This window comes from Helicoverpa armigera, chromosome 30, assembly GCF_030705265.1.
Source record: "Helicoverpa armigera isolate CAAS_96S chromosome 30, ASM3070526v1, whole genome shotgun sequence".
In the NCBI taxonomy this organism is placed as follows: Eukaryota; Metazoa; Arthropoda; class Insecta; order Lepidoptera; family Noctuidae; genus Helicoverpa; species Helicoverpa armigera.
The window spans coordinates 3,912,630-3,983,848 of NC_087149.1; the positions used below are offsets into that span (position 1 = coordinate 3,912,630).

Here is a 71,219-nt window from a genome sequence, read left to right on the forward strand (position 1 = left end):
TGGGTTCCCCGGGTAAATGGGTTGAGGAGGTCAGATAGACAGTCGCTCCTTGTTAAACACCGATACTCAGCTGCATCCAGTTAAGTTGGAAGCCGACCCCAAAGTAGTTGGGAAACGGCTAGGGAGATGATGAGGTGTAGAAGGGTAAAAATAAATCATACTTCAAGTCACGTCATTTATCAAACAATTTTCTAAAATACATAATGTCAAAATCAGAACACCTTTATTTTCAAGCTCTTATGGCTCAAAGATATACACAAACCTTAAATAATATAATTTACAAATATACTATAGCGTATAAAATATGTACATAATACTATGTCTATTTACACAGTAAAGGTATAATTATTATTGTAGCCGGTAAAATGGTCAACAAAACCACATTGCTCGCTAAGAGCTTATCAAACTATCAGCCGACTGAATAACACAAATATTAAAATGTTCAGCTGTCGTGGAAACTATAAAAAAATCTTGATCACACACATTGACTTCACATCTATTTCAACGGCAACGAATCCACAACATTCTTTCAACGCAGCCGTCGAAATGTGAGGTAGTAAACAAATTTACAAAAATAAAACAATACAATGTTCATTGCTTCTTTTTCTTATTCGCGCTCTGCTTCTTGCCACTAAATCTTCTGACGCACGCTGTGACGGCGAGCTTGACGAGCCACGCGAGCGCCGCGAGCACGCCGAGCACTGCGAGCACGAAGTCGAGCATCCAGCGCTCATACCAACTGTACTTGAGTGACAGTGAGCGTAAGTGGTAAGCTCCTGTAAACAAAAAAAGTGAAAGTCGTAAAAACATAAAAGTAGTTGTTGCTACTCGATCATAGATGGCGCTGTATTCAATTGAGTTTCATTCTACGCACAAAAATTGGAAAATAAGACACGTAGCTATAAAAATCTTATTGTCATGCATATTTGTATTAAAAAGTTGATTGAAACTAAAAACTACAAGTTACTAGCTTATTAGTGTGTATAAATATTATAAGCTTACATACCCTTAGTTTCAATAGCGAGTTCTACGTAGAAAGGAATAAGCTTCGCCGGCGGCACGGGTCGAGTGCGGAATAGTTTAGACAAAAACTTCGCTTTTTCACGGTACCTGAAAATTAATAAAGTAACACTATGATAAGTATTTTATTTCCACAATATACTTAATATTATATTACATAGAAATTGGGTGAAATTTAAAGGAGACATATTTCTTTTTCTTGTCAACTATTAATTTCGTGGAATGAATTGCGATTACAAACACGAGACTTTTCAATACTCACTTGTCATTCCCCAGTAACTCCTTCACAGCCACTTCAAGATCATCAGCCAACGTGTCCTTGTAATAGTCTACTTGTAAAGCGACACCCATTCGGACAGCTCTCTCGGCGTTCGCGTGCTGGTCCCCACCAACCGGCACTACTACCACGGGCATACCCGCGTGGATAGCTTCTACTGTGCTCGACTGACCTCCGTGGGTGATGAAGGCTACTGTGTTCTTGTGAGCTGGAAGGAATAGGAAAATGTGTGAGGCTTGTTGTTGATTAATTACGTAGTTCCCCTGATAGAGAAGCAAGAATTTTAAGGCCGCTTCTGCCCTGTTCCCTTATTCGTTTGGAGTCGTCTCAGTATGTTTTCCACTTCCATTCCGCTTCAGGGGCATTCCCTATTCCCTCAGTCTCATAACCCGATGGGACGGAAATACGACAAGACTGGAGAGAGGTCAGGCGCAGGACCGACATTAACGTGCTTTACGGTGCATGGATGTATCAATCACCAACTAGTAGTAGAGATATGTACGTACATAGCTGCCCGGAGCTATGTAAACCTTTGAGGAAGTCATTTTTGCACGAAAACTCTCCTTATTCAACGGTTATTCCAAATATTAACCGACAAATTGATCTAAACTACGTTGTTTTCAATTGTCTTCCCAAAAAGTAGGAGGTTCTCGAGTAAGATGTTTGTTTTTCTTACTGTTAATAACTTACCAAGGACGGTAGGTTGTGGTAACCAAGGCCTGATGTGGACATTAGGAGGCAGGTTGTCCAGAGGCTCCTCATACTTCCAAATTACTGTATAAGGCAGCTTCCCAAACATCTTCACCAGTGCATCGCGTTTCTTAGGGTCCAGCCCCGCTGCGCGCAGGATAGACCCCATGCTGAAGAAGATCACACCATTTTTGGACTTGTCCATGAGTTCTTGCAAGTCCTGGAAAAGAGAATAGGTTAATAGAATGTCATTTGTTTCAGTGGTAGATCGTGGCTAAGTGACAGCCTATCGGTCGGGTATACGGTCTATCGATCATAACGTTAAGCAATGCTTGGTGTGTTCTTCCAATCTAACTGGATGGAACTGAATACCACACGGAGCTACTGCCTATCTGTCTTGTATCAGTTAGCCGGACAACTCCTGGTAAGAATGGTTATCAGATCTTTTGGCTTCTAATTTCCCGTAACCACCACCTAAGATGGTCTATTGACAGCCAGGACCCACCATCATCATCATCCTCCGAGCCTTTTTCCCAACTATGTTGGGGTCGGCTTCCAGTCTAACCGGATGTAGCTGAGTACCAGTGCTTTACAAGAAGCGACTGCCCTGCCTGACCTCCTCAACCCGGTTACCCGGGCAACCCAATACCCCTTGGTTAGACTGGTGTCAGACTTACTGGCTTCTGACTACCCGTAACGACTGCCAAGGATATTCAATGACAGCCGGGACCTACAGTTTAACGTGCCATCCGAAACACAGTCATTGGTGTCTAAGATATACTTAGAAAGTACATACAAACTTAGAAAAGTTGCATTGGTACTTGCCTGACCTGGAATCGAACCCGCGCCCTCATACTCGAGAGGCTGGTTCTTTGCCCACTAGGCCACCCACCAATTTAACATAATATGAATCTTGGTTGGAACATACCTTAGGCAACGGAGCCAGATGCTCACTAATATGATAACCAGCGATGTTCACCACGTTGGGAGGCGAGCTATACCCATTCTGCAAGGACTCGTGGGAGTTCACCAGGAGTATGGACACGTTATGCCTGGCTTCCTCGAAGGGAGGCAGGGGAACTCCTCGCTTAGCAGCTAGGTCAGAGAACATGGACTCGTATTGAGCTACTTGATTTGGTTGGTCATACCTGAAATGTGTAAATATTTTTTAGCTTCTAAGATTGGTTTAAGAGTTATAATGTTAGCTGGGCAGTGGATGAACGATAGCTGCCCGAGACGAGGGTGACCTTTTGGAAGACGTACGTTCAGCAGTGGACGGCCATTGGCTGATGTGATGACGATGATGATGTTAGCCGATGATAGTGGTCAAACTGATGGTAAATATGTGTATTCCGCGCGTTTTCCGCAGTTATAAAAAAATAAGCCTTTCTCAGGCCTGGTTCTTTCTGGTCTATCTGTGTAGCTAATAAACGCGGAACAACCTTTTGACGAACTTCCGAACCTTGTGACGCAAAAAAACCGAGCTGAAGATCCATTAGTGTGAAGACACTGCATGGTTGCAATTTCGTAGACATTTTAGAAATGTTCGCAGTTTCGCACGCAATTGGTTTACGGTTTGCTACAGCGAGTAGACCCGAAGAAATATTTATTTATGTACGTCGCAGTGCCGCACTTTAGTGGATTCCTATGTTGTAAAAGATACTGCAAGAAAGTAATGCGAGAACTCACCAGTTATAAGCAGTTAAAAACATATACATAAGGCCATTAAGCCATCTTCTCGGCAGACTCATGGGGGTCTCACACTCCATTAGTACAATAGGCGTGGTCGGTATAGACCGAACTTCATCTACCATCAGCTCTAGCATCGGATGGTAGTTCACCGTGCTGAAGAGGATCCAGGGGACTTGCTGGATGGCCGCGTATCTGCAGAATCAGATGGTTTGTAATGATAGTGGGTTTTTACGCATAACATTTATTTTTTGTTCAATACGTGTCGTGGATTAAAAAAAAAATTAAGTTAATCAACGCTTGGCTCATTCTGTCTATAGCCAAATCGGATGAATTTTATAGGTTGGACCGTTATTTCGCAGTACAATTTGAAATGACTGATTTTCTATCTTCTGATAGCCCTAACGGCTACCAAAGATGTTCAAATGATTGCCGGGACCCGACAATTTTTCGAGTCGAGCAACACGGAGAACCGCGTAATGACCAGATGGTCATTCATCCGTGGACTGCGTCAAGGGCTGCTTAACCTTATAATCGATCTATACGCGCTTTTACTGAGCCAGAACATAAGAATAATAATAAAATAACTAGGATATCTTGGACACCAAAGGCTGATAAAAAGGCGAAGGAAAACATCTTGAGGAAACCTGGACTATAGAGGTATAGTCTGAAATCACCAACCCGCGTTGAGCAAGCGTGGTGATTAATGCTCAATCCTTCTCCGTGTGAGAGGAGGCCTGTGCACAGCAGTGGGACGATAAAAAACGTCTGTAACAGTAACTAGGATATATATCATTCGGATGAAATAACTAACTTACCCAGCATCATATTCGTTCAGATAAAATGTGGTCATGACAGCGTCGAACTGTTTCTCGATGAGCACTTTCCGTAGTTCAGCATTTTGAGCGGTTGCCGTACAAATACGTAGAGTATGGTCCTTCATGAAGGACATACTTATGTTGTTATTGTCCGCCATTGTTATTGGATCGAAAGCTGTGGACAGGATGATTTTGTATGTATAGCTGAAGTCAGTAACGCTAGAGATAAGCTGAGAGGTTTAGCGTCGAATATAAATATCCCATGAACACTCAAGCACACTCGTATCCAAAAAAACCTTCAAAACCCAAAACCTTGTGATTTAATTCTCTGGTTGTTATATTTTTGCGATAGGATATTATTACAATTTACAATATCTACTGTTTTCCAACCGCCAGTCTAACCAAGGGGTATCGGGTTGCCTAGGTAACTGGGTTGAGGAGGTCAGATAGGCAGTCGCTCCTTGTAAAGCACTGGTACTCAGCTGCATCCGGTTAGACTGGAAGCTGACCCCAACATGGTTGGGAAAAAGGCTCGGAGGATGATGACTGTTTTTCAACCGCAGTGGTTTGTGGTCAGGCGTTCTATCTTACTAGAGACTCAAACATTTAGTTGGCAATAGCTTGATCGAGCTCATTAATCAGCGTGAAGGTAATGCCTTAGAACAAGCAAATATTTGACTGAGAAAAAGTTTGATTCGATTCACGATTCACTGAATTTCACGAAACTGAAGGATTTAGTTACGAGGTCTTGACGATAACTAATTATACACTTACTGTCAACAATCTTCTTTGCCTCTGGCAGATCTATTATCGTCAGGTTGGGGTGAGCCTCCTGCTTGTAAGTAGCTGCCCATGTCACCTAAAACAGAAACAAGAGTTAATAAACATAGAAATACGTATATTAGAAACCTTCTCTTGACAGTTCCTGGACACTGTAGACACAGTGATGATTTCCTTATAGCCGATGATCAGCTACGGCAGCTGTTCTGGAGGAGATTAGCCAACTGCGCAGGACATATTATAGTGCACAAGCATTTGTGCAGACACAGGTGCATTCACTATTCCTTCTCTCTCATAGCGCGATGCAGACATAGTACAACAGACCTGATCGATGGTTAGTTTTATATTTTATCTGACGATAATCCAATGAGTTCATCCACATCAGTATTTTCTTCATTAAAGCCAGGCCTTTTTGCAGGAGTTCTAGGACGAATTAATATTTACGCATATTTTAGTTTTCAACCTAGGGGGCCAGACAGTATTATTTTCTGATAAATAAAATGCACAGTGGCCTTACTCCGCATATTTTATTTATATGATGATTGTAATCAAATAATCAATCAGGTAAATTATTATACTGTTCATATTGAGCTTAATAATTTATAATGGATTACCTAATAAATCATGCTTGTAAATGATTCAAAGATTTTAGTCAATCAATCAAATCTATACGATGAATTTCAATTCGATATTTTTGTGTCATTTTATAACACAACCTTCAGAATGAAAAGTAACACTGATTTTAGATGTCATCATATCTATTATCTATACTCGTCTGTACCGTAAACCAGTCTTACCAAGGGGTATTGGGTTGCCCAGGTAACTGGGTTGAGGAGGTCAGATAGGCAGTCGCTCCTTGTAAAATACTGGTCTGGTAAAATACTCAGCTGCATACAGTGAGACAGGAACTCGACCCCAACATAGTTTGAAAGAGGCTCAAGAGATGGCGTCCAAGATATACTTGGAAAGTGTACCTAAATTAACATATTTCATACCTCGTGGCCTGCTTTCAAAAGCGCCCAAACCACGCCTTTTCCCAAAACATCATTAGATCTCGTTGCAGCAGGAAAGACGAATAGTATCTTATATGCCCAAGTACTGGACATGCAGAGCAGTAGTACTGCTAATGGAAGCTTCATAGTAACCATGGCAACGGCTTCTTCTGTAAAATAAACGAAAACATTATTGTCTGTGTACCTAAAAGAAGAAGAAAAATTGACTGTACATTATTTTAAAGTATACTAAATCTATATTAACATTAAAAATATATTTAAAACGAATAAAGGGCGTCGAAAAATTAGTCTTCATCGCTGTCACTCGGCAGTGTACCCAAAAGGCTGGCTGCATTGCCACGTTGAATGGCAATGCTTAATCGTTGAGCGAAACAAAGCCAGCCTTTGGGTCACGAGAAGTGTCAACAAGATATATAATCCCTTCCCCACACATAGACAGACAAAAACACAGACTCGTCAAACGTAGGTATAACGCCGCTCTTTTTCAAAAATAAGTGTTGTTAAAAAAAAGCTATGTAGTAGTTCCTACTATAGGGGTTAAAAATAGAATCTTAGAAAGCTGCTTAAAAATGGTAAACTGGTGGCAATAGGCTTAGCATGGTTTGGCATCCGGAGCGACTTTCTATTGAGCACCCTCAAAATAAGTAAGACACAAATAAGTACGACAAATAAATACCAAAATTAATTTTTAATGTATTTTTCAGTGGACAAAATGACAAAAGACTGAGAAATTCTGTATGACTCTTGTACTTGTATCCAAAGCTAGATTGACCACTATATATAGAAAAGCAGTGGGAAGGAAGTGACTGGAGGGTGCGAGCGAAGTGAGTGCGAAGCGAGCGCGATTTTTTTGATAATTTACGGACTAAATAATAGTAAAGAAAAGAGCTCATATTTGCAACGTTCAGTTCAGTTCAAATCTTGCTAAAATTAATAATGGTCAATCTTAAATTATAAATAAATACCTCTTTGGTCGAAAGAACAAACTTCCCTCCTCCTTGAAATATCGTTCACTACTAACCTATCGTCCAGATGTTTTATACTTTGAGTTCCGTAGATAAGATATTAGTACATAATGATAACTATAATCTAAAACATTTGTATCAGTATTTAATCTTTATTTAATAATACGTATTTGTTGTATTTTTATACGTATTTTGTTTGTTGTAAACTCGCTAATCATTTTAGGTCCCAAGCAGATAAAAAATATATAATGAGGTTAGAACTGGGGCTGGCTATTACCTCGGACAAAGGATCAGCATGGCGATCCAACGAGGTAATGCTGCCAGCCTCTTGGGTACGCTCCCAGTCGACAGCGATAGGGACGAATTTTTTTATGCCTTTTAATTTCCGGTTTTATAATAGCATAGTTTTTAAGTATATATGTAGATATAAAATAGTTAGAACTTCATCATCGTCATAGACCTAACCCTTTCCCAACTATATTGGGGTCGGCTTAAAATTAACTACATGCAGCTGAGTACCAGTGTTTACAAGGAGCGACTGCCTATCTGACCTCCTCAACCCAGTTACCTGGGCAACCCAATACCTTTGTCCTCGACTAAAAATAACTTATAGGTAAATAAGAGTACTATGATAAAGATTTATCAGCCATCTTTAATCTTACAAATATTGTGATTTAGATAACATTCAGTACAAAATAATATTGTTCAATCACCATGATATATAATATTTTAAGTACAACGTAAAAAATGCAACTTATCTCAAAAATATTAGGCTCGATTTTTGGGGAAATTCCACCACACGTAACATTCTCATCTCTGTCGCTTGCAATTGTTTTTCATTCGTCGCTTTTGTGGGCCATCCATCATATAGATCTTCTGTTTAAGTTTAAGGGGAATACCGGGGTCACATGTTTTTCCCGTTCTTGCCGATGGTAAATAAAAAAATAATAGTTTGAAAAACCACGCTAGTCATGTATCAGAACACAGAGCGTGTAAAATTCCATCCTAATCGAAGAACGGAAAGTGTGTCAAATGAAGATTCTAAAATTTTCTTACATAGGTACATAAGTAGTTAGGTACTAGTGAAGCTAATATAAGCGTGTTAATAATAAAAATACAGCTACTCGTTTTAGCCACCAATGTGAGACTAAAGTAGGTAGGTAAGTACTAGTAGGTATATCCAATGAAAAGGATAAATCTAAGTTTATCTAAGTATTATTTTATTTTTATGTAATTAAATCGATTTATCCAAACTTGAGATAATCACGCACAAACATACATTCCTTCAGGTCAAACTGAGAATCTTCTTTTTGGAAGTCGGTTAAACCATTAAACAACGCCGCATTAACTATTCATAAAAAGATCTACCTAATATAATAGATACCTATGTTATGTTTTAGGTAGTGTTTTTTTTCGTTTGTTTGTTTTACTAAGACAGTTTTTTATATGTTTTGTAAACATATTAACATCTGTGTAAATAAATTATAATTATTACTATGTTATATATGTTATGGTATCTCGTATTATGTAATTATCTGCTAGCCTTTGACCTTCAATATTGATATTATTTTCCGTGACCGTCAAATATAGTATCAACAAGAACAATAATAAAATGAATGGTTAACTGTAGGAAGTGAAGCATATTTGGAATACCAGTTTGTTTTTTGAAAATAAATTGAAGGAGAAACGGGATAGCTCAATAAGATACACATTAAATTATTGTCAAAATATTAAACTTTAATAATGAGAACAATCAGATATAAAAAATACCAGATATACACTCTTTTGCAAAAAAAACGGGCACCTATGCGAAATCTTAGTTTTTAGGACTTTACGTGTATTTCAAAGAGTTTTAATGATTGTAGTAGGTTTCTAGCATCAATAGGGTTAGCCAAGCATGCGTGAGAGTGTATTCTAAATTTGAATTTTGTACAATTGCTAAGAAATTGGTTAAACCTTGTTTTGGACTATTTGCTGGTAGAAAGTTCGTCGGTGTTTTGAAAAGTTTTTGAAGTGATTTTCAGAAAAATAATAATGCAGTTTTAGTTAGTGATTAATGTACCTTTTTGTTAGATCAAAACATTTTTTAAAAACTATGCGTATTTGATAAAATTTTCACCTGCTCTATATGGACTATACTGATGGTTGATGGCAATGTTAAGAGTTTCGGTATTTTAGTGTAAAGCGTTCTATTGTTTAGATATTGTACCCACGTATTTTAAAATATCGCTTTTTCATAAATAAACACTATTTAGAGGAGTATCGGTACCTTGTTCTGCGACTAAACCAATTTAAAGTAAGCAGTGCCGATCACAACTTGTCTCCTATCAGATTTTGACATTTAAAAAATTCCAAATTTTGTGATAAATGTTAAAATTAACCACATGAAAAATGATGAGGAAGGTTAAAGCTATCTAAAAAGTCAAATTATTGCCGCGTTGAAGCTCTCGATAACTCCATAGGTGTCGAGTTACTAAACGATGATTTAGCTGAATGGGAGTCAAGAATTAAAAATTATTGGCCAAACGTATGTTTCTTAAGAAATGAGCAGATAGCCAATTATTGTTATGATTTCAGCAGGAAAGTGCTGTAGATGCCAGAAAATCTCTGTGCAAGCAAGTTTATTTAATAAAATGTCCGTGGGATGAAAACACGCTATTTGAACGTTCAGACTCATAGATCTTCAGAGATCTACGGAGTTTCCCAAGAGACGTGGTTGTTTAAAAATCAGTGATTACGAGACCTTAAGACCTCGTGCTCACAGTCTATGCGCTATTTTCTGTATTTTGTAGAATTTCAATACTTTTAAAAATGTCAAAGTCTGATAGGAGACGAGCTGTGATCGGCACTGCTTACCTTAAATTGGTTTAGTCGCAGCCCAAGGTACCGATACTCCTCTAAATAGTGTTTATTTATGAAAAAGCGATATTTTAAAACACGTGGGTACAATATCTAAACAATAGAACGCTTTACACTAAAATACCGACACTCTTAACATTGCCATCAACCATCAGTATAGTCCATATAGAGCAGGTGAAAATTTTATCAAATATGCATAGTTTTTTAAAAATGTTTTGATCTAACAAAAAGGTACATTAATCACTAACTAAAACTGCATTATCATTTTTCTGAAAATCACTTCAAAAACTTTTCAAAACACCGACGAACTTTCTACCAGCAAATAGTCCAAAACAAGGTTTAACCAATTTCTTAGCAATTGTACAAAATTCAAATTTAGAATACACTCTCACGCATGCTTGGCTAACCCTATTGATGCTAGAAACCTACTACAATCATTAAAACTCTTTGAAATACACGTAAAGTCCTTAAAACTAAGATTTCGCATAGGTGCCCGTTTTTTTTGCAAAAGAGTTTATTATCAAAATGCCTATCAAACTAAAAAAACTCCAAAAACGTGATTTGACTTAGGGTGCGGATAATTTGGAATATAGTATTCCAAATTATATTCATTTTTTTTTCTTTGAAAATTGCCAACACTTTTTCTTAGAAACTAATAGAATTCTAATATTTTTATAGTCATGGGCTCTTTACAAAAAAAGAAACTTAAAAAAAAAATTAAACCGACTCCCAAAAAAACAAAAGCAAAAAAAACACGGTATTCCAAATTAACAACACACCAACCTAACTTAAAATTGCATGTCAAATTTTTAATTCTAGAAATATTCACAAAATCATAGTAATATCTTAAACTAACAAGGTCACTCCGCAATTAAAATAATTACAATAAAGATTTAGAGTATTACAGCAAATGATTACCACTGATTGCATTCTTACCGAAAAAGTTTTCAAAGCAGGCGTTTCGTTCGCTGGGGGCTGGTAGCCGAAATGTCAAGAAGCCGTCCTGTTTTTAATGCTGTATGGCTTTGTGTATCGTTTGACGTTATGTTTACGGCATAAAAACTCAGATGGCGTTTATATTATATTTAGATATCGATGTATTCCAAGTTACCTGCAGTATTCCAAATATGCTGCAGTTCCTCTATTGTTAAAAGCTATCTCGAAAACCACTGAACCCAGTTAAATTATGTTTTGCAAAACGATACAGGCAGCCTTGGAGATGATTAGTAAGCTACATCCTTTACTTACTTAAGAGGGCTATCACAAATTTTCGCGAATTTAAACGTTATATACGAGTTTTGATGCTTTGGATATAGTTACAATAAAAAAACAAAAATAAGATTCAGAAAGTTTGATCATTTATCTTGAAAGTGTATTAAATAAATATTTAAATTTGTCCACGTACATCAGTAAAATCTTTGTCTCTGCAAAGGATGTTTCATAAAATGTTGCTTTTGGGTATCTTTTGATGCTTCGGTACTCCGAGGATATAGCAATTTAACCATTTATAAAAATGTTCAAGATACAACTATATCTTGTACTTGGAAGTGCTTAAATCAATTTATTACAATTCATACAGTATTACACCAAAAATAATTCTATAAAACTGAGAGTTACTGACAATTTTCCGTACGAAACTATATTTTTTATCTATGAAAGTATAATCCAAATTCAAATAAAAAACATTTAATAATTAAGGTGGTATTGTTATAAAGCTTGAAAAAAAAATTGGTCTATTTAAAAGTAAAACAATATTTTAAAATAATTTTTGTTTGCAATGCAAAAATCAATATAAATCTTGTGACGCGCGGTGTTAAACTTTAGTCAGCGCCAGGCGCTTACCGAGGAGGGACGTATCGCTCGCTGTTGCGCCGCGTAAACTCGCCGGAGTTCGAAAAATATAGCGCAACCTACGCATCTAACACGTTTTGATACTAGTGAGTTTTATTTTATTTATTAGTTATAATGATCTGATTGAAATGTAATATACATAAGTATTAGGCCATGATATTCTAATTCGAAAATGTTATAGATTGGGTTCTCTTTTTTGATGTTGGTTATAAAGAAATATGTACGTAAATGTCATCGTCGTTAGTTTCGCTGTTGCATAATAATGTAATTGGACTTCTTTGATTCTTGCAGGATAATGAAAGCATATTTAATTCAGACTATCAGACTCAATTGAATACCAGTACAAATAATATGGTAAGTATTTTTTGTCACCCGCAAAAGGTATACGTGACATATTTGTTTTAATAAACTATCTACATTCCTAGTTTTCATTGTTGCAGGAAAATGAAGATACAATACATGGAAGACGAATTATAGATTTTAGTTTTTTTATAAATCAATTACTTATAATTGATAAACATGGTGAAAAGTTTGGTTGTCGATTAAATAATTTAAAAATTGTAAACGATTACTTGTTTATTGTAACTCAATCGAGCTATTCTAGGTTATAAAATTCATCGGTACAAATAATATTTCATAAACTATAAAAGCAATAAATTATTTCGGAAAAAAGTGGCAAAGTCTCAAGTTTGTTTGTGCCGCGTGGCGGTCCGCAGGTGTGCGTAGCGTATTTCACTAGACGCACACATGCGCAAGTGCTGCCGGCTATCGTCTAATTTACCTACAACTGAGCAATTCGATTTTGTAATAGCGCTCTTAAGTTTTTTAAAGAACTTTTAAGTACACACATAGTATAACAAAGTCGCTTTTTTGTCCCTTTGTACGCTTGAATTTTCAAAACTACGCAACCGATTTTTTTTATAGATAGTTTACTCTAGAGGTATAGATAGGTTTATACTATGTATAATAACATCCATTAAATAGTGGAGAATATTTAGTATCATTTAGGAATATAGCAAAGCTATCAAATAAATTTATACTCACCGTATTCCGATGTTTTAAACTTTGTAATTCCACTTCTAAAAGGATTTTGTAAAAAAGCAAAACTATTTAATTATCCTCCTGTTGTACATTCTTGATATTACACATATAAGCACTTCACAACAAACACCAGGTTTTACTAGGTAAACAATCTATCTGTATTTCTATACATAATCTAGAGATAGAATTTTGACATTAACCCCATACAAGTTATGTCAAACACCTATCTCTAGTATTAAAAAAAAAGATGGATAGAATATTAGGATCGAGTTTAGCATGAGCGTGTTTTGTTTTTATGGTACGGTAGTAGACCGCACACCAGTGGTAACTGTCATGCACCTTAACTCAATAGTAATAAGTACGATTTTCCTATAAAACTGTTACCACTGACCTGAAGTTGACTGTACAAAATTAGCAGTCGACCAACGCGTCTGATTTGAACTGACATGCAACCTTGAATGAGCTACAAGCTGTGTAGATCTTAGTAAGGAATGAATTTACTACAGACAATATTATTAGATCATCTATTCTATAGAATTAAACTTTCTAAGTAGGTATATCTTGGACGCCAATTTCTGATAAAAAGGTGAAGGAAAACATCTTGAGGAATCCTGGACTATATAGTCTGAAATCACCAACCCGCATTGAGCAAGCGTGGTGATTAATGCTCAATCCTTCTCCGTGTGAGAGGAGGCCTATGCCCAGCAGTGGGATAAAAATACTGTAACAGTAACAGTATCTATAGAATATAGCGATGTGGTGGCCTAGTCTGTAAATAACCAAGCTCTCGAGTATGAGTATGTGTTCCATTCCAGGCAAGTACCAATGCAAATTTTCTAAGTTTGTATGTACTTTCGAAGTAGATCTTGGAAACCAAGGACCGTGTTACGGAATGGCACGTTAAACTGTAGGTCCCGGCTGTCACTGTACATCCTTGTCAGTCGTTACGGGCAGTCAGAAGCCAGTAAGTCTGACACCAGTTTTACCAAGGGGTATTGGGTTGCCCAGGTAACTGGGTTGAGAAGGTCAGATAGGCAGTCGCTCCTTGAAAAACAGTGGTACTCAGCTGCATCCGGTTAGACTGGAAGCCGACCCCAACATAGTTGGAAAAAGGATAGGCAGATGATGAATCATTAACGCTCATTCCTTCGTGTGAGACAATAAAAAGGCTTAATCATGATGACTATAGATTACAAAAACCTGTTCTGATGGATTATAATAAATGGTTCACAGTTCATACCTACATATAATTTGCTGAATCATGATGAACACACTGAATATTGTTTTATGAGCCTTATCTACTCGTTTATAAATAAATACTGTTGATAAAAAAAGATGGATGCGGTTTCCAAAGCGTGGTCTCATGCGTGTAAAACATAAAATAAAGATAAGCTAATATAGAAATATGTTTTAAAATATTTGTGTAGTTGGGTAGTTGCCTAGGTCAAAAATAAATTACCTACGTTGTTATATTACTTTATTAGTAAAGCATCTTAAAATAATGTGACTTTGATTGATGGTTTTTATGGAATTCTAAAAAAGTATGCTGTTTTACATGAAAAATCTGTGACGTCATAGCTAGCGTTTTCATGGTATTCAGTCTATGGTTTTCATACTGATTGCATAGATAGAGAGTAACCGTTTTTGTCAGTACAATCAAAATGAATTTGAATCGTTTAAACTACCATATTATATTATCTTAAATTCTACATATTTAGAGCTGTTTTTTTCTAAAATTTGTTCCATGATCTCAGAAATAAATTAAAGCATAGCTTGTAACTTCTGTGGTCATGTGAGTCAAGCAGCGATAATCATTAACGGAAAATCTGTTATTGTAAAAGCACTATTACTTAGTATCATTCACTTTTGACTAGATTTTTATTGAGATGTCAAAAACCAGTTTTGCCAAACGTATTTGTACTTAAAAGGCATATAGAAAATTGCTTATTCATCATGACTTCTTACTAATAGGTACATAGTATGACTTCAGATTTCAAATAAGTACATTGTTTTTTACGTTGCCTTAGCAACAAGGAATCTTTAGGAATTGTTTTGCTTATTTTCTTACTGTGTTTATAACATCAAAAATGTTGGTGGCCAGACCGACAGATAATTTCAAGAGATCAGCTTGCGGTGGACGTATTACAGCGCACGAGCATTTGCTTGGACACAGGTGCACTCACTATTCCTTCACTCTCATAATGCGATGGGACGACAATCCGACACCACCGGAGAGAGATCGCACGGCGCAGAAATGACAAAAAACAATTATTTATAGACAATCATTACCTACACTCTTTTATGTCGTGCAGTCGGGTAATAAAACACAAGAAATATCTAAAAATAATACTTAACATTTATTTACAAAAAATTACTTAAAATTAATTCCTCTTCTTTTTACTCGCCGGCTTGTACGTTTTTGTACCAGTTACTTTTCTAATACATTTTTTAACTGCGAAGATCACGAGCAAAAGAAGCGCCGCGAGCACTGCGAGCACAGCGAGCACGAAGTCGAGCATCCAGCGCTCGTACCATTTGTATTTGAGCGAGAGCGAGCGAAGGTGGTGTGCTCCTGAAATAATTTAAATAAAAGCTGTTAACATACGCGAAGATTCACACAAATTCGTTATTTTGGTTTTTATTTATACAAAGGAATATGTATTTATTTACAGAACAAAATTATTTGGTGGAATATTATAAATAGCGAGACCGGGAAAATCAAACAGCGTGATAATCAGTATAAAATCATTAATGAGAATCAAGTTTACGAGAAAGATTCTGATGTAGCTCGCGAATTTAACACATTCTTCTCTAATATTCCAATCAAGACCACTAGCGGCTTAGACTCCTCTGCCACCAACGCCGAAAAACTTTTACGTAGTAGTGTTAGTCAATGTGAAGCCACATTTACCTTTAGTTATATTTCACCTTATGACATAGTAAGAACCTTCAAGTCATTAAATTCAAAAAAGACAGGTGATTTATGGGGTATCTCTGTTAAAGTCTTAAACTGTATTATTGACGATATTGCGCCCTATTTAGCTCGTATATTTAATGAGTGCATTGACTCAGGTACCTTTCCTGAACTTATGAAATACAGTAAAGTTATACCTCTCTTTAAATCCGGGAGCAAGAACGATCTAGGCAACTTTAGACCGATTTCAATTCTGCCCGCGTTGAGCAAAATTTTTGAAAAGCTAATTTTAAATCAACTCCTCCGGCATTTTAATTCATACAATATTTTACATGCGGAACAATACGGTTTTACAAAGGGTCGCTCCACAACGGATGCCGGAGTTGCTCTACTGAAACATATATTCAGTGCGTGGGAGAAGTCACAGAATGCTATCGGGGTGTTCTGTGATCTTTCTAAAGCGTTCGACTGCGTCCAACATGAAACGCTTACCCAGAAGCTAAAGTACTATGGTATTAGAGACAGCGCACTTAGTGTTATTAGCTCATATTTAAGCGGTAGAATGCAATGTGTTGACGTTAATGGTGTCAAATCTTCCAATCTACCCGTTCGTTTGGGCGTACCGCAAGGGTCGATTTTAGGTCCATTTTTGTTTCTTGTATACATTAATGACTTGCCATATTATTTAAAATCATTGTGTGATGTAGTATTGTTTGCCGATGACACGTCTCTAATTTTTAAAGTTGATAGGAATAGAGTAGATTTTGATGACGTGAATTCTTGTCTTTCACTAGTAACGCAATGGTTTACAGCCAATAATTTAGTTTTGAATACGAAGAAAACAAAATGTATTAAATTTGCTTTGCCTAATGTAAAAAATCTCGGTCCCGGTGTAATTTTGAACAATGAGGAACTTGAAACGGTACATGCTACGACTTTTCTAGGGATAACAGTAGACTCCAAAATTCAATGGGGTGAGCATATAACTGGCATCACGGGTAAATTAAGCTCTGCTGCGTACGCTGTCAGGAAAGTAAGAGCTCTCACCGATGTAGCCACGGCGCGTCTAGTGTACTTTAGCTATTTTCACTGCATCATGTCCTACGGAATTCTTATGTGGGGCAATGCTGCCGATATCGAGAATGTTTTCGTACTACAGAAGCGCGCTGTCCGTGCTATATACAAACTTGGTGCTAGAGTCTCCCTTAGGGAAAGGTTTAAGGACATTGGTATTCTGACTGTGGCGTCTCAATACATTTATGCCAATATAATATACGTAAGGCAAAACCTAGATTCATATAGTAAAAACAGCGACGTACATCATTTTAATACTAGAAATAAACATAAGTTAACCGCACCTAATTATCGTCTACATAAGGTGCACGGTTCATTTGTGGGGCTTTGTGTACGCATTTATAACAGGATTCCGGTTCATCTCTTGGAATTAACGGACAGTTCTTTTAAAAACAAAATCAAAGAAATTCTTGTTAAAAAGGCATATTATAATGTTAATGATTATTTCACAGATAAACGCAGATGGCAGCTCTGAAGTGGAACAAAAGTGCTTTATTTTTTGTATTTTTCGGTGTTTTAAATTAATAATTGATAAAATAGAATTGTATAATTGTAAAATAAATTAATAATAATTAAATTGTAATAGACAGCTGTGTTGCTGGGAAGTTTGTTCTTCACCACTTCTTCTTTCCAGCCATAACACTAGGAAGTGGTGAAAGGGGGGCGTTTTGGGGGTGCTGTCATTGTAAAATTTTGACGTTAAAAAGTGCTAATCGTATTAGCCTATTTTAATAAATGATTTTGACTTTGACTTTGACTTTGACTTTGACTTTATTTATTTGTACAGGGACATTAAAAATACGGACATATATGGTACACTAGTGATAATGTACCTATACTAATTATAAAAAGGTTTTACCTCCCCTAAAAACTTACAAATCAATTAACTGATTTGAAGAATTCTTTCGCTGTTTTGGGCAGCTACAGTATTCACGAGTGACATAACCATTAAAGCCTTCCTCGACAAATGGATGATATTTTCAAATCGGACCAGCAGTTCCTGACATTATCACGTTCAACAAGCCAAATCTTCAGCTTTATAATATGAATCTGGTAGAAAATAGACAGTATTACCTTTGGTCTCGATGGCCAGTTCAACATAATGGTTGATGAGATCAGAAGGCTTTGCAGGACGGTTCCTGAAGATCTTGGATAAATATTTCGCTCGGTTATAGTATCTGCAAGAAAATATAATAAATGATTAGTAAACGGACCAAGTGTGGGTCATGGGGTTTATTAATTGTAAGGGAGAGTAAAATATTTTGTTTTCTTGTAAAAGAAGATTGCTAAATGTACACGACAGCAAAGATTTATTAAAATCTTTAATGAAGCAATTTAGGTATCTAAATAAGGTTTGTGAATATTTTTTTGTTTCTTTAAACTTTAGGCTCCAAAACTTCTCAACTGATTTGATTTTTTTTGGCACTGGGAAGCTACACTATCCCCGAGTATATAATAAATAAAATAAAATAAAATAAGCCTTTATTTCTGAGTAACAATTAATTCTTAAGTAACATAATTTTTAATCGGTATGTTTTTCCTCAGTTTGTCTTTCGACATAGGCCTCCTCTAATAATTTCCACGTATCCCTATCCCTCGCAACTCTCATCCACAGTGGTCCCCCAGTTCCTTTTAAGTCGTCTTCCCAGCGTCTTGATTGTCGACCTTTGCTAATTTTATATCCCCGAGTATAAAGGCTATATTTAATCCATGTGTATCAAGAGGTTCCCTTTACGCCTGAAACAGCTGGTACCTAAATACACTTACTTGTCACTGCCCAACATCTCATTAAGCGCCGCTTCGACCTCCGGAGCCATGTCAGGCGAGAAGTCCACCCTCAGAGCATATCCCTTCTTCTTGGCACGCTCAGCGTTCGAGGGCTGGTCTCCGAACACCGGGATGGCGAGGACTGGCACTCCGGCGGAGATCGCTTCCAGGGAGCTGAGCTGACCTCCGTGGGTGATGAAGAGTTTCACGTTGGGGTGGGCTGGAATAAGTTAAAATTCGATAATGTGGAAAGTGTACTTTACAAATATAAATAAAGTTGTAGCCAAAAGATTCAAAAGAAGAATTTTCCTGCATGACTTAATCGTGAAAGATTTTTATATTTTAGATGAAGATTTTTCACATACAAATACAGTAGTTTAAAATGAAGATGGGTTTGATATCAATAAGTCGAATCCCTGACTGTCCACAACCAGTTTTTTTAACGTCATTACGTAATGACGTTACGAGGATCTAATCAGCGGCGGCCCTAGCCATTGCGAGGCTACGTGCGGCAGGTCTTATGCGAGGCCCTTTGTACTACGTGGGGCTGCCATTTCGAATTTCGCCAAACCCGGAAAAACATTTAAAAAACCCGGACATTTGGCGTAAATCGAATTTTTTCCCCGGACGAGTCCGATTTTTTTTAAACAAAACAAGACCTAATCTAAATCTAAACATGAAAAGTCAGTGCCGTCTCTAGCTCTTGTAGTACCTAGTATTGAAAGATTGTGACTTAATGTATTTCGAAGGTTATAAATAAGAATGCACATTGCACATATGGAAAATAGGAGTTATCTTCTTGTTAGTAATAGGGCTTTAAAACGGCGCTACCTTTTTTATAGGTTAGACAAAAAAATACAAACAACTGTAAAGTGAAGTTGCCGCGAGCGTAGCGAGCGCGAAAATTGTTGAGTTTTAGGTCACTAGAGCACCTAAACCTGTATAATAAAAAAAATCCGCAAAGTGAAGAAGCCGCAAGCAAAGCGAGCGCAAAATTGTTTGAATATTGGGATATTAAGGTAGCGAAATGTAAAAAAAAATAGTGGCAAGAAAAGAAGCCGCGAGCGAAGCGAGCGCGAAAATTTTTGAGTTTTGGGACACTTCGACTTCTGCAGCAAATGCTTGTCTATTTGTAACGTCTATAGTACACAAGAGATAAACTCTTGTGTACTATGTTTTCAACTCGTAGTTGATGAAGGGAAGGCAGGCTATGAATTGGCTTGGTTGGTGGATTTAACGATTGTTATTGAAAAACCTGTTTGACTTCTTATCCTCTCAAATCGAGTGATCATCCTCCGAAATCTTCTGGCCCTAGGAATGTATGGCTGGGTTATTCGCATACCCTGCACCATAGGTTAAGACGGCCCTGTGAAAAATGTCCGGGTTTTCCCCGGACACTTCTTGAAACCCCGCCCGGACGGCCTCCAAATGAGGAAAGATCCGGGGAAACCCGGACGAATGGCAGCCCTAGTCCTACGTGAAAAGTATGTGTTGCGAGAGTAAGCTGGTGTTTTGATTTAGCTAATCGTTGTTTGAGGAGAAATGCTCAAGTTAAACAAATTAATAACATTTTATTTTTACTACAGTTTATATTTAAAGAATCACAAAATTAACAAATATTAAAATGATCTGATGCTTGCGACTTTTCTTAAGACTAAAATCTTCAATTAAAGCAGAATAATCGAATGAATGAGCAACGTCATTTTTTATCAAAAGAATAGCTTGGATGAAAGTCGATCTATTGTGTCATCGAATTCCTTAAACATGTTTTAATAATTTTAAGCCTCAAAAACTGCTTTTCTATATTATTAATTTATTTCATAAATATCAGTTAAATTATTTTCTAATATATATTTCAGCACCGAGATAATCAGGGCCGTCTTTAGCTCATGTAGCGCCCGGGTGCAATCAGGACCCAAGAGCCCCTATGTATTGAAAGATTGTGACTTGAGTAGTTCGAACGTCGTAAATAAGAAAGTTCATACGGAAACTAGGAGTTATTTTTTTGTTAATAAAAGGACTTAAAAGCGGCGCTACCTTCTAGGTCCGGCTAAAAAATGATGAAAAAAAACAAGTGGAAAATAAAGCACCCGCGAGCGTAGCGAGCGCAAACATTTTTTGAGGTTTGGGTCACTAAAGCGCCTAAACTTGTATTTAAAACAATAGCGCAAGGTGAAATCGCGAGCGTAGCGAGCGCGAAAATTTTTGAATATTGAAAGTCAAAAAAAATGCACATTTTTTTTTCTTGGATCAGATATATATTTTTTAATTATAATTTTTTTTATATTAGTGTGGGTTGTAGCGCGAGGCCCCCCCAAGCGCGAGGCCCTGTGCGATGGCACAGTTCGCACACCCCTAGGGCCGCCACTGGATCTAATGAGCGCATCCGGCCGTGCTCTCGCTGTGGCGGCATATTGAGCTGACAAAGTGTAGTCTCACTATAAGACTTCATCGACACGAAAGAAAAAGAAGAAGAAGTAATAGATTTTTATTTAGCATATATCATTGATATTTCAGAATCATCTTTGAAAGATTTTTTCAATTGCAATCTTTGTAATCTCCAAGAAAACCTTGTAGATTTACTATTAGAAACTTAAGTACTCTGCATATTATTTCCTTACCTAATATACTAGGTTGCGGCATCCACGGCCTCACATGTACATTAGGAGGCAGATCAGAGATCGGCTGCTCGAACTTCCACAGCACGGTGTAAGGTAACTTAGCGAATATCTTCAGCAAAGCCGCTCGGAGTTCTGGCTTGAAGGCCGCTGACTTTAGCACTGAGCCCATGCTGAAGTAGATCACTCCTTGTGGGGAGCCGTCCATTAGGTCTTGTAAGTCCTGGAATTAGGGTGGAAGAATTTTCAGTTCTGGCCTTAAAAACTTATGTGCAAGGGGGCTCCTCAGGTTTTTGGTATTGGGTCTACTTTATAACGATCCAATAGACTGATTCTCATTGTAAAATAATGATTTTCTTAGCCAAGCTAATTTTTAACCAAGTCGTTATTTCTTCTTCCTCATCAACGTCTAAGTAAATAAGAAAATATGTATTGGAACAACGACAGAAAACACTTTAATAAATAAGGGGGTGTATTTATTTAGGTTGTAATTCAAATTATTCGCGTTAATATTCCTTATTATTTCAGGAATACATAAAATCTGATCATTCTCTTACCTACATAAAAAAATTGTGGATTATTTTCAATTATGTACTTATCTCTTTACAATTTCAATTATGTACTTATCTCTTACCTTAGGCAACGGCGGGATATTCTCATCAATATGGTAGCCAGCGATGTTCACAACGTTAGGGGGGGTACTGAACGGAGGGGAGATGGACTCGTGGGAGTTCACCAACATGATAGACACGTTATAGAAGGCGTCTTCGAAGGGGGGGAGGGCGACACCGCGGGCCGCCGCTATGGGACCGAAGATTGATTCGTAGAGTTCCACAGTTTTTGCTTGGTCCAACCTGAGAAAGAGAAAATTTTTTTAGGGAAGATGAAGAGAAAAAAATAATTACTAATGGTGGTTAACATCTCAAGTGTGATCATCGTTGGGTGGATAAGGTCAACTACCATCTAAGTCAAGGTTTCCCTTATTTGTAGTTGCAAAAATAATTAGGTGCAATAGATAGAAAATTAACGATTCTGATGTAAACATGTTACAAAGTCTTCTGAATAGCATTCAGACACTTTAAATGTTGTAGGAGGCTGCTTTGTGAAAGTTCAGTCACCTCCGTAAACCGTAGACAGCAATCAAACAAGCAGCACTGCAAACAACGAGACATCGGCAACGCGAGTCACCATTGCTTCTTGGAAGAACAGCCACAGTATCACAAACTTACCAGCCAGAAACAGTCATGGCGATATAAATGATGAAGTTGACGGCTCTCTTCAGGAAGGACATGGGCACATCAGCCGGGTTGAACAGCAGCGGCGTGGTGGAGACTGAGCGCACCTCGTCGATCTGAGCCTCCGCGTTGGGGTACAAGTCCATGGCCACCAGGACTATCCAGGGAGCCTGTTGGACGGCTGCGAGCCTGGAATTTAGAGAAAGATAAGTTAAATTATGAAATCAGGCGTAAATTTTCAGAAATCATTGTTAAGAAATAAATTCATCGACATCAATTTGGGCGTTGGTTAAGTTATTAACAAAATATTATCTCTTCCTACGGAATATAACAACCAGTCCATCTGTTTTTTTCGATTGGAGATTGAAAATTGACATTAGCATCATATACATTATGTCAAATTTCAATCTAACCTACCAGTATCAGACCGACAATTTTTTTTACTGGATTTACGATATACTGTGAAGCAAACATCAGACCAACTACTGTCTGACAGTTTAATCTGCAGAGTGCTCTTATATCCAGTTATCTAGTCTCAAGATTTGAGATCTGTAAGTACATACAGGATCATAAATTCCCCTCAATGTTTAAGTTACTGGCCTAGTTAACTGTCCTAACCTCGAGAACTACGCCTATAAATATCTCCCTCAAAAATCTCAATAGTAGTTTTGGACACTTACCCAGCCATAAAATCACAGAAGAACAGCTCAGTGACGACGGCATCGTACTGGTTCTTTGTGATCGCCTCCTTGACTGCCGGCGTGTTCATCATAGCTAAGGAGATGTTCGCTGAGAACTGCTTCACGAAGGTAATGCCTCCTTGTGTGTTCTTGGGGTCTGTCATGTCGATATCTGTGAGAGAAAAAGGTATGATGAGACTTTGTGACCCCAAAATTTGTGCGTGTGTAATAATAGTTGAAAAAAACTAAAAAACACGCTCACACACAAAGCATGGAACGTTTATGTAATCTTTAGTCCTTTTATACAAAACGCTCCACGTTTTCCTTATGTGCGAGCGTTTCTTAGTTTTTTAAACTACCTATTACTTTTATTTTGTTACTTTTTTATACCTAAATTTTAGTTAGTCATGTATTGTCATCAGAACTCGGAGCGTGTGCAAAATTTCATGCTTATCGAAGACTGCCAAGTGGGTCAAATTAAGATTCCAAGATTTTCATCCAGAATTTAGTCACATAATTTTTCAAAATCCTCAGTAGGGCATTAGCACATTAAGCTTTTACAATAAAAAAATTACATGATTTTACCTGCTAAATGTTTGATATGGGATAAATCAATCAGTTTCAATGTCTTCGGCGGGTTCTTGCCTGCTTTCTCTGGGAAAGGAGTTACCCATGTCACCTGAAAAATAACGTGAACATCTCAATTTTAAGTTTCCTCTTCCCAAACACGGTGAAATATGGCTCATATCACCCGGCGATAGCGTAGCTTCCCAACAGTGAAAGAACTTCAAATTGGTTCATTAGTTTCAGAGAGAAACATACAAAAACCGTCTTTATTACCTACATCGGTAGGTCGGTACTGAATTCTTAAGTATTCTTTGAAGTTATCCAAACGGTTTGTTATACATACTTCATTTGCATACGCAGAACTGTTTTAAAATTAACCGACTTAATAAAAATTGGTTCTCAGACACATATGAACATATGACTGTTTATGAACGGTTATCTCGCTTTTGTACCAATGTTGATGCAGTTTTTTATCCTTTTCTTTTGATTTTTGACTAGAATAAAAAAAAATATCTTACCGTATGCCCATGCTTAAGCAGAGCATCAACTATGCCCTTGGCGAGCTGGTTGTGACTGTGCGAGGGTACTGGCACAGGCACTAGGATGTGGTACCCAAACGTGCAGGATATGCTGGCTAGGAGTAGAACTGTGTGGAGCTTCATTTTAGCTGTAATAGGACAAAAATAATTGTTCAAATCGGTTTGGTACATGGCGGAGTTATGCGCGCCTAAAACAGAAGCAACCAGTTACGGCTCTTTGAATGTTTTAACACCGTAACATTTCATCTGTGTGAAATAAAATCGTGGCTGAGCGATGCTTTCTCAGGATTGCGATTAGTCACGGTATGAATTTATTTATGTTTACCTCCACTTTTTATTTTTGTGACTAATCCAATCCAATCTTGATTATGATTTAGGTTTACTTTTTTTCTTTTTCAAATAGTAGTTTAGTAGTTTTATTATTTTTCTCTATAGAGCATAAATCAGTTCATACCGATGGACACCCGCAACTCCGCATAGGTCCAGTTGAAAACCAGCGTCAGACACTAGCTGTCTGGCATAATGCTGAACTGGACCTATTTGGCGCAACCTTTTGTTTTGTTTATTTTGTTTTTTTTTCTATGTGTATGCTTAGGCTTGTGTCAATCAATATTTTTTCTTTCTTTCTTTCTTTCTTAAGCATCCGAATTGATAACCTCCTCCTTTTTGGGGTGTTGGTTAAAAATATATGATACTAATTTTCACCCGCGCCCTGTGGTGTGCGCCCATGCCGGGATAAAATATAGTCAATGTTACTCGGGAAGAGTGTAGCTTTCTAACAGTAAAAGAATTTTTCAAATCGGTTAAGTAAGTAGTTTCGGAGCCTTTCTATAGGGTTGTAACAAACAAGAAATGTCTCTTCATTATTTTAGTATTGATTTACCATTGGTACAAAATGAGCTATACTTGTGACTTATTTTTATTGCCATGACGAAGCAGAAAAACTTGTTTTAAACTTAAAAAATAATCTTGGCTATTCAGTCACAACATACCTAATAAAAATTATATTCCTTATTATACAATAAAATATGAGACAAGAAAAGATCATTAAAACCTGCTTAGAAATAGTTATAAATTAATATATGACCCATGATTAGTCTTAATCGCCATTATAATGATTTACTGTGAGTTTTTATAACCTATCTATTGATATTTTACTAAATAATTGTTTGCATGCCATTTTCCTGCCTCTAGTAATATTTAATAAGAATTTCTTGACAATAACTTATAGTTGAAAATAAAACTCAAGGTATTTGATGGAAACCTCAAAACCTCTACCTCGTTGTATGATAAGAAAAGTACCTACTTTAAACTCCTTATATTTAATTACAGTAGATATGATTAGATAAAACTAATTTGAAGATATAATCAAAACAAATAAAGCACAGTTCGCCTATAAGTTTACAATTCTGAAGTGAGCCATTTGACTCCTTGGGCCTTTTTTTGAACAGATCTTGTCAAGAAGCTCTGCTTGTCCGAAGTTGGCCACTATTGACTTCACAATAGTCTAAAAATATATCAATTAAATACTACTACGTTACATCTTAAGTGGCTAACTTCAAACTGCTGTAAATGGTGTGTTTTAAATGCTATTTGCCGACTGCAACTGTCGACCGCACATGCAGCGACTGTATGAAGTCGGTCGCAGCTGCACTACTGGTTTGTATGTACCTAGATATTTACATGAAACCGTTTTGGATCGAAGCGGCAGCAGCACGTGCAGTCGCCGATCTACCGATTTCTTGCAGTCGCTGCAAGTGCGGTCAAAAGTCAAAATTGAAAACACCTACCTACATTACATAATAGAAAAAATAATCACGGTTTCCAAGCATGACTATACTATATTATCGTAGTTAATTAACAAATAATCATCACATACATACTCGTATGTAGGTATACTTTAAGATTATATATAATAACTTGTGCCTAAACTGGTTGTCGATTAGATATGAAATTATTGACAAAACTTACACAGACGATTTTATCTTTGTGAATCACTACAGTTAGCACCTGATTCAAGTACAGGTATATAAAATTATGATAAGCATTTTATATAGGTACATAGAAAATACTATGTTTACTAATACTAATTTGTTTTTCAGTCTACCGCACGATTTCCAAAATCGTACAAAACTACTTAGAAATTCCAAATTATCGAATGATTGAAGAGTCGATTCACCAAAAACTAAGTATCGAAAGTCCATCGAGTGTTCAAAATGAATCAATCGAATGATTGCTTTTTCATTTTATTAAAAACAACAAAAGGTAGCTTACTGAATGTGGAATAAAATTATAGTGACCTAGAAATTACAAATATTTACTTCTTACTTGACGTTTATTTAATAAATCACACGATATTTTAAGCCTTCCTCGAAAAATGGGCTAAACTGAAATATTTTTTCAAATCGCACCCGTAACGCGATTTCAGGGGCGATGATAGCGTTGAAACAAACAAACTCTTCAGCTGTACAGTATTAGTAATATTTATGTAGTAACGATTAGATAAATGATAAAGGCCTATTTCATATAAATGCTACACTGCTTTATCAAACAGGCGTTCGTGTTTCACTATCAGATTTGTAATTTTTAGGGTTCCGTAATCGAAGGGCAAAACGGGACTTTATTACTAAGACTTCGCTGTTCGTCTATTAACAAGGTATATCTCTTGAACTGTGATAATAAGACAGTTGTAATTTTCACAGATAATGGTAGAAATTTTTCTTGCGTAACAACAAAATACTCATAACAAGAATAAATTGTTTAAGAGGCATACAACAAACTGTCTGTCCGTCTGTCACCACGATGTATCTCGGTAGGACCTGTGATAGATAGCTAAAATTCGCTCAGATACAGTTTTACATGGTTGCCACTATAACAAGGAATAATGATCCATAGTTAGGAATAAGGGTCCATAATTTTGAGTACCTCTAATATTTTATATTTTCCACCAAATGTACCTTATGGAATGCAATAAATGATATGATATGATAACTAGTGTAAAATCAATGTTTTAGGACGCTGCGATACAAACATGATATTGGCAAACGTGTTTTTTGGCCGTTTTAAATAAATATATGGTACTTACGGAACCATTCATTCGCGAGTCCAACTCATATTTGGCAGGTTATAACTATAGTATTTAGGCTTACAGGGAAAAATGTGTGCGTTTTCCGGAGTGACATAACTTCTGAATGAGTAAATCCTACTAATATTATAAACGCGAAAGTTTGTATGTATACTTTGTTTTGTTTGTTACTCTTTCACGCAAAAACTACTGAATGGATTTTAATGAAACTTTACAATAATATAGCTTATACATCAGAATAGCACATAGGCTACAATTTGTAAACATATTGTTCGAAATACTAAGCCTGCGCAGACGAAGTCGCGGGCACCAGCTAGTTTCATATATAGCCACGGCCAGTGGTTTTAGAAGCGTCCCTTAAGAACTCCGAAAATTCTTTTAAAAAGCCTATTATTTATTAATTTACTTTTTTTTGTAAATATAGATGTTTTTTTCCTGAACAAACAACCTTAACCCGTTGTATGTCGGAGCGCAGATATACGCGAGACACAATAGGGTAGTGTCCAGGGTCGAAATAATGAAATAATATTTAGTCCGCTTTTTAGATAATCAAAAAATATTGGATACGTATTTTTTCTTTTTTTAATTAAACATAAAATGACAAAGATAATACACTTCAAAAATTAGGAGTGGGGGCCTTTTACGTCACAGTGTCCTGAAAATTGTAGCAACTTGTGACGTCACACTCAACTTTAACACGCTATATCTTAACAAGTTCTGATCCAATTTAAAAAAGAAAAAATACGTATCGCTTAATTTTGGACAATCTACAAGACGGACTAATTATTATTTTTTAGGAAACTAGCCTATTGATTTTCTATTGTTTTATAATTTGCAACATACGAGAGGTTAAAGGAGTTTGAATACCTAACAAACCTGTATGGTAATTTACGTATTTTTTGTTTTTATGTTAATTTAATTATGTATAGAAGCTAACATACCATGGTTCGTTTTTACTAAATTAACAAAAAGCACGGTAAGTAAAAAACTTATTGAATAAATAATCTTACATGAGACAGGTATTTCAAATGAGTTTGTAAACATCTGATTTTTCGTAGCTAATGACTGCAAAGGTAAATAAGAATATGATAGGTATGACATTTAAGACTAACTCTGATTTCTACTTCTTTGTCACCCAGGGTAGTGTAGCTTCCCAACAGTGAAATAATTTTTCAAATCAGTTCTGTAGTTTCGGAGCCTTCAGAGTACAAACAAAGAACACTTCTTTAAAATCTTATACCTAAAGTGACAAGTAAAAGTCATATTTTTACTCGTAAACTACTTACTGTGTCAATAGTCTTTATAATAATAGGTCCGTTCATCTATTGCAGTAAGTTACTGACGAAACTTGCATAAAAAAAAGGAAAAATAAGGATTGAAAACCTTCATATTTCTGATAAGTCAGTTAAACCCGAAATAGTATGTGTATGATGCGAGTGTACTGTAGACCGCACATCAGTGGTAACTGTCATGCACCTTAACTTAATAGTAATAAGTACGATTTTCCTGTAAAACTGTTACCACTGACCTGAAGTTGACTGTACCTAGTAGTAGGTATAATAAATCATCACACATGTGCTGTGAATACAGGAACCCCATATCCAATTAAATTAACAGAATGACGTAACCTAGCAACACTATAAATAAACTCTTTAACCAAACATTGTTCCTCGTACAAACATTATCATAATGTGTTTAGTCAATACAAAACACTTAGTGCTATTAGCGTAGGTACCTACATGTTATTTTTTTTATCATCCAATGTAGAAAATGAGGTCTTTAATGTCAATTTATAGGATTGAAGGTTAAAATTGTTTTGATCTTATTTCACGTGGTATCCGAATGTTTAGTTACAAATAATAAATAAAATTCTATAGAGATACCTGCTACATTATTATTATATTTTAATGGACTATAAATTAATTAATTAAAAATTTAAAAATTAATAAACTTCTTAACAATAATAAAAAAAGTTGTATTAATTTTGTTCTGAGAATGTTGATGATGATAATAATTAAAAAATCTAATTAAGTACACCATTTTAACAATAATCTACATTATCCTAATTCACTTACCTACCACAATTTATAATAAAATTCATTAAAAAACAAGAAAAACACGCCATATTGAAAAAAAAAACACGCACATAAAAACAAAATTGACATCCCACTCACCATAAACTCAAACTATTCACATTTAGAACACAAACTCCTTTTTAATTCACTTAAAAACTTTTTCGTTCAACCTACTTTGTACGGACCTACAATGTAGACTGAATGGCGTATCAGCCTTGACTAAACTAGTTGTGTGTTTACCGCTGTATAAGTATAGCGTCCATGACATTGCCTCGGTGTTACATCAGATTATTATGCCTACTACAAACTGGGGCCCGATTCTCCTGAGTTAATAATGTCAAAATCGAATAGAAATCGAATCGCAATATGATCGTAATAGCAGTTTTAACCATATCGGGCATCCTGCTACTAAAAAGACCAATCGTATTCGATTGACATTTGATTGGTGTGCGATTGGTCTCCTATTTTGGTAATTTTGGTCTATACGGTAGTTTGCTGTACAATCATTTTGCAATCGTAAATCATTTGCAGGCAAAATAATTCATAATTGAATGACAGAAAAGGATATAAACGTTTATTTCAAAGAAAAAATAGCGAATGCCACATACACTTCAATCGTAATCGAGTCGGGATTGGATCTCAGTCGAACCGAGTTGAACGTGAATCGTATGTCGCCTGAGTAAAATTAGGAGAATCGAGCCCCTGGTATAACTCTGACTAAAGTTATGTATTAATCTAGCGAGAATCACTGAAAAAAAAAAGAAGTGTCATGGCGGTTCACGCGCAAATAATTTGTCAGCAATGGATTTGGAATTGAAAAAAAAACATGTTTTTATGAGTAATCTGGCAAAGTTATAAGTATATTAGCGTACATAATAATATAATCAATGATAAAAAACGTGTCATGGTGGTTCATGCGCCAATAATTTGACAGCATTTTGGATTAATTACATTTCGTTTGTCAGTGTTATATGCGGAAATGAAAGGGACCTAAAATAAGGCAAAAGTATTGATTTTTCAACTTCACAATATAATAGTGGAGACATTGAGTCATAGGCAGGTCAATTAGAGCAATTCACACTAGGTAGTATGGCGTAGTAACAGCCACGGTTTAGAGACCAAGGTTAATCGCTTGATGGGTGACCATTCAGGTAAACGAGATACAGGTTTACCATTATATTTACGTTATAAGAGCTTTATCGTTATTTAAATACTAGCTGATCCCGCGAATTTCGTGTCGTTTAAAACTCCCTGGACCTCTCCAAACATTTTAAAACCTAAAAAAGCCAAATCGGTGCACCCATTCTCGAGTTTTAGTCAGACTAACGAATAGCAATTCATTTTTACATATAAGATTATTTTAGTCAGTATGAATAAAAACTGGCTTTGGTTCACGAACACTAAAAGGTGTCACTTGATGATTTATGCCCTCGAAAAACGCCTATATTTACAATAGCATCATGCCAAATCATTTTACCTCTAGATCATTTATAATTGTAACGGCTGATTGCTCTGAGATTCCAAAGTTGTGATATTGCGTGTTTTAAGTTTTTGGTCTAAAAGTTGGTGGTTGACACACCCGTGCTCCAGGGAGCACGTAAATGTATGTCTGAGGCTCAAACCCATTTGTCTTATATTAGTACCAGAATTGCCCTAAGGTTAAAACTACTATTGACATCCAATTGACACATGATTAAATTAAATTATCAGAATTGAGCCCCTGATCTTTCTCCTGTGGGTCGTGTCGAATGGCCGTCCCTGAGGACTATGAAAGTGATGGAATACAGAGTGCACCTGTGTCTGTACGTACTCTTGTGTATATCATATTGTCCTTCACAGCTGGCTGATCTCCTTGGAGACAATCGGCCTGGACATCATTATACTTGCAATTCCTGCTTGTCTGTTGTATTTTAATATCTGAATGAACTGTTTAGTTTGTTTATGAGCCAACAGTGCTCTGTAATACTGCTGCACTTTTCGCACCAGGTTAGCAGACTGTTTCATTCGTGTAGCACACTGGTTCTTATCCGCATCCAGTTAGTCTGAATGCCGACTCCAACGTTATCGCGAAAAAGGCTAGATTATTATTAGTTCGAAAAAAGGCTAGGTTAGGTTAGGTAGGAAAACAAATGTTTTTTATTTTTTTCAAAGTTTTATTGCCATCCAGTATGATTTTACTGAGAATACGCAATATCGCACTTACTGCTGCAAGAGACTGTAATATTGTATGCAAACAAAAAACCTGAAATAATGTAATCACGCATCGCATCAAACAGAATCTCGTGCTCTTAAAATGTACTTCAGATGATGCAACATTGCCATAAATGCGGAAGTTTTTCGTCATCATCAGCCTTTTTAAATGACTTCAAAAAAAGGTGATTCGCATTTTGTCCTGTTTGAGCACAATTATCTCATGTTTGCCTGAACCGATTTTGACGTGGTTTTCAGCATCATGTACCTATGTGTTTTATATGTATTATTGAAGTGGGTTTATATTGTCCCACCGCAGGACACAGGCATCTTCTCATTGATAGTACCAAAGACCTCTTTAAATATATTATGTGTCCTATCCACTCAATATCCTTTGAACATCGTTGACAGTCGTTATGGATAATCAGAAGCCAGAAATTATGACAATCAGTCTTGCCAAGGTATATCGAATTGCCCGGGTACTTAACTGGGTTGAGGAGGACAGATAGGCAGTCGCTCCTTGTAAAACACTGGTAGGTACTCAGCTGCATCCGTTTAAGACTTGAAGCCGACCCAACAACAGAGCAGTTTGGGAAAAGGCTAGGCACATGATCTCTGCATGATTTTTACTCGAAAGAATGACGCAAGTTTTCCATTCAATTTTACTATAACAGATTAGAAACAAGTGTTACTGCAACTAAAGCAGGTAATGCAGATTAAATTTGATAGTAGCCTAGTCAACATTTATCAATAAAGATAATACTGTCGAAGTGTGATTAAACGCGTGAAATATGCTTCGAGGTTGCGTCATGATATAGGTTTTGAAGACCTACCTTAATATTAAATAGACATGCTAACTATTTATATAGTCTTCTTCGGGAACTACCTACTTCCCGCAAATATTTGTATAGTTATCAGCACGAATCTTGAGCTCTGACCTTCACCTGCGCGGTATTAATTTATTGGGTTCCTCTTGTGGTATGAAGTGAGGCGCGGGCTAAAGTGGTGATTGGCCCCGCAGCGCATGGCGTCATAGCCGTCACTCGGGATTGGTTCTTTGCTAATAAATCACTTCTGCGCATATGTAGGTCAGAGCTCAAGATTAGTGCCGATAACTATATATGGGAAACCATCGAATGCCCCACTGTGAAAGCCACAGGAGGGAGTTTCAGTCTTCTACTGACTAAAACCTACGGGCGTACTAAAACCACGATAATTCTTTCTAACAATGCCGCAATGTCCTGGATTGGACCTTAGCAGGCCTGATGGAAGAGATTTCTATAGAAATAAATCAGTTCCTTTGTACTCGTCTGTCTAATTTTTCCTTGTCTCATTGACTGTGTCCATAAACTGTTTGTAAATAAATAAGTCTGAAATCGCCATTCTGCCTTAAGAATGCGTGGTGAATAACGCTCATTCCTTCTATGAAAGAAATGAGATTTGTGCTCTGTACAATAAAAAGCCTGATGATGAATCCTATCCATCCAATTTCTTTCCAAAATTGCAATCAGTTCAGCTGTTTATCTTTTTGAATAGGTAGAATTGCGTCATACTATCATAAAAATGGTCGCTAGCTACCTACCATTATTAGGAATGTCTAAAGTTAAGTGTAGAATTGTCTACACTTGAAGAAGTCAATAACCTTTAAAACCAGTTTGGTTTTGCTGTCTCATTGTCATAGATCTTATCTATACTCCTCCTAATATAATACAGAGGATTTTTTTAAATGACTGAACCGATTTAAAAAGTTATTTCGCTGTTGGAAAGCTTCACTATAAGTTGTAATTTAATTATAATTAAATTGTAATAGACAGCTGTGTTGCTGGGAAGTTTGTTCTTCACCACTTCTTCTTTCCAGCCATAACACTAGGAAGTGGTGAAAGGGTTTGGGGGGTGCTGTCCTTTTGACTTTGACTTATTACTGAGTATTATAAGCTATGTATATTTTATCCGGGTACGGGAAGAAGTTCCCCTAGGAAGCGAGTGAAACCGCGAGAAGAGTTAGTGTAACATACTAATATCACTTGAAATCTAATACCCAGTAGTCCAGGAGTAATTTTTGTTTTTCTAGATAACCGAGAAAATATTTACGGGTAGGTTATGCCCAATTATAGCGTTTTTCAATAATATCGCATATAACTCTAAGATAATGTAGACAGATATTAAATATTATATACCTAAAGGTAAAGGTTTTATTTACAAAAGTACTTACGTAAAAAGAGTTGTAGTTTAAGGAAGGAAAATAATGTAGATAAAACTACATTATTTTCCTTCCTTAAACTACAACTCTTTTTACAATATTGACATCATACTGCTTAATCAGTAAAATAAACGTAAAAAAGAACGAGACCCTAATTCTTCTTCTTATTCGCACTCTGCTTCTTGCCACTAAATCTTCTGACGCAAGCTGTGACAGCGAGCTTGACGAGCCACGTGAGGGCCGCGAGCACGCCGAGCACAGCGAGCACGAAGTCGAGCATCCAGCGCTCATACCAACTGTACTTGAGTGATAGTGAGCGTAGGTGGAAAGCTCCTGTGGACAGTGACATAAAAGTTAATATGAATAAACAAATGACGAACACTTTTTTGAAACTATTTAAGCCAAACAACAGGTAGATTCAGTATTGGAAACGTCCTAGGGCCTCTTTTATGGCACATGTTATGAAAGTCCTATCTCCAGCTGCCCAGCCTTGTTTCATCTTTATTGGGGCCAGCCGTTTTACGTAGAGCGACTGCCTATCAGACTTCCCCAACCCAGTGACCTGGGAATCCCGACACTCCTTGATAATACTGGTTAGGCTTTCTGGCTTAATGAATGGTTTTTCGGAAAAGTTCGTAATAAGATTGTCACCCAAGCATGAACCGAATGTGCCATAGCATAATTTGAGTACCAGGTTGGCTTATGATGATATTGGTGGCAAATCTTCTACTGCTCACTATTCAAAATTACCATTTAACAAACGTCATATTCACATAAGAAATTCCCTTACCTTTAGTTTCAATAGCGAGCTCTACGTAAAACGGGATGAGTTTCGCCGGCGGCACGGGACGAGAGCGGAACAGTTTTGATAAGAATTTCGCCTTGTTGCGGTACCTGGAATTATGAAAATAATAAGTTTAGAACCTGTTTTCAAGGATGGTTGATGCAAGCTGTGGATTTGATAAAGTTCTCAACCTCAAAAAGAAGACTATTCGACACAATAAGCACGAAATTCGATGAGAAGAATAAGAATATTTATTTGCAGAGATATGATGAGTATTGAGTATACAGATGTAACATAAATAACTGCAACATATTATAAATCCTACTTATACTATAAACGCGAAAGTTTGTATGTATGGATGTATGGATGTTTGTTACTCTTTCACGCAAAAACTACTGAATGGATTTTAATGAAACTTTACAATAATATAGCTTATACATCATAGAATAACACATAGGCTACAATTTGTAAACATATTGTTCGAAATACTAAACCTGCGCAGACGAAGTCGCGGGCAACAGCTAGTTAAATATAAAAAGTCAATATAATCCAAGATCTCATCAATTTCATTCTAGTTTAAATACAAATTGTACTTAAACTCCTGTCCCAATATTACGAGAAATGTTTAGCACTGTTGAAGATTGCTATGTTTTTTCATTCCTCATTCTTCATTTTTTTCTCCCATCAAAAACACTTTAACATCGATTCCCAGTTACTTTAACATCACCTATTTAATACTCACTTATCACTACTCAATATCTCCTTCACAGCTACATCCAGTTCATCAGCTAGATCAGCATTGAAGTCAGCTTGCAGTCCATACCCCGCTCTCACTGCGCGCTCAGCATTCGCCGGCTGGTCTCCCATGACTGGTACCGCGACGATGGGTATACCAGCTATAATGGCTTCCACTGTGCTGGACTGACCTCCGTGGGTGATGAATAGGATTGTGTTTTTGTGAGCTGAAAATGAAAAAGTATTGTGAGACCTTTTATTTGAAAATACTGACTCTATTCTGAAGTTACTCTGTCTATTTGTCTACCTTTTCACGCCAAAACTGTTGAAAAGACTGAAAGCTTTATAACACAGGAAAAGAGCCTAAAAAAGGACACATGCTATTTTTAGTTGGATACGGGGAGTAGTTTTTTCGCGTGGAACTGTGGGGTACAACAATTATAAGTTTAGATAAAAAGAACCTCGACTACGATGTATGTCCATTTCGAAATTTATAAGCTGACATTCTACCAGTGCTTTCACCCATATACCGTGGGCACTATTGCACGCACTCGGATTAAAAGATGTTTATAGCCTTCCTCAAGTAATAGGCTTACACTGAAATATTTTTTTAAATAAGACCAGTAAAGCCTGACCTTAGCGTGTTCAAACAGTCTCTTCAACTTTATACCATTACAAATTACTTACCTAAAATACTGGGTTGTGGCAACCAAGGTCTAACATGTACATTAGGAGGCAGGTTGTCCAGAGGCTCCTCATACTTCCACAGCACGGTGTAAGGCAGCTTCCCGAACATCTTCACGAGTGCGTCGCGTTTCTTCGCGTCTATCCCTGATGAGCGGAGCACGGAACCGAGGCTGAAGTAGATGACTCCTTGTGGAGAACCGTCGAGGAGATCTTGTAAGTCCTGGTGGGGATAGATAAGGTCAAATGTTAGTTTTGCCGACTTTGATTTGTGACAGTAGATATCTGTTTCTGTGTAATTTGTACCAAAACAAGTCAAACAAATAGGAAATGGTGAAATAGAATTATTTTACACGAAGGCATTTCTTTGAAAATATGGTCGAGGGTGAAGCTTACTTAGAAGTTTTGCGATGACAAAAGGCATTATAATGTATTAATTTATGTTAGGCATTCTACTACCGTTAGATCTAAACATTGAAATGGAAGCCAACTTATTTGTTACATATCATATCGTTTATTGCATTCCATAATGTACATTAGGTGGAGAATATAAAATGATTGTGACAATGATGGGCACAGCAAAATAGAAGAGAGAACGGCGTTTAATGTAAGATATTACCTATATTATTTACTTAGTTAACAGCTTATTTAGTTAACATCTTTCCTTACTTTGGGCAACGGAGGAGCATCCTCATCAAGATGAAAGCCACCAATGTTAATGACATTAGGAGGCTTGCTGATGCTCGGAGCTAAAGACTCGTGGGAGTTCACCAAGAGTATGGAGACGTTATGCTGTGCTTCGGAGAATGGGGGGAGAGGAACGCCGCGGGTCTCTGCTAGGGGTGCAAATATGTCTTCATATACCCCTACCTTGCGGGGTTCGTCGTACCTGAAAATGATGAAGGGTTTGAAGTTAAAGACAACTGCTATAGGCAAGAGTCGTAAGGGTCGATCAATCATAAGGTTAAGTAACGTTTAGGGCAACCCGTCCGTGGATCGATGACAATTTTGTCTCAAGCTACTTGCGTATCTTATAACTAATTAATACCTTATTAATTATATATGTTCTTATCTGTACGAAATATTTATATGGTCCACTTATCTTAACATTATGAATACGTGATCACAAATCACACCACTTTCGGAACGTAAGTTAAATTGGCGGGTTCTGGTCGTCATTTCTATATTTATGGCTGTCATTAACGGGAAGTGAGAAAACAGTATGTGCCTTACTATAGGGCATCAGGTTGCCAAGGTAACTAGATTGAGGACGTCGGATAAGCAGTCGCTTCGTGGAAAACTCTGGTATTCATCTACATCCAGTTAGACTGGAAGCTGGAAGCCGACCCCAATATGGTTATAAAAACAGTAAATCGAGTACTATTTGAATTGAAATAACTTTTCTTTCTGTAAAGTACAACTAGTATGTCTTTCACACTTTCACCGAAACTTTGAACTTACCACGTAAACAAATTGAGTCCAATATAAAGGATTCCATTGAACCACCGTCTCCACGTGCTCATGGGGGCCTCACAGTCGTTGAACATCATGGGATGGGTGGGGATGGACCTGACTTCATCCACCATGTCTTCCAAGATTACGTGATAGTTCACCGAGCTGAAGAGTATCCAGGGGACTTGCTGAATAGCTGCGTATCTGAAATTAAAAGGTTCATCTTCATTATCATTCATTCGTTCACATTCATTGGACCACTACCTCATTGGTCTAATAGTCGCGTAGGCTGACTGTTGTGCACGGGGTCTCGGTTTCGTTTCTCGGATCGGGCTGAAATCACTTTGCAGCTTTTGAGAAACTTTCACAAAGCTGCCAGAAGTCTTGAAGTGCATCGGAGAGAACAACAATGTTGGTCCTGCTTGTGATCTCTCTCCGATGGTGTAGGATTACCGACCGACCACGCCATGAGAGTGAAGGAATAGAGAGTGCACGTGAGTCTACGCAAATACTTATGCACAGCATTAGAGGGGACCGCCGACATGGCTAACAGTTGGTCTGGACGCCATTTGTATTTATTTATTTTATAGAACATTTTTAAACATATAAAAAAATATATATGGACACAGGACATCATTATTATAAGAAACCCAGACAGAGAATTAGAAACTCACCCAGCTTCAAAATCGTTCATATACCAAGTAGTAATAACGGCATCGAATTGTTCCTCCACCAGCGCCTTCCGAAGCTGAAAGTTTTCAGAGGCAGCTACTGCAATACTTGTAGTAAAGTTAGCCATGTATGACATGCTCACGTTTTTCAAGGCTTTCATTGCATCCATACCTGAAATTAAGTTTTTAATAGATATAGAAAAGGTTCATGGAACATTTGGAATTCTAGGCGGCTGGATTGAAAGATTTCTCTAGGCGGCTGGTTGACGTTTCTCGTGACCAAAAGGCTGGCTATTACCTCAGACAAAGGATCAGCATGGCCATCCAACGAGGTAATGCTGCCAGCCTCTTGGGTACGCTCCCAGTCGACAGTGATGGGAATGTATTTTTTTATGCTTTTTAGTTTTAGATTTTTTTTTTGTTTTTTACAAGGTTAGTTTTTTATCTTTAGTGTGAATATGAAAGTCTTGAAATTCTTCCATATTATTTTTTATCCTCAACACAAGACAGTGGGTGTTATAATTTATACCAGTCCTTGTGTGTGTTTATCTATATGTGGCACAGTAGCCCTAAAAGGATCAACCGAATAAACTTGGCAGAAAATCAACACTTTTAGTCTTTTAAATATCGAAAATAAAACTTAATTTTTAACAGGTCTGCCTCGCGAATACTCAGTGGCGATTAGGTGTTTGTCTTACTTTGAACAATCTTCAATGCATCAGGCAGCTCTATGACCGTCAGATTAGTATGAACATCCTTCTGCGGGTAAGTTGATGCCCAGGTTACCTGAAAATAGTAATAGCATGTCTCTGTTATCCCATATACCTAAGTCATCTTTGTCTCGCCGTTTCGCAACTATGTTGAGGTCGGCTTCCAATCTAACTGTATGCAGCTGAATACCAGTATGTAGGTACCATGGAGCGACTACCTATCTGTCCTCGTAAATCCAGTTACTCGGGAAACCCGATAGTCTTTTGGAAATGACTGGTTAACTACCTATCCTTCCTTATCGCATAAATTCAAAATTAACGACTGAACCGGTTTTAATGAAACAGTTTTTTTAGACCCTGAAAAAGGACATAATACGACAAGTGCAGAGAGTAGATTCCTCGGAAACAGCTTGTTTTCAAAAGAGTGACCACAAGAATCAAAGTATTTTTTTTTTCTAATAGACCTTAATAGGCTCTTATGAAACGTCACACTAGTTGTTACTTAGTTTTATTTTATTTGAGATACCAAAATCATTTCAAATCATACCTCATGTCCACTCTTCAAAAGTGCCCGAACTACTCCTTTTGCCAACAAATCATTACTTCTAGACATAGCGGGGAACACGAATAGTATCTTATATGCCCAAGTGCTGGACGCGCATAGCAGTAGTACTGCTAATGGAAGCTTCATGGTGACTGCTTTTCAGACAGCTTCTGAAAAAAAGGGGGTAAATCTTAGACAGTGTTATAACTAAGCCAAGTGCGATTCGGACTCCTGTAGGGAGTGTTCTGTCCCGTTATTTACAAAATGCCAAATGGTCAAAAAAATATTGTACACATTTGCTGTATGGGAGCCCCAAAAACACTTATTCATTTAAGTTTTCAGGACTTATAAATATGTTGATGTGTGAAAACTTCAGCCTCCTTAGAATAAATATGTTGTCTTGAAAATAACTTGCTTTCGGCCCAAGACCTACCACATAAAAGACAGTTTTCTTAAAACAACTGTTTACCATTTATTTTCAAGTTGAATTTTCAACTTTACTTTTAGTTAATGAAAATGGACGTTTATAAGGTCAGAGAATATGGGCTTAGAGGCTAGGTTTTGACCACTATTTACTTTCTTCAAGATCTTTGCTTAAACTTAGCACTTGAGCTGGTACTTTTTAAGACCACGTTTTGTAATAAAGGTGCCGATGTACTATCACGGTTCATGAGACTATACCTCCTGATGATAAGCGGTCAACAAAGTCTTTATATAAGGGTCCTGTTTTTCCAAAGGCCTATCGCATACCTTCTAATCAATAGAGGCGAAGACCAGCTGTGTTGAACTGTGGAATGCTACTAATGTTATAAAACCACATATTTATAGTAAGAATTTTCGATAAAAGATATCATGTTTGTACACAATTTCTGATTAGATTAATTTTTATTGTCTCTGTCGTCACAGCTACCGCCTCTCCCAAACTGGGGAGGTTTGCCCATACTGGCTGGGCATGCGGGTTGGTGATTTAAGACTTATAAGTCCAAGTTTCCTCCTGATATTTTCCTTTAACTTTAATGTCTGCAGTGAGCGGGGTTCTAAAAGAAGAATATTTAAGTAACTACTGAAATTTCAAATTGTATTCAGTTTTTATTTCACTTTTTTTATTTTTATATTGTCAACTAAATGGTCTACGCATGATGTGGATACCTATAAGTGAGGAAGCCATGGCATGGTGTGTTTGTAAATTTGTATGTATGTAGTTGTGTATTTATTGTTGGAATTCCTAATCCTACTAATATTATAAACGCGAAAGTTTGTATGTATGGATGTATGGATGTTTGTTACTCTTTCACGCAAAAACTACTGAATGGATTTTAATGAAACTTTACAATAATATAGCTTATACATCAGAATAACACATAGGCTACAATTTGTAAACATATTGTTCGAAATACTAAACCTGCGCAGACGAAGTCGCGGGCACCAGCTAGTAAAATAAATAAATAAATCAATTCGAGGGTGCAAAAATTGTGCCCACTGAAAACTTGTGTAGATTTCAAATATATTACCTATACCTAGGGCTGCCATCTCGAATTTCGCCAAACCCGGACAAAGATAAAAAAAAAAACCCGGACATTTGACGTAAATCGCATTTTTTCCCCGGACGGGTACTCTTACACTGAATGAAGTTAGTGTTTATAATCATTATGCCGATAGATATCTACGTAAATACAGTAAGTTGCTTTCTTACATGAAAAGTGTCCGGGTTTTCCCCGGACGCTTCTTGAAAACCCGCCCGGACGTCCCCCGGACGGGGTCAAAACGAGGACAAATCCGGGGAAACCCGGACGGATGGCAGCCCTACCTATACCTAACCTAAACACGGCGAAACGACACAGAGACGTGATCGCTAACTATGGGTCTTATAGGGATGGCCTTATGGGTAACTCAGAGAGCAATGGAGAGGGATACACTAGGAGTTTCACTGCGAGATCAATCAGAAATAAGGAGATCCACAGAAGAACCAACGTCACCGACACAGCGAAGAAACCAACCTCACGAGTGAGGGTGTGAGTTCGATTCTAGGTCAGGCAAGTACTAATTAAATTTTTCTAAGTTTGTATACACTTTCTAAGTATATCTTGGACACCAATGGCTTATAAAAAGGTGAAGAAAAACATCTTGAGGAAACCTGGACTATAGACTCTATAGTATAGAGTCTGAAATCACCAACCAACATTGAGCAAGCGTGGTGATTAACGCTCAATCTTTCTGCGACCTGCGGGGAGGATAAGAAGGCTGTAACAGTGCCGAGTGGCCACCACGACTTGGAAGACGAAGAGTGGGGGCAGGCTCCCCAGTAGATGGACGAACGATCTGGCCAAGGTCGCCGGGAAGCAGTGGATGCATGTAGCTGAAGATCAAGCAAAGTGGCGAACCTTTGGGGAGACCTTTTTCCAGCAGTGACCGTCTTTCGGATAATGATGATAAGACGACTACAATTGCATTTCCAAAACAGTTTCTGTAAAAAACAAAACCAGATTAACTTTAGTTCTACCGGGGCTGCAGGATTGTTCGCACGAGTTACCGCGGCCCTGATACATAAAAGGCCTATGACGGAACACGACGGTTTTTAATCAGTAAGAGTCTGGCACTCCCTCACCGCTGCTAACCCACAGCGGGAGGGGTCATTTGATGATTTTTGACGTCGTTAAAAAAAAAGTTTTAAAATCATTACAGTTTTTGGAAAGTCACGATGAATTTGCGACGACACAATACGTGATTGATAAATGATAACTAGCAAATGATAAAATAATTGAGATCATAATATTTGAAAATAACTATGAGAAAATTATTCAGGTTTATCATTAATCTTTATCTATCTTAAAAGTCTGTGATATTAAGATAGTCAAAGAAAATATTGTACAATCATCATGATATGTTCGACTTCTGTTAGTCACATCAGTTCCTTATCCAGATAAATTGATAATCCTTGATAATAAAAACAATTAATAATTATCATTGGCACGTGTTATTGCTAAGCACAATTTTGTAGGAACTTCAATCTATCATCATCATCAGCTTTTTTATTGTCCCACTGCTGGGCTGCGGCCTCCTCTCACACGGAGAAGGATTGAACGTTAACCACCACGCTTGCTCAATGCGGTTTAGTGATATCAGAGATTCAGACATTATAGTCCAAGTTTCGAGATATTTTCCTTCACCTTTAATCAGTCATTGGTGTCCAAGATGTACTTACGAAAGTCCATACAAACTTTGGAAAAGTTGAAGTTGAACTTTAGAATCGAACACCACACAATATGGGAGGTTGGTTCTTTCTCCGCTAGGTCACCATACATATGTTGTTACATATGTATACCTAATTTAATCCATATTTTAACATTATCAAACTGAAGAGTTTGTTTAAACGCGCTTATCTCAGGCATCGCTAGTCTGATTTGACAAATTCTGCCGGACTTAGATAGCGCATTTATGAGTAAGGCTGTAGGTTTCTTACTATCCGGATTCGCGAAGTAGTTCCCTCTATGTCCTTTCAGTCTCATCGGATACAACTGAGGACCAGTGTGCCACTGGAACGATTGCTTCTGACCTCCTCAACCCAGTTACCCGGGCAACAAGATACCCACAATATAAATGGTTATTAGACTTACTGGCTTCTGACTACCTGTAATGTCTGCCAAAGATGTTCAACAGATGTTGACAGTTGGGATTGACAATTTAAGGTGCCTTCCGAAACACGAAAGAACTCATCATGGCAAGATGGACCGACCAAGCTTTGCTTAATCTTATGATAAATGCTTTGACATATTCACGAACTCTTATAGACGTATATCCTCGTCGGTCCAGTGGTCCCCAGGGACTGTTCGATTCCTGGGTTGGGTCGAAATCACTTTGTGAATTTTAGAAACTTTCACAAGGCAGCCTGATATCTGGAAGTTGGTGACTGACTCACTGATGTGCATCGGAGAGCACGTAAATGTCGGTCCTGCTTGTGATCTCTCCCCGGTGGTGTCGGATTGCCGTCCCATCGCGCTATGAGAGTGAAGGAATAGTGGGTGCACCTGTGTTTGCGTAGCTGTCTGATCTCCTTATACGTGAACAGCCGTGTCCGAAATCGGCCTTGGACGCCATTATTATTATAGCAACAATAATTTTATCGACAGAATACAGTGGACAATTTATTTATCTTTTTTATCATTGTATTAAATTAAATGAATGATAAGGCATAATAACAAATGCGTCCATTGTACCTATCTCATGGTGATAACAGTCACGCATTTCTGAATCATAGACTAAGAGAGATATAGTGTAAAACCTAAATGCGTTTATCAGATTATTTAACATACATATATAAGTAATAAAAATCGCCGCTTGTTTTTAGAATAACATTTATTTTATAACAGGCCAGTTAATATACAAACTGTGCTGTGATACGCTATGACGGAAAAATAAAATAATTTTGCAATAATTAAACGCGAAGTTTAGTTTTGTAGTGTTTTTTCCTTAATATAGTGGTTTATATACAAGTGTAGCAATTTTGTGAATTAAAGTGAGTATTTTTCATTGTTTTACATCGAATTTATAACATCTTAATTTCATGTATAAGCTTTTTTTAAATTGAAATTGTGAATTGACGCCTTGAATGAAGCTTGTCACATTTTTTTCTACAAAATCAATTTAATGTACCAGTTTGCTCTATGGGTATTAGGTTCCTAATTAAATAATTTTTTGATAATAATATAAAGGTATCCTACTTATATTATAATTGCGAAAATAACTTTGTGAGTCGCGTTTTCGCGTCAAAACTACGCATACACAGACTCTAAAGCTATTTCTAATGGGAATAGGCTACTTTTTACCCGGTTGCAGGATATTTTTATCCTAGGACGTGACTTGAACTTTGAACTTTGGGGAACACATAAAATTAAGGAGCTCCTTTGCTTCCTTGAACTACTTGTCCGAATTGAAAAAAATCCTTCACCGTTTACTTTTTAACCGGGTGCACGAAGTAGTTCCGTCGGGATGCGCTAGCGGAAGCTATTTATTTTAAGTGATAAAAAATGAAAACTCACTTAAATGGTTTGAGTATCTAAAATTGTCTTATTTCACTTACTTTGAAAATCATCATGAAACATCAAAAATATTTATTGTGTCATCAGATTTGCTCTTTATCAAAACACCTGTATTAATTATTGTTCATTACTTGTCTTTATTTATCTAACAACATATTTTTCATGACTTTAAATATTAAATTACACATTCAAAAAAAACATTTAAAAATATATGCATGAAGCCCATACCGCAGTGTTTTACATGAAGCAACTGTCTATCTGACCTCCTCAACCCAGTTACCCGGGCAACCCAATACCACTAGACAAGACTGGGTGTCACACTTACTGGTTTCTGACTACCCATAACGACTGTCAAAGATGTTCAATGTGACAGCCGGGACCTATAGTTTTTCGTGACCGAAACACGGCGTAACGACAATCGGCACAATAACAGCCGTGTCGACATTCCACATGGCGACAACAGTGCGTTAAGTACGGATTGCAATAACCGATCCATTGTTTTTGGATTTTAGATTAATACTGACATAATTCATATGAAGCTTATGTCAAAATTCAATATCCAATCGAAGACAACGGATGGATCAGTTATCCGAAGTACCTAATTCGACACACTTCAATTGTTTTATCTACAATTCATTGTTTCATTATTATCTTGTTTTATTTATTAAATGCCTTCTATAATCTGATTATCTGACCGTTTTTGTTAGATTATGCCTCGAACGAGGTTCAATTCTCATTAATGTATCCGGTAATTATCTTTTGAACTTTGACCCTCTATTGTAAATAGTATTATATCCTTGACAATTCTTGTTGCTAGGGGAAGAAACTGGTTCACAGTGTTTGCATACTAACGGATTTTCCTTTATAAATATGACACTTGAAACCTCATGAGCAATTTCCACTGAAAGTTTTAACGTGTAACGTGTTCGTTTTCGTCTTTCGACGGATATAGAGCCACATCGCTCCAAGAAGGTTGGTTTCGAACTGTCAACACCCTTAAATATGACTAGCCGTTATTGCTCAAAAATTTTGAGGATGCCATTAGAATTTTCTTTTTAATTTTTTTTTTCATAATTATCTAATGGTTGTTTTTGTTTTAATGTTGTTTGGCCAGCAACATGGGTATTTTTGAAGTTGAGTATGTATTTTATTTGACTGTTATATGCATTTTTTTTTTCAAAAGTCAAATCTTCACAAGATCTGCACGAGCAAATGCTTATGGATATAAAGAAAATATGTTTTATTGCGTGAATGTATAGATATGCCCATAAATTACTTAACAAGTGAAAAATGAAGGGCGAAAAAATTTTCAATGATAGTCGAAGGAGTTACTTAAATGGCTAACTTCAATAATGAAAATTGGCCCGCGAACTAATATACTATTTCAGTAACCACTGCTATTTTGCCAAACCGATATTCCTAGTAAGATACAAATTAAATACATTGATACGGGCACTGCAGCAGCATCTCCGAAGCTAAAAACTATCCCACACTGCGCTCACCAATACGTACGCCCAACGCCGTCAGTATGGGCATATCCCCTCAGCTTGAGGGAGACAGCAGTCCAGCAGTTGAGTCTTTCATACATGTGACGATGACAACTTAAGAGTGTGTCCCGGAATTAAAATTATAAAGATCTCACCATTGTTCTAGTTTACGCAAAACGCGACTGCTGTGCATGAGTTCTCTTATTCCATTCCCGGGTAGGGCCGAAACCATTTGTGGGTTATATAGAAACTTTCACAAAACACCCCAAGCCTGGAAATTGCTGATTGATACACTCGTGCCTGATCTCTCTCCTGTGGTGTCGGATTGCCGTACCATCGCGCCATGAGAGTGAAGGAATAGTGAGTGCACCTGTGTCCAAGCAAATGCTTGTGCACTATTATATGTATTGTGCAGCTGGCTGATCTCCTTGAACAGCCGCCGTGGCTAACAATCGACTTGGATGCCATTAGGTCTCGACAAATGCTCGTGGCCACTCGCTCACGTCTGTCACACGATTTAAAAATTGTCATGTGCCTCTGCCCATTAATTATCAGAGTCTAAAGCATTAATTCAGTTGTGCAATATTACACAAATATTGCCTGAAAATAAAGAAATATGGCGCAATATAAATGCATGTCATGCAACAGGTGTCATTGTAGGCAAGATGACACTGTTAAAATATACTGATTTTGATTAGTCCCTGTTTTAGATTAGCAAAATTGCAATTTAACACATCTTTAAAAATTCACTTAAATATAAGGCGTTAAAGTGAATGCTTCAACTGGTAGTGGGAAATTCAAAATAGAGTAGTTTTAACAATTCAAATAAAATTCGTTATTAAAACTTTCGGAGTTAAGGACATCAAAAAATGCTTTGAGGTACCTATGTATATTATTTCCGCAATCAATATAATCACGAATCTCATATCGAATGTTAACTTAGGTAAAACATCAAAAAAACATAATTTTTTATTTATATTTGAATTACCCGTTACCAGTTGAAGCATTTACGTTGAGCGGGAATTAACATCACGTTTCACATCACACATCACATCATCAGCCTAATAGCAGTCCACTGCTGGACATAGGCCTCTCCAAGTGCACGCCACTGAGATCGATTTTCGGCATCACGTTTATTAAATGTAAAAATTGAACTCAAAAGTAACGTAACACAAAGTTCAAAAATGTTTTATCCTCGTTGTTATTTGTTTATGAAAGAAAAGGTAAACACGAGTCCATCATTTCAGGGTTATCTAAAAGGTGGACCTACATTGTTTCAAAATACAAAATGTTTTATTCAGTATGAAAATGTTTACATTAGTTTATGATCGGAGCCTCCTTTTAGTGTCTAAACACACTATGCCGAGAATACGCGACGGAAGTTCGGCATGATTCCGCCTGCAATGCTATTTGAATTACTGGCGACACATTATGCCGAAATTACGTTGGGTTTTAGATTACAGCCGAACTTCAGTCGGGCGTAAGTTCAGCGGAAATTCGGCGGCAACGTATTCTGTAGAACACACATTATACGTGACCGAAGTCGAACACAGAATATACACACAAAATTGCGCAACTGAACTTCTGCCGCGTAAGTTCGACACTTATGGTGTGTCATATCAGGCGATTACGTTGGAACGTAAAATCAGCCGCGGAACTTCGGTCGCGTACGTTCGGCATAGTGTGTTTAGACACTTAAGCATAATGATGCCTGATTCATTCGCCGCCTACTCGTAATATTGAGCAATTTAGTTGGTCCAAAGGTTTCTTACTTACGTAGCGAGCGGATCAAAGTTCGACTATACCAAAGCATAATAACATAAAATTAATGGTTTAAGATTGCTCAAACCGGTTTAGAATAACATGTATTTCTAGGCAGTTTTTTCCGCCACTTCGTAGTAGTAAAACATTGTTAGGAAGTGATGGAGGATTGACGTTTTAAATTATTAATTTTAAATTATTGAAGCTCAAGGTACAGTCAACTTCAGGTCAGTGGTAACAGTTTTATAGAAAAATCGTACTTATTACTATTGAGTTAAGGTGCATGACAGTTACCGTATGTGTCTACCGTACTACTCATCTGATTTGTACAATTTTTCACTGATAGTAAGCTACATTATACCTGAGTCACATAGGCTATATTTTATCTAGGTGCGGTAAGTAGTTCCTTCAGGACGCGGGTGGTAGTAACTCAAAATAAAGTTAGAACATTTTTTTCCAGGTTGTACCTGCATGGTGACCTCTCAATCATGAAGATCACACTGGTACTACTCCTGCTGTGCCTCTCAAACAGCTTGGCTTACAAGATCCTGTGCATCTTCCCAGCAGCCTCCAAGAGTCATGACCACCTGTCCAAAGGAGTTGTCGATGCGTTGCTGAAGGCTGGCCATGAGGTTTGTGAATTTTCATCATCTGCCTAGCCTTTTCCCAACTGCAGATTAGTAAAATATTTGTACTGTAATATAAAATCCTATCGATTATTTGTCCATTTAAAATAATTTGAGCTCTTCGCTGGTATTATTTTGTAAAGAAAATTTTGAAATACGCTGGAATCGGCTTCCAGTCTCTCAGGATCCAGCTGAGTAGTTGCTAATGTACTACCAATTTAACATGCTTTCCGAAACACATGCAAAAATAACAGATTTATCTCACAAAAGTAAATGAGACATACTGGGGCAAATAGTTCCTCCGAGAGGCAGGTGACAAAGTTAATTTAATAATATTTTTGTTTCTAGGTGACTTGGGCGACCCCGTACGAAAAGAAGAATGTACCAAAAAACTTGAGGATCATAGATCTCACTGCTACTAGAGCAATTGTTGAAGGTGAGCATTTCATTAAATATAAATGGAAACATTTATACATATGTATAAGGTGTGTGGGTTTTAGAAACTTTCACAAAGCAGACCGTAGCCTCGACGTTGGTGATTGATACACCCGTGCATCGGAGAGCGCGTAAATGTCGGTCCTGCGCCTGATCTCTCTCCGGTCGTGTCGGATTGCGGTCCCATCGCGCTATGAATGTGAAGGAATAGTGTAGCGCAGTTGGCTAATCTCCTTACATGAAAATAGAGGCCATGGCCGACAATCGACTAGGAGGACATCATAATCAGTGAAAAATGTGTCTTAACACACTTTTAAAATTTTTTGTGAGTATCCCAAAAATCCTTTTAATATCTGTTTTTCTCGTCAGGCGTTGACGTGACGGATACAGACAACCACAGCATATCTGTCGTAAGAAACTTCACGACCGCCATCGCTAGAACTGCTTCGGAAACCCCAGCTCTTCGGAAGGTGGTAGTGGAAGAGCAATTCGATGCAGTCATCACTACTTGGACTGTCAATGACTTTGATGCTGGGTAAGGATATTTACTGCAAGTTTTGGAGACCAAAAACATTTAACAATTGTTTTTGTTTTATTTGTATATGGTTCGATGGGGTTGATATGTCCATGTGGATAAAAATACCGAATCAAATAAATAAATAAAAAAATATTGTATACCTATGGTTTATTCATATTATAGTCAATATATACATGTCGGCGTCAGGATCCGACATCGTTAAATAAAACAAAGGGATTCTCACACAATCACTTGGTTTATTCCAATTAACACAGTATTAGTCACTACAATTATTTATCACGAATTTGTGGGAGGTGTGCACTCGGCAACGGTCGGCGAACGAATGACCCGAGTCGTGCGCGCGCGCCGCTTTATATAAGGTCCACCGTTGACAGATCGACGGTTGACACATCGACGGTGGCGCCGTCATACACTTATTATCTAACTTTTTACCGATAAATAAATCCAAACTAATATTATAAATGCGAAAGTAACTCTGTCTGTCTGTCTGTCTGTCTTTTCTTCACGCCTAAACTACTGAACCGATTTGTGTGAAATTTGGTACAGACATAGTTTGAAACTTGAGAAAGGACATAGGATAGTTTTATTCTAATATTATAAATGCGAAAGTAACTCTGTCTGTCTGTCTGTCTGTCTTTTCTTCACGCCTAAACTACTGAACCGATTTGTGTGAAATTTGGTACAGACATAGTTTGAAACTTGAGAAAGGACATAGGATAGTTTTATTACAAAAAAAAAAAAAATTATTCCGGACATATAGCGCCATCTATTGGTCAAATCAAAAATCTGCTGGTAGTCACTATTCCACGCGAACGAAGTTGTGGGCAAAAGCTAGTTTTATATATTTAAAGCATCGAAAAACTCCTCATCGCTGCCCGAGGGAGCGTACCCAAGAGGCTGCAGCTTTGCCACGTTGGATGGCAGAGCTTAACTTTTGATAAAAAAGCAATTGAATCCATCTTAATTCCTACTAACACTACTTAGATCAAAATGCATCCAGCTGTTTTTGCCTAAAACAGGTAAAACTGGAAGAGATTCATTAGAAATAAGCAGTACCTTTGTGCTATTTTATATTATTTCTTCTTCTGTGATATGCTTACTGTGTACATGAATGGTTAAGTAAATAAAACAAATATCCATATAAATTTAAAAAGTAGGATTCAAAAACCTTTCTCCCATCAAATTCCAGATACGCAGCCATCCAACAAGTTCCCTGGATCCTACTCAGCTCCGTAGGGGTCCACCCTTACCTGGAGAGCATAGTTGACGTGGTGAGGTCTATACCGACCACGCCGATGATCATCGCCGATGGAGAGGTACCCATGACTTGGCAGAGGAGGTGGTTGAATGGCCTCATCTATATGCTTATGACTGTTGATAGCTGGTAAGTGGGAGAGTTTTCTTACAGTTCTTTTGTTACAAAAATCCTTAGTTAATTATGTAAATGCGAAAGTTGCTGTCTGTCGGGCTTTCACGCGAAAACTTCAGGAACGATTTAAATGTTTGGTGCAATTGGTACTCAAATAGTCAAAAGCCTGAGGAAGGACATAGGCTACATAAGCGAGGAACAGTCGTCCCACCTACGTTTGAGTCGATTTACACTAATGTTTCAGTAGTTTGTCTGCTTGTTTGAGATTAATCCAGTAACCTTTGTTCTTCTTCTTCTTTCGTGTCGATGACATGTGAGACTACGCTTTGTCAGCTCAATATGCCGACACAGCGAGAGCACGGTCCGATGCGCTCATAAGGTCCTCCCGCGAGTAACCTTTGTTGTTTTAGTTCAAGGCACCTATCATAATAAGAACTATGCAGTATTTCCTGTCGTAGCAACACATGTAATAAGAAATAGAAGCTTCGAGTTGTAATTTAAATTGAGAGGCTCTAAATTCTTTCCAGGTTCGACATTCCCCGTCAAGCAGCCCTCTACGAATCAATGTACGCTCCCATAGCGGCCGCCCGTGGCGTCCCCCTCCCCCCATTCCTCGAAGCCAAGCACAACGTGTCTATACTCCTGGTGAACTCCCACGAGTCCATCGGCACGGCGTACAGCCTGCCTCCGAATGTGGTGAATATAGCTGGCTATCATATTGATGAGAATCCTGCTCCACTTCCTAAAGTAAGTTTAGTTATTGGTGTATTGATTACCATCCTCATTACAAGGTTTATTATCATGCATCTTCAATGCCTGAATTTCATTCGTAAACGATGTAATTTCAATTATCATAAAGTGGTCCTTTGACCGACTAATTACATGACTCCCGTATAATATCCCGTATAATCACCCTTCAAACTTATTAATTTACCAGCTGTTGCCACCGCGGTTTCACCTTGTTCCAGAAGTAACTTTTTCCCATGCACAGCTAGGAAGTAGTCTACATGTTAATCTGATGTATAAGCTACATACGAGTAAAACTACCAACTTTCATAAGACTTCATTCTTCCAATTAAAAAAATCCAGCTGTGTCTGTTCACATTTGTTAGTGTGAAAAATAAGGTTAAAATCTATTTTTCAGGACTTACAAGATCTAATGGACAACTCCCCACAAGGCGTGATCTACTTCAGCATGGGCTCCATAGTGCGGTCCACAGCCATGAAGCCCCACACTCGAGACGCGCTCATCAAGATATTCTCGAAGCTCCCTTACACCGTGCTGTGGAAGTTCGAGGAGCCTCTGGATAACTTGCCTCCTAATCTGCATATGAGGCCTTGGATGCCGCAGACTAGTATATTAGGTAATGTATTTGGAAGATGTAGAAAAGATTGTTATATTATCTTCTATGTATTATTAGACATGTTGCGCCGACCCCAAATTACTTGGGAACGGGGCAGGAAGATGATGATGTATTAGCTAGTAATTACTCATCTGCATTCGGTGAGACTGGAAGACAAACCCAACTTAAGATTATAATTTATTTGCAGAAATCAATAGTTGAGGATTTATTCAGAGTTATGACTAGGTTTGTCGTAGTTTGATATCGTGTTCTCTTCTCCAATCTGTCATTATTATAAAGTCTCTAGCATTCGCCAGCCCTTTCACCCGCTTTCCATAGAAACTTCTTCTCGCATCCGAGTAAACATATACATATAGCCTCCATCGACTTGATAAATGGGCTTCCTAATGCTGAAAGCATTTTCAAATCGGACCAGTGGTTCCTCAAATAGGCGCGTTCAAACAAGCAAAGAAACTCGTCAGCATTATTATCTAGGATATATTAAAATAAGTTATTTATTCACCTTTCAGCACACAAAAACCTCCGCCTCTTCATCACCCACGGAGGCCTCCTCAGCACACTAGAAGCCATCCACGCCGGAGTCCCACTCCTAGCTGTACCGGTGTTCGGAGACCAGCCAGGGAACGCGGAGAGAGCACAGCGCTCTGGTTATGCGGTCAGAGTGAACTACCATGAGAATATGGCTCCGGAACTTGAGGTGGCCTTGAATGAGATGCTTAGCAATGATTCGTGAGTATTATTGAAAGCTTTTTTGGGTACCGCCAGTTTTTATTGGAAAATAATGTGTGAGCATGGCTGTCAAAGTCTGTTATCATGTATTTTCAGCTGACTAGTACAAGCAAGAACCACGCGTATTTTACCTTAGGGTCAATTCCCACTGAAAGAGCAGCGGCCGGCAGCGGCCGTAAGAGCACGGACAATGTAAGAGCGCGGCGCCGCGCGGCCCGCCGCGCTCGCTCTCAATCACTTGCATTTACGGCCGCTGCCGGCCGCTGCTCTTTCAGTGGAGATTGACCCAGGGCAGATTTTTTTCAATTTGACGATTTGACAGCTTTTGTATGGAAAATATGTCAACCCGCCATATTTATTCCTCAGATAGAAGTTAACTGAGGATTGAAAAAACAGCCCTTAGTCTCTTTACCAGTAATAGCTTTTAATAATCTGGCTCCATGTTAACAAAAGTTCTGACTTGGCTTGAAACACGCAATCCAATGAGGGTTTTTGAAATTTTTTCTGCCACCGGGTGGCGCCACGTATGCGTCTGGTCCAAACAGCTGTCAAATAGTATGGAATTGTAGGTGCCGAACTTATTGTTTATTCAAATTCTGTTATATTGGAAGTGTTATTGATTTTATTATGGACTACGGTCAGAATAAGGTTTCCGAACTAAAAATTGAGCTAAGAGAGAGGGTGCAAAAGTCACTGGTACTAAGGAAAAGCTTGTTGAAATTTTTTTTAACACAATATGATTTAGTTTTTTTTATTTACTCAACCGCAATAGTAAAACAATAATGCAGTGCTTTAATTATAAAATAAAAAAAACACTAAAATCGTTCACTATTCATAGTAAAGATAAGCACTTTGACAGTTATCTGGACCTGACGACTCGGTGCTGCCACCTCGTGGACGCCATTTTACGAAACCCTCATTAGCAAGTAAGGACATTAAGTAGAAGACAAGCTTGCTATTAAGATAGCAAAGTATTCTTGAAAACATGAGTTTTAAGATACTCTACTACTACTAATAAGACAAGATACTAAAAATGTATACTTACTCCGAAATATTTCTTCACAATATTTATTATTTTGCCTAACATACCTAGTTGGGTATAAAAATTCTGTTGTTTCCATTTCCAGCTACACCAAGAAAGTGAAACACTTATCGAAGCTATTCCGCGCACGTCCCATCTCTCCGTCAAAACTGATCTCTTTCTACGTAGAACTTGCTATTGAAACTAAAGGTAAGGATTAACCGTAACTGCAGCTCAGATACTATTCTTTAAAGTCTTTTATTAATGAAAAGCTATATAGTGGGTTAAGCTACTGGTGTCACCCGCTTCCCAAAGGAACTAGGTGATTCCCGAGTAAACAGTTGCCTATGACCTTTCTCAGGCCCTGGACTATCTGGGCACCAATTTTCATTTAAAACAGCTGTTCGCGGACAAAAAAATTCTTATGTATCCACTTCTTATATATCTTGTGAGACCACTGCTGCCACATGACATGTGTTGACGACGAACAGAAATGTCTAGTTTCGCGAACAATTTAGAAATGTTTGCAAGCGTTTGATACTGTTTGCTAAAGTGATAAGAAAAGAACAACATTTGTGTGGTCTATTAAGCAGACCATGCCCTCAAGCTTACATAAAACTTACCGTCAGTTACATAAATATCCATTAATTAAACCACAAATTAAAGCTTCTTTTAATCTATTACTGACTCTTTCTTTGTCAACAAGATAAAAAGTGAGTGCATGATTTAAAGAAGCTTTAATTTTAATAGATCTTTCTGCAACTTTAGATGAAATTATCCACCGTCTAAAATATCCCTTATTCTTCACAGGAGCATACCACCTACGCTCACTAGCACTACAATACAGTTGGCACGAGCGCTGGATGCTCGACTTCGTGCTCGCAGTGCTCGGCGTGCTCGCGGCGCTCGCGTGGCTCGTCAAGCTCGCTGTCACTGCTTGCATCAGAAGATTTAGTGGCAAGAAGCAGAGTGCGAATAAGAAGAAGAAGAATTAGGTTTTTTTTGTGATGATGTGAATTTTGTACAAATATTTTTTAAATGTTACCAGACCTGCAGGGTTTATAGTACATATTTTTTTATGACATACAAGGAGAGCAAATGTACAAATTTTTATATGTCGTATGTGTAAATATTTTAAGTGAGCAATGAAAGGAAAGATTTAATATAAATATCAGTAAATAAGTGTTTTCGGTTTTTATCTTCAATATCACCCATTTATGTACTAGGTACAGTCAACTGCAGGTCAGTAGTAATAGTTTTATAGAAAAATCGTACTTATTACAATTGAGTTAAGGTGCATGACAGTTACCACTGATGTGCAGTCTACTGTACATCTCCAAGTCAAGATAATTTTTTTAGTTTTGAAAAGGCGATAAAAATGAAACAACATTAATTCATCTAAACTGTTTACTAAACTAAGAGATCATTGTGTATTACTTAACAACAATATGAAAAAAAAAACATTTACATAATAAGTTCTCGCCAACCTCTTTGGCGGTCCGTACCTAACTTCCGAACTTACTTTTCAGTGCCTTTTGAAAATCTCTAGTTGGTTTAGTCGGTTAACATATCTTTCAAATACTCTACTGAAAACCACATTAAAATTAGTCCATCTGAACGACAGATAATTGAGTAGAAACATACGTACAGGTCAAACTGAAAACCTCCCTTGTGAAAAAATATTTCAGCGCAGCGACTTTCCTATGTTCTATAACGACATAAAGCTTGGCGAGAACATATAGGTACCTACTAATATTTACAAAAGTGCGAGGTACTTCTCGAAAAGGAACAGAAACTCCTTGGTTCGATGCTCGTTTGTCAGTTTGTGGACTTGCACCTCACCTTCTGGAGTTAACAGGGCCTGGGAAAAAGAAAGATAAATTAAAATGAGGAACCAGTTCACTGACAATAAACGTGAGTTTTCTTAAAACAACAGTTTAATATCAATTCAGTTGTTTTAAGAGAATAGGACGTTTATACGTTCTCGGTGAATTTGGGTCTGAGGGCCAATTTCAATCGTTAATGTAATCTGTAGGTTTCTGTCTAACCAGATGCAGCTGGGTACCAGCGTTTTACAAGAAGCGACCGCCTATCTGACCTCTTCAACCCAGTTTTCCAGGCAACCCAATACCTCTTGGTAAGACAGGTGTCAGACTTACTGGCTTCTGACTACCCGTAACGACTGCCAAAGATATTAATTATTAACAACCGACGCGAACACACAGCACGGGATACTATGCGACCAGGATAGTGACTACTACTAACTTACCAGTGTACTATCCCCGGCGTCACAGCACCTTGCGGCGGCCGCGTGCGCGCACTTCGCGTAGATGTCGCTGAAGGATAGCTCCCACTCGACGATGCTGTCGTCTTGTAGCGACGCGAACACACAGCACGGGATACTATGCGACCAGGATAGTGACTACTACTAACTTACCAGTGTACTATCCCCGGCGTCACAGCACCTTGCGGCGGCCGCGTGCGCGCACTTCGCGTAGATGTCGCTGAAGGATAGCTCCCACTCGACGATGCTGTCGTCTTGTAGCGACGCGAACACACAGCACGGGATACTATGCGACCAGGATAGTGACTACTACTAACTTACCAGTGTACTATCCCCGGCGTCACAGCACCTTGCGGCGGCCGCGTGCGCACTTCGCGTAGATGTCGCTGAAGGATAGCTCCCACTCGACGATGCTGTCGTCTTGTAGCGACGCGAACACACAGCACGGGATACTATGCGACCAGGATAGTGACTACTACTAACTTACCAGTGTACTATCCCCGGCGTCACAGCACCTTGCGGCGGCCGCGTGCGCGCACTTCGCGTAGATGTCGCTGAAGGATAGCTCCCACTCGACGATGCTGTCGTCTTGTAGCGACGCGAACACACAGCACGGGATACTATGCGACCAGGATAGTGACTACTACTAACTTACCAGTGTACTATCCCCGGCGTCACAGCACCTTGCGGCGGCCGCGTGCGCGCACTTCGCGTAGATGTCGCTGAAGGATAGCTCCCACTCGACGATGCTGTCGTCTTGTAGCGACGCGAACACACAGCACGGGATACTATGCGACCAGGATAGTGACTACTACTAACTTACCAGTGTACTATCCCCGGCGTCACAGCACCTTGCGGCGGCCGCGTGCGCGCACTTCGCGTAGATGTCGCTGAAGGATAGCTCCCACTCGACGATGCTGTCGTCTTGTAGCGACGCGAACACACAGCACGGGATACTATGCGACCAGGATAGTGACTACTACTAACTTACCAGTGTACTATCCCCGGCGTCACAGCACCTTGCGGCGGCCGCGTGCGCACTTCGCGTAGATGTCGCTGAAGGATAGCTCCCACTCGACGATGCTGTCGTCTTGTAGCGACGCGAACACACAGCACGGGATACTATGCGACCAGGATAGTGACTACTACTAACTTACCAGTGTACTATCCCCGGCGTCACAGCACCTTGCGGCGGCCGCGTGCGCGCACTTCGCGTAGATGTCGCTGAAGGATAGCTCCCACTCGACGATGCTGTCGTCTTGTAGCGACGCGAACACACAGCACGGGATACTATGCGACCAGGATAGTGACTACTACTAACTTACCAGTGTACTATCCCCGGCGTCACAGCACCTTGCGGCGGCCGCGTGCGCGCACTTCGCGTAGATGTCGCTGAAGGATAGCTCCCACTCGACGATGCTGTCGTCTTGTAGCGACGCGAACACACAGCACGGGATACTATGCGACCAGGATAGTGACTACTACTAACTTACCAGTGTACTATCCCCGGCGTCACAGCACCTTGCGGCGGCCGCGTGCGCGCACTTCGCGTAGATGTCGCTGAAGGATAGCTCCCACTCGACGATGCTGTCGTCTTGTAGCGACGCGAACACACAGCACGGGTTAATGTGGGACCAGGAGAGGGATGTTACGGAGAGCTGGGGGAAAGAAGGTTGAAAATTAAGTTTCCATTCATTGTTAAAACTATAAATATATTTTTCTGTAACTTTAATTTCATTTGCCACACACACATACTGCTTTGTTGTTAAGTAAATAATATACTGTATGAGTGACTACTAGAAAAGTCTACATTATATACCTAATTGTAAGATTTACGTACTACATATAACATACTCGTATACATACTTATATAATATCTTCTAAAACGAAACTGTTTTTACGCGAAATACAGTGTATATTAATCATTATTTTTATCGCTATTTTATCAATTTTTAAGCTAGCATCCCACTAGCAGTTTCAGCTGCTTCCCGAGAGAATTGCTATCCCGGACAAAAAGACCAATAATATCTTATGATTTTGCATTTATACATATGGCAAAGTTTGTAAGTATGTTATATCTGCTACTCTTTCAAGCAAAAACAACTGAATGCATTTGGGCTACTTTCAATGCCTGTAAAGGAAGTAGTTCTCTCAGGAAGCAGATAAAACAACGGGCCAAAACTAGCAAGGAAATAAGTATGTCTATCTAGTTTAAATAGTAAATATTACATGTGGATTAAGCGGGGTATTTCTTGGTATAATGGCAATTTTCTTAGGTTTTCCGTCTCCAAAACCTATTGCCATGTTCGAACTCCCACCGCAAGTCATGAAACGCACCATCAACTCCTATGGGGTATTTCAGTTATTTTTAAGAATAATAAAATGTTATAATAATGACGAGTAGACCCAATTTCAGGCACAGCGGCCATTCTCTAAGTAGGTCAGCTAGCTGCGCAGGTCATATTACAGCGCACAAGCATTTGCTTGGGCACAGGTGCACTCACTATTCCTCACTCACTCTCATAGCGCGATGGGACGACAATCCGACACGACCGGAGAGAGATTATAAACAGGACCGATATGTAGGCGCTCTTATGCTATGTAAAAATTGTTGGAAACTCATAAAACGATTTCGGCCCAAGGAACCGAACCGTGCACACTAATCGCGCTGTGCGTTTATTAGATCAAAGGTGCAACGTATAAAACTAGGCACTTGCTGGACACAGGACTCTTCCATCTGGTCCTTATGAGAAACAAGGGACGCCTATGTTCAGCTACGAGCGTTGAATAAGACTAAAAAATAACAGTCACTAGTTGACTTTTACCCCGTCTTTCCCTAAGTTCCATCCCTAGCACAGCAGAAATAACTCTTAGGGATAAGATAGTCTTAGATTAATGAAACGTTTTCTGAATTCAGATGCCAGTAAGATTAAAAACGATTAAAGTAAACATTTAATTTGATTAACTTACCCTGGAGCCTGTATCTCCGTGCGCTTTAGTAGACACACTGCTGATGTATCTTCCTTTATGATCTGACTGGTATTTCTCTACCTCCTTCGGCTGGATATTCCTGTAAAATAAATATCATCATCACCATCTGGCTAGCCTTTTCCCAACTATATTGGAGTCGGCACCCAGTCTCACTGGCTGTAGCTGAGTACTAGTATTTTATGTGGAACGACTGCCTATTGGACCATCTCAACCCAGTTACCCGGGCAACCCAATGCCCCTAGTCAAGACTGGTTATCAGTAGAACCCTGTTCTCCACCAGTGAGCACACACTGATAGTCCCAACATCAGTAGCAGCTAGGAAATACGGCAGTCTATGCGGAGACACTTGACATGTCACTGATGATGCGTCGGCTGTTGAATACACAAGTATGGCAACACTCACCTACAATCCAGCGTCAGTAGAACCCTGTTCTCTACCAGTGAGCACACACTGATGGTGCCAGCATCAGTAGCTGCTAGGAAATACGGCAGTCTATGCGGAGATACTTCAATACATGTCACTGTTGATGCATCGGCTGTGAAAGAAGTATTATAATGGTAAATATTTAGCTTATAGTTAAAGGTAAACCACGTCCTACCTTCTTGGAAGTCGGTTAAAAATTCTAATGTTTCTACGTTATTGCGAGCAAGCAAAAAAGTAAAAGGGTTGTCATGAGATTTGACTAAAAGATAGAGTTATTGGGCTATTGGTAATTGGCATCCACTGCTGAAAGTAATTCTTCTCCAATGAGCGACTCATAACTCGATTAGTCTTAACATTTTTGTTATTTACAGATTTAAATTGCGACGGGCTAATAAGATCTTGACATTTTTCCTACCATTTTTTGGCGAACAGCCAATTTCTCCATCAAAAGTAAAATCCAAAGTAAAAACCAAAGTAATGTCATAAAGTAAAAGTAACAGTCAAATTCGTTTTATCTATTAGTTTTGCTGTTACTTTAGCTTTGAAAAAACGAATTTGACCGTTACTTTTACTTTATGACATTACTTCGGCTTTTACTTTTGATAAAGAAACTGGCTGTAAACCTTGTAGTACCTAGTATTTAGTCTACAACATATACTTACTTGCAACACAAAACTTGTTCACTCTAACCGCACCAAGAATCCTCTTGCAACACAAAACCTCTCCACAGTTCTTCGCAATCAAATAATTATCTCGATCTTTCCAATTCATAACTTTCAAGCCACCACAAACAACACCACTCTCCCAATTTTCAGCAACATTTTTTTCGACTGACAACACTCGTTTGATTTTAGCACTGGCAGCACTGGTTGGCCTGTCACTGTCAATGTCAAAATCAAAACTAATGGCGGATTTTGGGCGGGAAAATTCTTTTTTTAATATTGACTTTTCTTGTTTTCTATTTAATATTCTTCTTTTTGCTGCGTTTAAATTAAAGTTTATTTTTATTTCGTCATTTTGTGGGTCTTTTAAGGGTAGATCTATGTGGTCTAGTAAGGAGATTGACTGATTTTTCTCAAGTTTCATTTTGGACCAGTAGGCTTTGCCGATGTCTGGTGGCACTGTTTTGGATTTTTGCTGGACTATCGACCATATTGTTAGGACTCCTATACTTTGCAGTGTTACCACCTGGAATTAGAAAAAAATACCTACCACTTGTCAAAATGAAAAAGTACTAAATATTATTTGTCGCACTTATGTTTACCAGAATGCAGAAACATTATTTTGAATATTTTATTTAAGACAAATTAAATAGTTCTTCTCTGACTTTAGCGGGTAATGAAAAACTTTTCATAAAACTAATGGCACTAGGTATTATAAAGGATTTTTTTATTATAGCTTATGAATACATTATCATCAGCCTTTTTTATCGTCCCACTGCTGGGCACAGGCCTCCTCTCACACAGTGAAGGATTGAGCGTTTATTATTTTTTGCGGGAAGTAGTTCCCTCGGTGCAAGCTGGTCTTCAATTAATACAAACTTACCTGTCCGACAATTCTACGTCCTCCTTCTTGTGTGAGTATCGCATGTGCGTCACCAGCCAGCTCCAAGCCGACGACACGGCCTGTGACGTCACTGCCGCACATATTGTAAGCGCTGTTTGTGAATGCGCATGATTGTAGGGCGCATGGTATGCTGTGCTGAAAATAACATGCGATATGAGGATTGAGAATGTCCTCCTCTTTGGGAAGTCGTTAAATAGTCAGGATAGTTATCCCTACTAAAATTATAAATGCGAAAGTAACTCTGTCTGTCTGTCTGTTACGCTTTCTCGTCTAAACCACTTAACTGATTTTAATAAAATTTGGTACAGAGATAGAGTTGACCTTGAGAAATAACATAAGATAGTTTTTATCCCGGACTTTTGAAGAATTCTCTTGGAAACACGATATAACCGAACTCTACGCGCGCGAAGCTGCGGGCGGAAGTTTGTATATAGATAAAGGATAACCGATGTATTAGGAGACCATGGTTCATGGGAAGAACTATAAAGTTCACAGAACTCAAGGCAGACAAATGATTTCTGCAAGAGCATTTCAAAAGCCATATTTTGACTCCTTGCAAATTTATTCATACAGATCTCGACGAGACAATTTGTTTGTAGAGAACTTAAACATTATGATTTTGACACAAACTTTTTAGTAACCTACCTCATCAAAACCAACGTTAACATTCCTTTTATTCCACTCCCGGTGTCTTTCGAAATCTGTGAGATCTTCTTCATTTATTTCTTCTATTTTGGTAGATTTCTCTTCACTGGCAACATCGTCACGCCATGTTGGTTCTTCTGATAAATCCCAGAGATGTATCGAACTGAAATTAAAGTGTTTCAAAATTATTATTTACTTATCAAATTATTATTTTATTAGAAAATAAATAATGTATTTACCCATCTTCCAACGCAGCGACGAAATATCCATCTGTACTTCCTTTTAATCTTCCTAGAGCTACATTATCTATGGCTGTGAGTAGTTTTATAGGTTCTCGTATGGCAACACTAATATCCCATAGACAAATAACACACTTCTTCAGCTGCGCATTCTGACCTTTTTTGTGAACTGTCATTATTAAATTAGATTTCGTTTCAGAAAAATACATTTGAGATATTTTTGTGTTATTCAAAAATGATAGTTCTTCTGTTTTTATAAGCTTAGGAGAAATAGATACATACCCTTTACTAAAAGGGTATTTAGAAATATTTAATTCGGATAATTCAGTGTTGCCACTATTACTGTTCAAAACATTACTTATCCTACTTTCGATTTTCTTCAAAAACTTTCCGAGTCTATGAGTATTGTAGTCTTTATTTTTTAATTTCGACTTATAAGTTTCATATGGCAACATTTCACTGGGCCCGACGCCATCTTTCTGTTCAAAATATATTCTCAACGGATCTGTATTATAACTTGAATCCACATTAATCGCATTATTTATCTCGACATCGACATTTTGAGTCGTCAAAAAAGTGAATTTAGTTAAATAATCTTCCATATTTTTGCTATATTTTCGAGTTTCGACTTTTTGTTTTATGCAAATATCATTTTTTGTGAATTCCACTGGATGTTGGGTCCATTTGTGTTCGCATTCAACCTCATCCGTTTGAATCTCTTCTGAGATTCCATCTTCAAAAGTCTGAACAGCGACTTGAGTATAGTTCGACCGGCCGAATGTTGCCATATAAAGGTCGTACGAAATAGGTTTCATTTCGAACAAACTGTACGACATTTCATGTAACGTTATAATGCTGAGTAAATCTTTGGCCCGTTGTCTTAATCTGTCCCCTATCCTTTTCTTTCGGCGTGTTTCTTTTGATTTTGTGAAATCGATGAAAAGTGGTCTGAAAGAAGACAAGTAACATGATATTAGTAGCTGTTTGACTGTCGTGAAGACACTAACAACCAAGATGAGCAGTAAAATTGGTACCATACCAACTTTTATTTAAAAAGACTGTGTAACTAGCCCGTTATTTTAATAATCTTAAGAAAACCATAAGAATCTTTATTTATAAACATTACAAGAGCACATAAATTTATTCCATTCTATCAAATGACTTTTCCCTTCTCCTACTGTGGGCAGAGCAGAAAAAAGTGTCTACCAGTCCTAACCCTAATATGGTCATCACAAGCCCTTTGCATCGTCGTGTCCACTGCTAAAGAAAGGCCTCCCCCAAGGTTCACCACTTTGCTCTATCTTCAGTAACCCGCTTCCATTGCTTCCCGGCAACCTTGGCCAGATCGTCCATCCATCTATTAGCTAGACTTTTGCGACCACTCCTTAGCCCTATTCGACTTTAAGACTCCCTTACCTATCAAGCACATCAGTATGAACAGTCCTGATGCTGGACACAGCGCTCGAGCTGCTCATCTCTTGGAAACCCTCGTCGGTCAACGAGCTCGGCTTCTCTCCGACTTCTGCTGTCTCCAGGATAAAGTCTAAGACTGCTGGTTTTGATTTGTTGGCTGAACGGTCTCGAAGATCGAAGCTCCCTGCAATTTTATGTTTTAATTTTATATGCAAGAAAAAATATATACGTGGTCGAATTCATTATACAAAGCAATTTTCTCAATTAAGAATCAAACTGCACTGATTTCTCTACCTTATTGATGCTTAAAATTCTAACTTATTGTTATCCTCACCTGAATCCAACATATTTTCATCATCCTTCACTTCTTTCGATGTCTCTACGGCTTCGCTTTCACTATCATCATCATCATCATCATCATCATCACTCCCTTGTTCATCTCTCTCATCACTGGCATTTTGTTCACTATGTGTGGAACTGTGATACGAGTCGAAATCTGACTCGTAGCTCTCGAAATCATCTTCGTAACTTATGTCTTCATCACTGGAAACCTTGTTTGGTGGTGTCTGAAGAAAAGGTAAACATTATTCAAAGTTAGAGTATTGAAAAGTATTAACGTAGCTTTTTCAAGTTATATTTATAAAAATATTCGTGGCTAAGTAACGGCCACACGGGTTGATCGATCATAAGGTCCATGGGTGGGTAAACATATTATCATGATGAGATCCTCCATTTTTCGGAAAGCACGGTAAATAAGTCGTTCCCAGCTGTCTGAAAACTAGTCCTACCGAAGGATGCTAGGTAAATGAGTTAAGAGGGTCAGATAGACAGTCGCTCCATGTAAAAGACTGGAAACCGACAATAATATAGTGGGAAAAAGGCTGAGCAGATGATCTCATAATATAGAACTTTGCCTAGATTCAAATCGACGAATAAGTGAATTTCTGTAGTGTGCTAATGCTAATAAATAGCAGGAAGGCTTAATAAAAATACAACCCTTACCTTTTTACTATGACTTGGTTTTTCATCATCCAAGTCAATGTAAAACGCTTTAGGCTTTGCGCTTAACTTATGTGCCAGATTAAGCATCTCAGAATTATTGGCCGCGTTAGAATTCAACATTTTAACTTCACTCTCATCTAAGGTCCTCGTTTTAGTGCGTTGCCTTTCACCTGATCCTTTTGAAGTATCTTTATCTTTCTTTTCTTTGACTACTTCTTTTTCTTTTATAAAACTCCGCTCCCTCTCTTTTCTACCTTTGGGAGTATCTATAATAAAACTACCTTCTTTTTCCTTTTTACTTTTAGGAGTATCTTTGATAAAACTACCTTCTTTATCCTTTCTACTTTTAGGAGTATCTTTAATAAAACTCCTTTCTTTTTCCTTCCTATCTTTAGGAACGTCTTTGATGAAACTCCTCTCCCTCTCCTTTTTATCTTTGGTCAAATCTTTCACAAAACTGCCTTCACTTCTCAAATCCATATTCAATTTTCGTTTCACAATTGGCGAATTGACTGCGACTCCAAAATCTTTACTTCTTGGTGTCGAATACCTGGATGACGTTGTTTTAGGCGTCGCCATCTTGGATTCGCTCCGAGCGCTTTGTGTAGTAGAAGAAGGTGAAGATTTGAGTAAATCCTTCATTGGAGAAACATTACTGGCCGTATATGAACCAGTAGACTTTCTAGGCGTTTTCGCAGTCTGTGTAACACTTTTTTTCTTTTGCCCATAAATGTCTGCGGTAGTTGATTTCTGCACAAAGTTCCTTGGTGTTGAAATGGTGTATGAAGTCTTCTTAAGTTTATCATCTTGAGGTACTTTTGTAGCGTCGTCTTTTGTTACCTTTTCTCTTTTTACTTTTGACTCGCTAGGTTTCTTTACTGTAGTCTGCATTTTTGCTTAGCTGGAATTTTAAAGATTGGTGTTATAAGAAAAATAAGGTAGACAGACATTTTATATGTTCTCAAAATACGACTACATTCTTCAGATACCTACGAGAAGTAGTTCCCACGGGACGCGAGTGGAACCGCGAGGGACAACTAGTATGTTTGAGGATAAAAAAGGAAAATCTGAAAAAAAATAAAACTAGGCACTTAGGGGAAGTACCTACCTATTAGCTAATTATATAGGGCATAGGGTAAATAGAAAACGTAGGTGGATGATGACAGACTACGGTACGTCAGAAACTCATTATTCATAAACTAATGGGTAGGTACCTAGTCCATTACGATGTGATGTACACGATAGAAATCTAAATCTATACCGATCTATACTAATATAATAAACAGTCAAATGGCTAAGTTCACAAATACAATTTACTTGACGCCGACTGTACATGGGTACAATTACTTAAGTCCTTAACAAATAACGATCAATAAGAAAACATTTCCATTCGATTACAAAGCTCACCTTCCTTCTTCCTAATTAATTAAGAACTAAACTTTTCCGCCTTTTAGGTAGGCACTAATTATCTTAAAAACGAAAGAAAACCTTAAGAAAAAGTAAGTTAAATCACGTTATGGTCAAAGAACCATGCTTCTTTAACAGACTTTGATAAAAACGGGGTATTCGTCTGGGTGTACTACGCCGAATCGAATAACAAATAATCGAATATCAATTGATCGACCACTATAAATCGAAATTCTAAATACTCGAACATTCATAATATCGAATGGTTAATATTAAATCGAACATTCAATACATCGCGCAGTCAATACATCGAGTGTTCAAAATATCGAATGTTCGTTTGATCGAGCGTTAAATGCATCGCATATTCATCCTATCGAAAAATCTGTATTTTTTATGAATACAAGAATAACTCAAAATTTTATAATAAATCACATTTTAATCTTTAATTCTTATCTTTTAAAGGTACATTTTAATTTTTTGTATGAATTGAAAAGGCAAACGCGGGATTGGGAAGACCTACTTTACAAAGAAGAGGCAAAAGGGATGATAATGCGATTGAAAAAATATTAAATAATAATAAAAACTATATTAAAATGTGTTTTATTATAAAATTTTGAGTTTTTCTTGTATTCATAAAAAATACAGATTTTTCGATAGGATGTATATGCGATGCATTTAACGCTCGATCAAACAAACATTCGATATTTTGAACACTCGATGTATTGACTGCGCGATGTATTGAATGTTCGATTTAATAACCATTCGATATTATGAATGTTCGAGTATTTAGAATTTCGATTTATAGTGGTCGATCAATTGATATTCGATTATTTGTTATTCGATTCGGCGTAGTACACTCTATTCGTCTGTATGTAGGTAGTTACTAGCTTCCGCCAGAGGTATCAGCCTCAAACCAGCGCAGCTGGATAAAAAGTAGCCTTTGATCGATAAATACCATCTGGGTATCTTCTTCATTTTTCAAATTTAACCAGTTTTAATTTGGAGCAAATTGAGGTCAGACTTTTTTCAATTTAGAGCACTAAAAACCCCAAATAATCCGACGATTTTTTTACTAACACGTTGGATTCGTTGCTGCCGTAGGAACTACGTAAGTAGTTGTTACCGAAAGAAAAGCATGAAAAACTGACCTAAATAAGCCTTATGAGTAAGTCACAGAGAATCGATGACAGTGCGAAACTTTCACGTGGTGGAACGCAAAACATCATGAATAAATGATATCAACCAATTATTTCTCACCTTGACATAATTTCAAATTCCAGAAGAAATCTCACTGGCTTCATCAAAAATCTTCTTATAAAAATATGAATTTATTTACAACTATAACTTCAACGTGAATTATATAAAATTAATTTAATTTTTAAGCATTTTAGTAACACGGTCACTCGCTTCGTCTTGTACACAAATGGCGTTGCTATGGAAACGGTTATTTCAAACATTGATATGGTTTGACGACTAACGAGAATATCAGTAGGTACCTATCGTTTTAACAGAATATTATTTATGGAAATTACAAGACTGGCAACTCAGAAGCGTGGGAGCTTATTTTTTTTAACTTTATTATTTTGTTTTTCTTAGATCTTCGTTATTTTTTACGTAATTAGCGTGGTACCTTGCTTATAACTTTAGCCCGGAAAATAAATATTGGAGTAAATAATAAGCAGAGGCGAATCTATCCCTCAAAAAGTTTGTGGGCACATCCAACAGTTATGTTATGGTTGAAAAACATGTGTGAATGTACCTACTTATATTAATTGGATTCAGAAGCTCAGGTAGGTTAATAAGGAAGTACACAGGTGAGTGTTAAGGGAGAATATATGAAGTACGCATACATATATAGGTAGGTACATGTAAAGGATCAAATAGGAAAAGTACCTACATAAGGAAGTCATTTATTTTCAATCATTCCAGAAATCGCTTCTGAGGTTATTCTGAATATTACACACACACACACTATCACTTATTTCAGCTATTAGCAAACAAATTCATTTAATTGAAAGCAGTATGTACCGCCGTACTATCAGATCTAACGCCTACTCAAAAACACATTACCAAATTAACAGTTGACCTACATACTTCAATTAACAAAAAAGTAGGCGCTTAATAATGTCCGGTTTGTGTAACCTCGGTCTTGGTATTATAGTTTTTGCCAAACTTTGTGTCAATTATCAACTCAAAATTATGCAAAACCTTGTTCTTCTGCTTTTTTTGTGATATTCGAGGCAAATAAACACCTAGGTATCTTCTTAACGACCATGGATAAAAACTAATCTTAGGTATATACCTGACTACTTACCTTTTTCTTTCATAAAGGTTTCATCAATCTCATTCTTTTTCTGATAGGCTTGTTTGACCTCATATTACCTGATTTTGAGTAATTTCAGGTCGTCCAGACTTTAAAGAGTGAAAGAAAGAAGAAAACGTTGCGAGAAACTGTACACTCATGTTTGGGACAAGGAAAAAACTTCATATTTCATACATAAATTCTGAAATCGCTATTACTAAAATCGTCTACCATTGGAATAATACGATACTACGATACATATAGGCAATATGTATTTACCTACAGAAGTCTAAACAGATTAGTAAATTAGGTACCTACTGTAATCTGTCTACGTCATAATCCATACCAACTACATACGCCAACAATATAGGTGCGCCTCCCGCCAACAGAAATACATAAAAAAGAAAAGTAGGTGAAGGTCAGCTTTCAACTATCATTCACCGTAAATTATTCTAAAGCAAAGATGTCTACCGGTCTCGGTCTAAAAATAGTATGCTCACTGATTGGATTTGAGGAATTCGTTGTAATTTGTGCAATAGGGAAAATAGTACTCAAATATATTCACATTTAAAATGAATACCTGGTGATCTTTTTGTGTTGGATATAAAATAATCTTCCTACATTTTAAATTACACCTATCAACCTTTTTGTGTTGGGTATTGAAAATAATATAATTTGGTAGAAGTATTTGCATATTAAACTTGTGACGTTTTCACACATTTTTACTACTTGATACCTACTCCTTACATATTTATTTTGGTATTTAGCGACAATCTACGAGTGCAACGTGAAGTAATTTTGTCATCAGATTATGTAAAGCTTAGGTTTTAGATTAGCTTAATGCATATGGCTTTGTATTGATTTGGGATAGATTCGAGTTTTGTATGTCCTTTCTTAACTTGATAATACCTGTATACCTACCAAAGAAACTATGGATGGATTGTGTGAAAATCGACATGACTAGAAATAATGTTGCTAATTTTTAATTTCTAGTTCCTAAACGGGGTTTACATAAATAAAATATATGTCCTTTTTATGTTATTAGATATATTTGAATGCTTTTACACATTTAAAAAGTCGAATACTGTAAATTTACCACTTAGGCGTGCCCAAAATATCTAAGATATATTCCTCTTTAAATTAAAACAAAAATAAATAAAACGATGCTTTTATGTCTTCACATTTAGGTAACAGTGTACTTCTGGACAATTATTACTTAGACACGATAAATAATACATATACAGAATACGAGGCGAACTTCAATAAATAACAGAAAATTAACGGAGCTGTCAACGCACGTGCATACACTTCGGAATCTAACACTCTACTGATTGATTCTGCATATTTTACATGATTTTTAAACCCCTCTCTCCGACCTGCGAAGCTTTGTTCAGTATCTTATGGTAACTCGCTAGTTTTCTGGTCGGGTGGTTGTAACTTTTTACAAACCAGCAATGATGGTCGCTGGGTCTTCGACACCTTCCTTGATTTTCCTAAGGAACATGACAGCTTCACGACCGTCAATAAGCCTGTGGTCGTAAGTCAACGCGATGTACATCATTGGTCGGATTACGACCTGACCATTTAGCGCGATTGGTCGCTCGAAGATACCGTGCATTCCAAGAATAGCGGACTGAGGAGGGTTGATAATGGGTGTGCCCATCAAGGAACCAAATACACCACCGTTACTGATAGTGAAAGTACCACCATCCATTTCTTCAATTGTTAGCTTGCCGCCCTTGGCCTTCTCTGCTAAACCAGCGATGGTCAGCTCAATGTCAGCATACGTCATATTTTGTACATTCCTCACGACCGGCACGACCAGACCTTTGGGAGTCGCGACGGCAACAGAGATGTCTACGTAGTCACGGTAAATGATTTCCTGGTCTTCGATGACAGCGTTGACGACGGGCTGGTCCATCAACGCGTTGGCTGCTGCCTTCACGAACGGAGACATTAGACCGAGTTTGACACCATGTTTCTTGGTGAAGGCATCCAGATGCTTCTTCCTGAAGGCCATGATATGAGACATGTCGATCTCGTTGAAGGTCGTAAGCATGGCGTTGGTGTTCTGCGCCTCCTTCAGCCGCTGTGCGATACGCTGACGCATCCTGTTCATCTTGACGCGCTGTTCGGTGCGAGTTCCCGCCATTTCTTTGCTGTAGTCAGTGGGGGGGACTTTGACAGTCGCGGTTTCGATGGATTGCGCGTGACGGATGGCCGCTACGGGGATTGAGGAGATGGGAGCCGCGCGGGGAGCTTCAGCCTTAGGTGCTGGTGGTGGCGGTGGGGGAGGAGCCGCGGCCGCTGGTGGTGGCGGTGGGGGCGGGGCAGCAGCGGCCGGGGGCGGTGGAGGAGGAGCCTCAGCCTTAGGAGGTTCAGGCGCAGGCGGGGCAGCCGCTTTCGGGGGCGGGGCGCCTTCAGTCAACTCCAGCCTGAACAGCTTCTGTCCAGCCTTCACAGTATCACCGTTCTTGACGTAGAACTCCTTGATGATACCGTTTCCTGGCGCCATGACGGGTAAGGCGGTCTTGTCGGTCTCGATTTCCATGACGACCTCATCCATGGCGACGGCATCGCCGACCTTCTTTTCGATCTTCGCGTCTCCTTCAGAGACGGAGTCGGGGAAGCTTGGAGTCATGACATCCTGTTCGGCAAAGAGTTGGTTGGTGAAATGGATGGTCGCGATTTGGTTTTGTGCTGCGCTAAGGACGCGTGGCTGGGTGGTCCGGGCAGCGGCCTGGCTCAGGGCTCCGAAGACCTTGGGAGCCTCTGTGGACTTGAACCGGAGGGTTTGCCCCTGCCTCCGGTAGAGGGTCTGCAGATGCTTGGAGCAGCGTCGAAGCATCGTGAGTATTTTTGATGAGATTTTTTTTACCCTGGAATTGAGAGTTTTTTGAGTTAGTTCTTTGAGTTTTGGCAATTAACATTTTAAATACCTAATTGAACGCGATAGCACAATTGTTATATGTGTGTATTACTTTTTGATAAAGTACTTTTTGGTTAGAGTGAAAGCACGGTTTGAATAGTAACAACATACATATGAGACTTAG

The 71,219-nt window shown here is 38.0% G+C and overlaps 6 protein-coding genes across 9 annotated transcripts in view; 1 reads left to right on the plus strand and 5 right to left on the minus strand.

The window, feature by feature from the left end:
- Positions 1-398: 398 nt before the first annotated feature.
- LOC110382666 (UDP-glucosyltransferase 2) lies at positions 399-7,358 on the minus strand. The gene is made up of 10 exons (XM_064042780.1): positions 7,253-7,358; positions 6,270-6,436; positions 5,269-5,353; positions 4,495-4,669; positions 3,677-3,871; positions 2,916-3,135; positions 1,988-2,207; positions 1,283-1,505; positions 1,007-1,110; positions 399-776 (listed from the first exon to the last, which is right to left on the minus strand). Exons 2-10 carry the CDS (start codon positions 6,420-6,422, stop codon positions 592-594), a joined length of 1,560 nt encoding a protein of 519 aa, XP_063898850.1. The 5' UTR covers positions 6,423-6,436; positions 7,253-7,358; the 3' UTR covers positions 399-591.
- Positions 7,359-15,367: 8,009 nt separating this feature from the next.
- Positions 15,368-29,815, minus strand: LOC110382664 (UDP-glucosyltransferase 2). Its single transcript, XM_064042779.1, has 10 exons — positions 29,657-29,815; positions 24,377-24,525; positions 23,877-23,970; positions 23,292-23,463; positions 22,606-22,800; positions 22,011-22,230; positions 21,380-21,599; positions 18,759-18,978; positions 18,066-18,169; positions 15,368-15,575 (listed from the first exon to the last, which is right to left on the minus strand). The coding sequence occupies exons 2-10, from the start codon at positions 24,518-24,520 to the stop codon at positions 15,385-15,387; spliced, it is 1,560 nt and encodes a 519-aa protein (XP_063898849.1). The 5' UTR covers positions 24,521-24,525; positions 29,657-29,815; the 3' UTR covers positions 15,368-15,384.
- Positions 29,816-34,010: 4,195 nt separating this feature from the next.
- LOC110382665 (UDP-glucosyltransferase 2) lies at positions 34,011-38,439 on the minus strand. The gene is made up of 7 exons (XM_064042782.1): positions 38,277-38,439; positions 37,612-37,806; positions 36,820-37,039; positions 36,154-36,373; positions 35,474-35,693; positions 34,738-34,841; positions 34,011-34,280 (listed from the first exon to the last, which is right to left on the minus strand). The coding sequence occupies exons 1-7, from the start codon at positions 38,432-38,434 to the stop codon at positions 34,099-34,101; spliced, it is 1,299 nt and encodes a 432-aa protein (XP_063898852.1). The 5' UTR covers positions 38,435-38,439; the 3' UTR covers positions 34,011-34,098.
- Positions 38,440-43,866: 5,427 nt separating this feature from the next.
- Positions 43,867-54,896, plus strand: LOC110380822 (UDP-glucosyltransferase 2). 2 transcript variants are annotated; one of them, XM_064043000.1, is made up of 10 exons: positions 43,867-44,040; positions 48,272-48,443; positions 48,786-48,873; positions 49,242-49,407; positions 50,600-50,794; positions 51,307-51,526; positions 51,924-52,143; positions 52,653-52,872; positions 54,000-54,103; positions 54,704-54,896. In XM_064043000.1, the coding sequence occupies exons 2-10, from the start codon at positions 48,300-48,302 to the stop codon at positions 54,886-54,888; spliced, it is 1,542 nt and encodes a 513-aa protein (XP_063899070.1). In that variant the 5' UTR covers positions 43,867-44,040; positions 48,272-48,299; the 3' UTR covers positions 54,889-54,896. The 2 variants fall into 2 exon arrangements, with proteins under 2 accessions (XP_063899070.1, XP_063899069.1); XM_064042999.1 differs by lacking the exon at positions 43,867-44,040 and adding an exon at positions 47,914-48,038.
- Positions 54,897-55,539: 643 nt separating this feature from the next.
- LOC110380815 (uncharacterized) lies at positions 55,540-67,287 on the minus strand. The gene is made up of 16 exons (XM_064042833.1): positions 67,122-67,287; positions 64,458-65,358; positions 63,790-64,021; positions 63,459-63,639; positions 62,043-62,990; positions 61,804-61,966; positions 61,138-61,293; positions 60,255-60,780; positions 59,572-59,704; positions 59,148-59,247; positions 58,407-58,523; positions 57,671-57,835; positions 57,169-57,299; positions 56,665-56,797; positions 56,163-56,315; positions 55,540-55,754 (listed from the first exon to the last, which is right to left on the minus strand). The coding sequence occupies exons 2-16, from the start codon at positions 65,346-65,348 to the stop codon at positions 55,650-55,652; spliced, it is 4,134 nt and encodes a 1,377-aa protein (XP_063898903.1). The 5' UTR covers positions 65,349-65,358; positions 67,122-67,287; the 3' UTR covers positions 55,540-55,649.
- A 1,906-nt stretch (positions 67,288-69,193) lies between these two features.
- LOC110380808 (dihydrolipoyllysine-residue succinyltransferase component of 2-oxoglutarate dehydrogenase complex, mitochondrial) overlaps positions 69,194-71,219 on the minus strand; it is a 6,549-nt gene continuing 4,523 nt past the window's right edge. For all 3 annotated transcript variants that reach the window (XM_021340922.3, XM_021340923.3, XM_021340921.3), the window contains exon 2: positions 69,194-71,045. In XM_021340922.3, coding sequence (XP_021196597.3) covers positions 69,608-71,014 — 1,407 coding nt within the window. In that variant the 5' untranslated portion in view covers positions 71,015-71,045 and the 3' untranslated portion in view covers positions 69,194-69,607. The remainder of the gene's footprint in view (positions 71,046-71,219) is intronic.

What these genes read in the sequence shown, in the direction of transcription:
- LOC110380815 (XM_064042833.1), bottom strand. Translation starts at nt 65,348, where the DNA reads ATGCAGACTACAGTAAAGAAACCTAGCGAGTCAAAAGTAAAAAGAGAA. An exon ending in TTAACGTTGGTTTTGATGAG is followed by an intron (nt 61,294 to 61,803) that starts GTAGGTTACTAA and finishes TGTTATTTTCAG; the next exon opens with CACAGCATACCATGCGCCCT. An exon ending in CTACTGACGCTGGATTGTAG is followed by an intron (nt 59,248 to 59,571) that starts GTGAGTGTTGCC and finishes TTTATTTTACAG; the next exon opens with GAATATCCAGCCGAAGGAGG.
- LOC110382666 (XM_064042780.1), bottom strand. Translation starts at nt 6,422, where the DNA reads ATGGTTACTATGAAGCTTCCATTAGCAGTACTACTGCTCTGCATGTCC. An exon ending in GGCAAAGAAGATTGTTGACA is followed by an intron (nt 4,670 to 5,268) that starts GTAAGTGTATAA and finishes TCCTGTCCACAG; the next exon opens with CTTTCGATCCAATAACAATG. An exon ending in GAGTTACTGGGGAATGACAA is followed by an intron (nt 1,111 to 1,282) that starts GTGAGTATTGAA and finishes ATTAATTTTCAG; the next exon opens with GTACCGTGAAAAAGCGAAGT.
- LOC110382664 (XM_064042779.1), bottom strand. Translation starts at nt 24,520, where the DNA reads ATGAAGCTCCACACAGTTCTACTCCTAGCCAGCATATCCTGCACGTTT. An exon ending in GAGATGTTGGGCAGTGACAA is followed by an intron (nt 18,170 to 18,758) that starts GTAAGTGTATTT and finishes ATTTTCTTGCAG; the next exon opens with ATACTATAACCGAGCGAAAT. An exon ending in ACTGGCCATCGAGACCAAAG is followed by an intron (nt 15,576 to 18,065) that starts GTAATACTGTCT and finishes AAATTATTTCAG; the next exon opens with GAGCACACCACCTTCGCTCG.
- LOC110382665 (XM_064042782.1), bottom strand. Translation starts at nt 38,434, where the DNA reads ATGAAAGCCTTGAAAAACGTGAGCATGTCATACATGGCTAACTTTACT. An exon ending in ATGCTCCTCCGTTGCCCAAA is followed by an intron (nt 36,374 to 36,819) that starts GTAAGGAAAGAT and finishes TATCCCCACCAG; the next exon opens with GACTTACAAGATCTCCTCGA. An exon ending in GCTCGCTATTGAAACTAAAG is followed by an intron (nt 34,281 to 34,737) that starts GTAAGGGAATTT and finishes CACTGTCCACAG; the next exon opens with GAGCTTTCCACCTACGCTCA.
- LOC110380822 (XM_064043000.1), top strand. Translation starts at nt 48,300, where the DNA reads ATGAAGATCACACTGGTACTACTCCTGCTGTGCCTCTCAAACAGCTTG. An exon ending in TGCTGAAGGCTGGCCATGAG is followed by an intron (nt 48,444 to 48,785) that starts GTTTGTGAATTT and finishes TTTTGTTTCTAG; the next exon opens with GTGACTTGGGCGACCCCGTA. An exon ending in ACTTGCTATTGAAACTAAAG is followed by an intron (nt 54,104 to 54,703) that starts GTAAGGATTAAC and finishes TATTCTTCACAG; the next exon opens with GAGCATACCACCTACGCTCA.